The sequence below is a fragment of the Oryza glaberrima genome, chromosome 3 (genome assembly GCF_000147395.1).
Source record: "Oryza glaberrima chromosome 3, OglaRS2, whole genome shotgun sequence".
NCBI lineage: Eukaryota > Viridiplantae > Streptophyta > Magnoliopsida > Poales > Poaceae > Oryza > Oryza glaberrima.
Window position 1 is genome coordinate 25837276 of NC_068328.1, and position 71041 is coordinate 25908316.

General features: G+C 41.2%; 6 protein-coding genes, 1 long non-coding RNA gene and 1 pseudogene across 9 annotated transcripts; 7 read left to right on the forward strand and 1 right to left on the reverse strand.

Moving 5' to 3' along the window:
• Positions 1 to 7583: 7583 nt before the first annotated feature.
• LOC127765636 (40S ribosomal protein S21-like) lies at positions 7584 to 11805 on the reverse strand. Its single transcript, XM_052290578.1, has 4 exons — positions 11700 to 11805; positions 8596 to 8680; positions 8361 to 8505; positions 7584 to 7815 (listed from the first exon to the last, which is right to left on the reverse strand). The coding sequence occupies exons 2-4, from the start codon at positions 8643 to 8645 to the stop codon at positions 7750 to 7752; spliced, it is 261 nt and encodes an 86-aa protein (XP_052146538.1). The 5' UTR covers positions 8646 to 8680; positions 11700 to 11805; the 3' UTR covers positions 7584 to 7749.
• Positions 11806 to 12765: 960 nt separating this feature from the next.
• LOC127768892 (uncharacterized) lies at positions 12766 to 14372 on the forward strand. The gene is made up of 3 exons (XM_052294558.1): positions 12766 to 13229; positions 13424 to 13570; positions 13757 to 14372. The coding sequence occupies exons 1-3, from the start codon at positions 12766 to 12768 to the stop codon at positions 14370 to 14372; spliced, it is 1227 nt and encodes a 408-aa protein (XP_052150518.1).
• Positions 14373 to 15975: 1603 nt separating this feature from the next.
• LOC127768724 (putative F-box protein At3g16210) lies at positions 15976 to 18922 on the forward strand. 2 transcript variants are annotated; one of them, XM_052294353.1, is made up of 4 exons: positions 15976 to 17027; positions 17133 to 17662; positions 18697 to 18806; positions 18908 to 18922. In XM_052294353.1, exons 1-3 carry the CDS (start codon positions 16276 to 16278, stop codon positions 18711 to 18713), a joined length of 1299 nt encoding a protein of 432 aa, XP_052150313.1. In that variant the 5' UTR covers positions 15976 to 16275; the 3' UTR covers positions 18714 to 18806; positions 18908 to 18922. The 2 variants fall into 2 exon arrangements, with proteins under 2 accessions (XP_052150313.1, XP_052150312.1); XM_052294352.1 differs by lacking the exons at positions 18697 to 18806; positions 18908 to 18922 and having other exon boundaries at positions 15977 to 17027; positions 17133 to 18683.
• A 6021-nt stretch (positions 18923 to 24943) lies between these two features.
• On the forward strand, positions 24944 to 26462 carry LOC127768723 (uncharacterized). The gene is made up of 2 exons (XM_052294351.1): positions 24944 to 25731; positions 25835 to 26462. The coding sequence occupies exons 1-2, from the start codon at positions 24944 to 24946 to the stop codon at positions 26460 to 26462; spliced, it is 1416 nt and encodes a 471-aa protein (XP_052150311.1).
• Positions 26463 to 33495: 7033 nt separating this feature from the next.
• On the forward strand, positions 33496 to 38661 carry LOC127768962 (disease resistance protein PIK6-NP-like). 2 transcript variants are annotated; one of them, XR_008016642.1, is made up of 3 exons: positions 33496 to 34604; positions 35605 to 37804; positions 38189 to 38661. XR_008016642.1 is itself a non-coding variant. In XM_052294634.1 (2 exons), the coding sequence occupies exons 1-2, from the start codon at positions 33811 to 33813 to the stop codon at positions 37610 to 37612; spliced, it is 2802 nt and encodes a 933-aa protein (XP_052150594.1). In that variant the 5' UTR covers positions 33496 to 33810; the 3' UTR covers positions 37613 to 38661. The 2 variants fall into 2 exon arrangements, 1 of the variants encoding a protein (XP_052150594.1); XM_052294634.1 differs by having other exon boundaries at positions 35605 to 38661.
• Positions 38662 to 41999: 3338 nt separating this feature from the next.
• On the forward strand, positions 42000 to 43466 carry LOC127768642 (protein WHAT'S THIS FACTOR 1 homolog, chloroplastic-like; annotated as a pseudogene).
• A 2269-nt stretch (positions 43467 to 45735) lies between these two features.
• Positions 45736 to 48344, forward strand: LOC127768309 (uncharacterized). The gene is made up of 4 exons (XR_008016573.1): positions 45736 to 45859; positions 46686 to 46960; positions 47066 to 47238; positions 47761 to 48344. It is a non-coding gene; the product is annotated as an uncharacterized LOC127768309 (long non-coding RNA).
• An 11527-nt stretch (positions 48345 to 59871) lies between these two features.
• On the forward strand, positions 59872 to 61301 carry LOC127765928 (BOI-related E3 ubiquitin-protein ligase 1-like). The gene is made up of 2 exons (XM_052290905.1): positions 59872 to 60405; positions 60488 to 61301. Exons 1-2 carry the CDS (start codon positions 59962 to 59964, stop codon positions 61010 to 61012), a joined length of 969 nt encoding a protein of 322 aa, XP_052146865.1. The 5' UTR covers positions 59872 to 59961; the 3' UTR covers positions 61013 to 61301.
• Positions 61302 to 71041: the final 9740 nt, after the last annotated feature.

Below are 71041 nucleotides of genomic sequence, written 5' to 3' on the forward strand. Positions count from 1 at the left end.
AGTCCTATGGGACATTAGAAACTACGGGGAATATACATTCGCCATTTATACTTTGAACCTTCATGAATTGGGTTTACGCCAAAAAGAGAAGAATTAAGGATTTATACCTTAGTCCCGTATTTCTAAGTATTTGCTTTAACTTTTTAGTTAGTTTCTTGAATAACCATAATCAATCCTAGAAACATTGTTTTTAGGCAAAAGAGCTTCCATGAACTTGTGAAACCTTTGTTTTAGCACCCTTTTTGGAAGCATCATATTTTATGGTTTATTTCCTGGCAATTGTTTGTTTGGGGTAATTGATTGTTCTGTGGGTTAGTAGTTCTGTAAATTACACATACCTTTGAATAGCAGAAAATCATGTTAATTGCTAGGATTGTAATAAAAGGTGTGTATAGAAAACTATTCTTTACTATTTTGTACTCGTTTTGTGCACTTTATTTACTAGAAGTAAACCGGTAGAAAGTTGCATAAAAGGACATCATGTAAGTAGTTGCACGTAGCAAATACATTTATTGGGCAAATGAGTAATAGAATTATTCATATATCTTCTCTTTGTCTAATTGTCGCCACATTTGTAGAACGCACAATTATATATTCTCCGTATAGAATAAATGTATACACTCATCATGAAGAGAGTATATTATTGACTTAGAGATATTTATTAGTGCATGACTATCATAGAAGATAAGCTACAACTAATTTATATTAATTGTGTCCAAGTAGATACAATGTCATCGAATTTGCGAATATATAAACAAGAAGTCTATATGCTAATATGAGCTGCACCAAAATTATCTATCAAAATACTATGTACCTATGCAGTGTCTATAGTTAATTTGATTGATAATGTTATGTCCATCTTCCACGTATAAATGAATTTACAAATGAAGTATTGTTTTTATGGATGTATGCAAATTATTTTGAGTAAATTGGTCATTTGTATTTGAAGCAATTTTGGCCTAGATGCAACATGTTTAGTTGTTAGAATTGATACACAAGAAGTTGTATTACTATCAACATGTGCATTTGCACGCACATATATGACTTGTACTATTAATATGTTCATGAAGAACATGCATACTCAATATTTGTGGAAGGAAAGAAATTTGGTGTATTTGAATTTGATGTTCAACTCAGGGCAAGACGAATAGTAATGACAGTAATCTTGCATTCGTTCTTTTGAGATAGTATTTTATAATACACGAGTTACATTATAGTTTAGATTAAGTTCAATATGAAGAACATGGTTAAGCTCATGTAGAGCATCTTTATCTTTTACTTTAGGCATAGAAGCTTCTGCATTAGATTACCAAATATTTTTTTATATAGGTCATCTCACCTTACCTATATTGCCTTTCTTTTACCTGTAGTAATTCTTTAACCTTTTGTGGAATAAAATTGTGAATTGTATGTCTAAAATTGAATGTAAATATTTATCTTGCCTGTTATTTGAAGTATTTTTGGTGAATGTATTCTTATTATCCACTAAGCCTCAATCAACCATGTAGGTTGATAGTTCTAAGTGCATTGACGCCACATTGGCATACATGTAAAGTTGTTTACTTATGCACATGAACAATTAGAATATTTATGTTTAAGCATTGAAGCTTAAATATATCCACCTGCAACCACATTATTTCTTTTAGAAAAGTTGCACCATGAAGTTACAACAAATATGTGGGTTTCACGACAACTGTTTTGTAAATTTTCTTATGATTGGCGTGAAAAAGGGGAGGAATATGTGTATTTTGCAAATTAATTTCAGAATATTTGCAATAAAGAAGCATAAGAAATTGTGGATATGTAGCAGGCAAATTGGTGTGTTATAGGTCAAAATGCTAGAAGCAAAAATAGCCTAAACTATTAACGAATCTTATTTGGGATAATTATGAATTATTGTCACACAACGAAGTGTGTTATTTATTGGCCATTGAAAATTGCATATTCATCAAGGAAGTATGAAATTGCATATAGCTATTTGAAAGCTATTGGTTTACTTGTAGTAAACAATATCCTAAATAATTAATGACCTTTTGGATTCGAATGATTCTGAATGATCAAATGACACCACATTTACTTTGGCGTAATGAATAAAAGTTAGACATGTCACCCAATTAATTTATTGGCATATTCAATAAGAATAAATATTCTCGTAGAATAATGTTTGGGTGATTTGAAAAGTTCCATGATGGTTAAACTATGTTCATAGATTAATGTTTTAGTGTTATAGTTATGTTCTTGAAGACATCATGAAGTTATATAATACTAACACATCCATCTTATGATCATATCTATGTTGCATAAATATAAACATGAAGTTTATTGATCCAACTTAATTCAAGAATTGAATATAGTATGAGTAATTGGATCAAGTCTTGGGCAAATAAAAAAAAGCTAGAAAATAGAGTAATTTTGTCGACTAGTGGATATTTGTTTGGGCTTCATTGTCGCAGAATAATAACCCTCTATGAATTGGGATAACCTATATTATTAGGGATGTGCAATTTTTCATGCCATTGCATTAATTTTTATGTTAGCTCACTGCATATAATATCTTTACCCCCTTTATTTTGTATAAGTGCGTGTTCAATGAATGAACATTTCCCTCATATATCACCACCATAGCATACATATATGGGCCTCCACATGAAGTTGGGGATACAAATGGACCGAATTCCATTAATCCAGTGCCTATGATAGGGGATTTTTGTGATATGCTATTAGATAAAGATCGAATATCGGCATCAGGGGGAGAAAAGCCCATGTGTTAAAGATGCCTTATATTTTCAAGAAGAAAAATATATTTATAAGTAAGAATAACGCACAAGCCAAACTAAACTAGAAGGTTTAGTTTATTCTCCTGTAAGCCAGAATCGGGAGCTTGCCAGATAATTATGAATTAAAGGAGTAATCAGAAGTTATGTTTACTTGTAGTAAATTTTCTGCTCACAGTGGTATACCCCGGGTTTTGAATAGTATATCCACAAATGCAGAGTGACATGTTAGTCAATGTTCTAAAATCTACAGGGACGCCTGCGGATTCTAAGATTTAACGACTATTGTCAATGTACCCATTAATAACTCCTTACAACTCTAGTAGAGTAATCACCATGAAGGTGAATTGCCTCATGAATAGGTTCATCATGAAGATGAAAACCCAGAATTAAAGTGCGCACATCTATCTAATTCTAGGATGCGGAACAATCATACATCTTATGTTTGGGAAATGACTAAGATATGGTTTACAATGAATTAACCTCACGGAATGAGTATGTGGAGAAAAGAATGGTTGTCGACAACATCGCCTCTATGATTGCTAATATTTCTCTAATGAGAATCCGGATCCGGACCAAAGTCCATGGCAGAGTTGCATAGTAGCACTCATATCGGGTCTATTGAAGAAAGCAATGAGGTTGAACCATAGTCGCTAAATAAGTCTATGTGAACATAAAAGTTCAGACTTAATAGGAAATGAAGTGGTGAAAAGCAACGGTTCATATAGTCATGGAAAAGACTATATTCTCCTACTATGAATGTATAAAATTCCGCTATATATGGCAAAAGGCATGAATGAATAAATGATATGCAGTTTATGGGTTATGAAAATCCATATGAAGTTTTCACTAGAAAGAAAACAATTTCACAACATATATGTAAATCTCATACTAATTAGTGTTATGAAGCACACTATATTCTCATGAAGAGAATTGCAAGACTCGTAGAAGAATTTATGATGACTCACGAAAAGTTTTTCTCCTAGAAGTGAGAATATTTCTCATAGCAGAGAAAATGACTTCCGGAAGAATAAGTTGATCCCTGTAGGACTAAGCTAATGTATAAATTACCGGTTAATCTCCATATAACACCGATAACTCGTACTCCCATAAAGTGGACAGACCCGTTCAAACGAATGAATTAGAAAATCACATCCACTAGCATGCAAGTGGATCAGTAGTTTTCTACATACTATGAAGGTGTAAGAATTTATATATCATGAAGATATACTTATTGATGGTATTTGGCAATCTTATTAATTCCCCTAATGCCAAAATATAGACCAGTTTATGTCACTCTAAGTGGTTTAAGCTAATTGTCGAAGATTAGTGAAACAATTAAATTGGTAATGATTGATAAATCCACTAAGAGAAAGTTGCATAATATTTAACCTCTTGTATTGAGCTAATTATTTTATACATACCGCATATGTGTATCGTTGCAACTTATTTTCCCATAGTCCTCCGTAAGGATAAAACTTTGTTTGTATTGCACATTTGAATAAGTGGTTATACATATTGCTCCTATACGTTGATTTCTTTCTCATGTTCATAGTAGAACTTATGAAATAAGTAAACGAAAGATTAAACATTGTGGTAATTTTATTATCATTGTTTTATACATTAATAAAAATGTGGTTATGACATTGGAACATGGAAGTTTCAACGGATGTCTTATTGAGGGGGAGCATATATGCTAAACATTGATTATCATAGTTAAGACTTGGAAGTCTTATATTTGATTTACCAAGAATTAATCAAATTAATCATTGTTTTGATAATTTACCTTGAAGGTTACTACCGCTATAATTGTTGTGTTAATCCAAGTTGATTAATATAATAAAGCATATAGATCATTAGCTATTTATGAAGAATAGTCGATCTTAAAGATTATACGATCAAGAAGATCGTGTGTTGTACTCTTTTTCCCTTAGTGAGTTTTTACTTGAATATTTCTCATGCAAGGTTTTTAACGAGGCAACAAGTGCAATATAACTAGTGTGTACGATGTATTCTTTTCTCCTATCCTTTTTTCCCACTGGGTTTTTGGATGGAGTTTTCCCAAGGGGGAGTGTTATGAAACTATTATCTCCTGCCAAAGATAAATATGGGCTCATACCAAATATATGGAAACGTATCCTAATAGGACTCTTCCTATTATGGGTATATATACTGAGGGAGAGGGCTTGAGATGTTAGTTGATGTATTCGCATATGGTTAAAGCAATAAAGCTGTGATGCCCCTCTCTATATTCGTGTTCATCTACTATATGATTGTGTGCATGAGATCGTCGTCTTCTATTCGTATCAGCGAATAGGCCACTAGTTATTCAACAACACGTACTCCACCAAAAACAATTTAATTCATGGGGAAGTGTCCATTTACATACAGGAGAAGAGGAGAAGTGTCTTAGCAGGTGGGGTAACACAGAGATTAACACACTGAGACAGTGGATTATTTACTTATACATTCGGGCCAAATTAGTTGTCGTTTTGAGTTTTATATACTTACTCTGTTTCTAAAAATTTGACGCCGTTGTTTTTTCCAAATACAGTTTATCATACGTCTTATTCTTTTAAAAAAGTAACTATTAATTTTGTTCCTAACATTTAATTCATGTTTAAACATGCTTATATAAATATTTTTTTAATAAAACAATTTATAAACAGGAATGAATAACATTTCTGTATTTTTTGAAATAAGAAGAACGATCTAAGGTTATAGACAAAAAAATAAAAGCGGCAGATATTTTATGATGAAAGCAGTAGTACAATAGCAAAGGGTAGATATGGAAATAGATGAATCACCAAAAAGCAAAAGTTAGAAAGAAAAACTCAAAGCGGCAGGTATTTTATGATGGAAGTAGTAGTACAAAGGGAGTACAAAGGGTAAATATAGAAACAGAGGAACCACCACAATACCTGTCTCTCCGCATATGTACTGCAAGGAGGGGGGGCGGGGGGGGGGGGGGGGGGGGGGGAGGGAGGGGGAGAGAAGCAGTATTCACCACCCAAGACCACAAGTAGAAGAAGAGAGGCATACAGAGTGGAAAACAACTGTGCTAACAGTAAGCAAGCGACCAAGCATGTCGGAACTGTTGGAATTAATGGATGGGCCTTAGCCCACTCGAAGATTAATTCTTTGGAAAATCACAAAAGGCCACCTCATGGGATGGCATACATGGGGAGTTTAGTATCACCTTGCTTATTCTAGGAGAGGGGGACCTCCTTAAAAAAGAGGATGCCCTCCTAGCCACTTGAAGCATGTATGGTGGAGAAAAGAGGGGGAACACCACATGCGCGCTCGCTGGCCTGGCAGGGCAGGCGGCACGCGTGCACGACGTACGTGTCGAATGGTCCGCAAAATTGGCTCCTCACCCTTGCACAGATGCAGTCTCCTTTTGCAGTTTTGTTTTGCTGCAAGAAATTCAGATTTGTTTTGTTTCTCCTTTTGCAGTTTTGTTTTGCTGCAGGAAATTCGGATTTGTTTTGTTTTGGAAACATTCCGAAAAATCCGGTGCGTGAAAACGGCGTGGTGTCCGGATAAGTTACGCGCGACTTATCCGGTTCGGTTACGCGGAGTGGAGATCGTGCAGGCGCCCTGATCAAATGACCTATCTCTATATAAGCCGAGCCGCCGCCTTTACGCCGCCTGCACGACGTACGTGTCGAATGGTCCGCAAAATTGGCTCCTCACCCTTGCGTAGATGCAACCTCCTTTTGCAGTTTTGTTTTGCTGCATGAAATTTGGATTTGTTTTGTTTTGGAAACATTCTGAAAAATCCGGTGTGTGAAAACGGCGTGGAGTTCGGATAAGTTACGCGCGACTTATCCGGTTCGGTTACGCGGAGTGGAGATCGTGCGGGCGCCCTGATCAAACGACCTATCTCTGTATAAGCCGAGCCGCCGCCTTCACGCGACACACGAACAATCATTGGATTCCACACTTTCAAAGAGATTATATTCTTCGGTGAATCATTAAAGAGAGGGCTAGCATATCATTTAAATAGCTCGAAGGTTGAAGATTTGGGTAATCTATCAGATTATGATTTTGTAACTCAGTATGGGCAGTTCATGGCTGGGTCATTTCCATACACACCCTGCTGGATGTGAGGGGATAAGTCCATTTTTCTCGTAGAAAAAAAAATAATCTGAAGGTCATCCAAGCGTATGTGTTTCATCGCATATATACTGATGAAACATCAGTCAAATGGCCCAAAATTTGCTCCTTACTTTGCCTTAATTTTCAGTTTCCTTAAAATTTATGGTACTCACAACTGCTGCTAACGGAAATCTTTGATAATTATTGTTCATTCTTTCAGCTACTAGTTTGTGTTACATGAGCTCTTGCATAAAGTTTGTGCATCTCTTTCTGCTGCTATTTACCTTTCTATATATAGCACTGACATGGATAACATAGACTTACCGTAGTATACTTATTTTCTTTTTAGATGATCTTACCGTAGTATACTATTAAGGAAGCATTGCTAACTTGGAGAAAGTTGGAACAAAGGAAAACAATAATTTGGTAGATGAAAATGCGAGGTGGTCAGGTGAAAAACAGAAGGGCCGGATACTCTGTCTAAATATGTTTTCGAAAAAAAAAACCCTACTGTCTGAATATAATGATGCAGTAGAAATTACAAAATCCGATAGGTGGTCAACAAATACGGAGGGATACGTGCTAATCTAATGGATTTTCTTTTATATATTGCAACTTAGGTCATGTTCTTCATTTTCCATTAGCATATTTTTCAAAGACCTCCAGCGCTCGCTCGCCAGAATCTTCGGCAACTTCAAACGAGATTGGTAACACATCCCTAAACGACTCGTATGTAATAGCGTGTTTTGAAGGCTCTCAAGTCTCAACTTCTGATAAGCATGGTGATATGGATTCTTTTCAAAACAAGTGCAAACATGCCACCACAAAGGATGAAATCGAAACGAGTTCTTACAGGTAAAACTAGTAGCAACATCTACTGCTGCTTGACCTCAGCCTTCCTCTTCTGCCACAGCCTATCCAGAGCACTGTCGGCGTCTCCCTGTCGAAATAAAATCAAATGAGAACCTACTGAAGGAGGCAACATTGCAACAAAGTCTTTTTATGTACATAGCATATGAGCAAGAAAAACAGCTAGGTCCTACAGAACAAACAAATGCTAGCTATCGGGGGTACGTTTGGACATCATGATAGTTAAAAAAAAAGTCGATGTACTAGTATGATTTTTTACATTGCCATCATTTAGGTAAATTTGTCACAATACCAAAAACTACACAAAACATGAAAAAAAAAAAGGGTATGAACTGACTTGGTATCAGATGAAATAAACCAGATTAATCATATGAATATGTAAAATGCTCGGGCTAACAAAACGGAACGTCAATGCATTGCATAAAAACAATCCACAAAACACCCTATCAAACTTTCTGCTTGTGTATTTACAGCATTAAAGTTCAGTGACATGATCAGCTGCCAGCAACAACAAAGCGCGCGCATAATTCATGATCATGCAGGAAATAGAGCAATACAGCTATGAGACAGTTCACAAAGAGAAATTCAGGCACATGTAAATAAACAAAAGTTTACAATGATAATTATCTGAGCACGGATGAACCCAGAGAGAGCAAACGTGGTGAAGCGGCCATCGTACAGCCCATTCTCATCCACATGCCCAATGTTGATCTGGACCGAGGCATGGTCCTTGGCGGTGATGATCCTGTTGGTGGCCGAGCTGCAGGAAACCAACACAACACGCATGTAAAAGTACATCTAAACACCAGTTGAATTAGACACCAAAACATCAAGAATGACAGAAACATACCACTTCCTGGGGACGTAGAGGTCCACCATCTGACCCTCCTCGTTCTGCATGATGACGGTAGATGAAGAAAACACCACAACAGCAACTACAAGGCATGGATGAAACAGTCAGATTGCATAATACGAATATATGGAATAATGAAACAGACTCGCTAGCCCCTCTCTAGATAGAACTTGGCATGCAGTTTTAGTTCATTATAGATTCATAGTCCCAAATGTGTGAAATTGTTCGTTCGCAAAAGGAGAAAAAAAATGGTCAGCAGCGAGCCGGCAAGACCAGTGGCAGGTGCTCAGTGGAGAGGCCCTGATATGCCTCGGTGGCGAGTCATCATGGTAAGGAGGCGGAAAAGACTTCGCGCTGGAGGACCAACTACGGCGGTTATCTCCAGATCCCGAGCGGATAGTGCAAATGAGGGGTGGGATGCCGAGGCGATTCAGAGGAATTGGAAAGGAGGAAGCTCAGGCGGTGGCTTTGCAGATCTAGGTAGAGGGGACCGGTCCACGAGCCGGTGCACCAGGTGGAGAAGTTGGAGGGATAGTAGGAGGCAGGGGCACAGGGCCTTGGCGGCAATGGGAGGATGATATCCCGCACAAGATCAGAGAAGCGTTGGTGCCTGCGTGGTCTCCGGATAGGAACGAGGCAGGTACTGGTGATGCTACTGCTTCTTGGCATTCATGCATGTAGCTGCATGCCTGCATTATTATTTTTCGTTGAGCACAAGGATCAATAATGGCCATATAGAAAATGCATAGCAGACTATCATGTTTCTGAATTACAGCACCAAAGTTTTATGTGGATTCTGTGGGATGGAGTTTTAGATGGATGTTGTGGGATGTTTAGCAGAGGTTGTTTTTAATTCACTCAGCATGACAGCACCTGTTGTATCAGCTACTCCTACTCAGCTTCCAAACAAATGTGTGCTTTGTTGTAGGCTAGAAAGTAGAAACCTACAACTTTTGCCTCACATTATGATTTCACAATGGTTGGGAGCAATTTTAGTTAATGAAAGTGTTTTACTAGCAGAAAACAGTTTGTGCACAAATAGTGAAATGCAGCTTTTTTTAATTTGCGGATGTACATTTTAATTAGACTCATTGTGTACTGGTTAATCTATATTGAGATGACAACAATGTTGTGATGTGATTTAACTTTACTCATATATGAACAACGAGAATCATTAGTGAATACAATGGAAGTGTTTTGTTTAGGCATTGTTAACCACAGAATATCAATGTCTCATTAGGAATGGTTGGCTTGAGAACTTGGATGACTTCTTATATATATAAAAAATGCAAATTTAGTTTCAAGATACGTGGAGAACATCAACCATCTTTATCCCTTTTTTCCATTCATTGAGGAGTTCTTTTTTTTTTTCCTGAACTTAGTTTTACATCTTAGGGTAGCAAAAGTGATGGCCTATGTAGCTTATATTATTATTATATTATATTCAAAGAGGAATAGGGAGTCAGGATCCTGTCCTCTGTCGGCTGCTACACCTACACATCACAATGACATTTTCTAGGGTGAAATTGTAGAAATTTGACTGTGGTGCCATTGGTACGCTTAATGGCCACTAATGCCCATCAAATTGTGATTAGCTCAGCCTTCCTTTACTGACTTTTGATGTTTTCACCATGTTCATATATGCCTTAGTTTGATATCTAGCTATATTTGTATAAACAATTTGTATGTCTGGCAGTGGTGCCATTTCTGCGATTAGTGATGAGCTGATTGAGAGAGGGTAGATTTTTGTTGTTCACTTCAGAGTTTGCTGCACAGTTCATCCATCACTTGGGTTACAGTTCAAGTCTATTAATCTGGGTACAATCAATACCCTGCCACCTGACTGTTTAGGTTTTTTACAATTCTATTGTGCAGATGTCTGTTGTATGCTATCAGGCTGACAATAGATGATTCATCCCAGAACAACCATGAACTCTTTGGTGGCTCCTCTATGTTTCCTTAGTCTTGCTAAGCATAGATGCTTGAGGAGCCATTGCTAATTTACAATATGTTACAGGATTCTGCTTCCTATGCAGAATGATTTTTCCTAAAGCTCCTTGCAGAGATAGTAGAAGGGATGTCATGATTCATCACATGCGCCAATGGGTCTTTTTGGTCTTTGTTGTAAGTAAATACAGTGGATTATGACACACTATTGCTAAGCATTAATATTGTACGTGGATGTGTGGTTCCTTTGGGTAAGATAATCAGAATAGCTGAATTCAGGTTTTGAGTTGAAAATTTTATTGAGCCATGCATCTGAAATGGTTGTATTATTTCAAATGCAATAGCTCATCAATCATACTGAAAGAATTAAAAAAAAAGAGCATGCTGACTTTTAACCGTTGTTTGCCTTCGTGCACTTTATGAATGTCGTGCACCAAACTTTGATGTTCACTTTGAATTTACTTATGCTATTTATTCGTCATAACTTTGTGTAATGCTGCATACAGATAATAAGTTTGTTCTTTAAAACATCATTTTTTGTATACGGTTTACGCTCTTTAGAATTTAGATAGTATAGATGCGACTTTTCTTTGTGATTGCATTAATAATTAGTGACGTGGCATTTTATTCTCCGTAACCTTTTTTTTTCTTTTAGAAATGGCTTCTTCAAAACTTATATGTGTTTTGTTCATGATGACCAATTCAGATGCACGCCTTCAATACGCAGTCTCCACTAGAGCTCAATAACTCAAATTTAGATTGGTTCTTCATGCACGGTTTCAGTTGACTTGAATCTATCACTTTGGTTGAGTTATTTTGTACAGAGTTCAAAATGAGGCTTAATATTTGCTTAAATGCTATCTCCATCCCATTTTCTAGCTTATATGAGCTTTTTCTATATCGTGGCTATTTACCCATCGAGGGGGGCGCGCAACGCGCGCAGCAATGTCTGGTTTACTAATTCTTACTAATTCCATCTCCTAGACATGGAACTTGACAAAAGGGAAAAAAAAAACATGCTACTCGATTTGATAATGCTAACACAGACCGATTCCTCGCAAAATCGCAATCGAGGAAATCCCGCGCATGCGAATTCGTAGCACGAGGAGCAGATCAACAGAGGAGGCTTGAGGTGAAGAGGATGGGGGACGCACCTGATCTCCCGGAGAGAAGGGAAGAGAGACCGAAGAGAGCGGCGGCGGCGGCGGCGGCGGCGTTTGGAGGGCGAGACCGCGAGAGGAGGCGAGATGACTCGGAGAAAAAAAAACCTTAGTTTCAGCAGCAGCCCTGGGCCCACTGTCAGCGTCTCCGCGTTCGGGGCGTCTACGTTCTTGGACCTACGAAGCCCACAAGGCCCAGGACGGCCCGTGCAAAAAGCCCACCCAATTGGCCCAGTAGGCCTACTCCGATAATCCTGATGGGTTCATGCGATGGCCCAAGTGCTCGACTTGGAGAGTTCGAGTAGACTTCACGCACGAAGATTGCTTACAAAAGCAGGAGATTTCTCCCGCTTTAGGCTTGTTTAGTTAATCCCTATCTGTCAGGCAGAGATTGTAGGGGGATTCCGGGCCTGTTTGGTTGATGCCCTCACCAACATGCCTGAAAAATTTGGGTGCCTGAGAGCTACCTGATAGGATGATAAATTTTGCCTGCTCAGGCAACTTGAACACTTGTCTGTTTGTTTGTTCTTCCGCGCATGTGAAAACTAAACGTGATTAAGCTTTTAATTATTACGGTTGTTATAAAGTGTTAGCAAAAAAAATAAAATATTTGGATGGGCTGTATCCCTCCTTGAAAGCACAAATAAAATATATTTGTATGGCCGGCTGCTTCTACAATCTACAGTACCTATACTACATTATTATAAGCGGTAATTAGGATTAATGAGCGTAGCTGCGCCGCCCTGGAGCTCAGGCGACCGAAAACGATCGCCTGACTCAGGCTAATGAGGCTCCAAAAGAGCTCAGGGCAGGGAAGGAGAAACTAAGGTCAGGGCACCAACCAAACAAGGTCCCGGCTGGTCTCAGGCTTACGTCTGGTCAGGCAAATATCCTTCAGGGCACCAACCAAACAGGCCCTCATTCCACACCTATTTGTGGTGTGGAATTATTCCCCCTCAATCCCCTCCAATTCCAATTCTCTTTAATCCCCTCTAAACCGATCAAGGCCTTAGAGAGAATCTATCCGTTTGCAAGAATTGAGACCGGAGGACGGACAGACATGGTGGCTGCGCTGCCAGACGACGTGCTCGCGGAGGTCCTCCGCCGCCTCGGGCCACGTAGCCTCGCCGCGTGCTGCCGCGTCTGCAAGCCATGGCGCGACCTTGTCGACGACCGCCGCCTGCTGCGTGCGGACCTCCTCCCGCGCTCGCTCGCCGGCATCTTCCTCAACTTCTCGGGCCTATGTTACCCGGAATTCTTCGCTCGCCCCTCAACGACGGCAGGAGCCACTACCGCCATCTCCAGTCTCCTTGACTTCTTGCCCTTCGATGGTACTAAATGGTACAAGATCGAGGATCACTGCAACGGCCTACTGCTGCTTGACCGCGACTGCGTGGTTAACCCTGCCACGCGATGGTGGGCTCGCTTGCCCCCACGCCCTCCTCCGCGCGAGGACATGGAGAGATGGAGTACATCCATACTGCTTACCTCGTCTTCGATCCAGCCGCGTCTTCGCACTACGAGGTGTGTTCCTGATCCCATACTTTCATAGATAGAGATGCAAGCGGGGCAGGTAAGTGGGCTTTTTTTTCCGCTTATCCCACTTCTAGTTTATTTTTTCTTCTAAATTTTATGCTACCATACGATAAATAGACTAGCAAACGGGTTTTTATACGGGTAACAGGACTACCCACTTGCATCCCTATTCCTATTCATAGGCGTATCCAAGTTGAACTGGAACCATCCGAATGTCCACCACCATTGTACGTCTTGCCCGTCTTCTCGTCGAGAACCGAGCGATGGGAGGAGAGGACATTTGTGCGTGAAGGGGAAGCTGCAGGAAATACGACTGTCCCTGATAAGAGGTTTGGTTTGTCATGACACCCAAAGACAAACACTGTCTACTGGCAGGGAGCACTCTACGTGCATTGCCAAACTGATTTTATTATGAGGTATATCTATTCTACTCGCTCATTAAGCACCATCTTTTGGTTTTGATTTTCCATCTTTTTGTAGAACATTATATTTTGATCAATGGGTTGATCTTGTAGAATATCCTTGAGAAATGATAAGTACCAAGTGATCAAACTGCCAAAGGTTACTAGGATGCCCTCAGAAGACTCTTATTTTTGTCTTGGAAGATCACAAAAAGGAGTGTACCTTGCATTAGCCAGACATTGCTGCCATCTTCTAGTTTGGATTCTGGATGAATCATGTGACGGAATAAAGTGGGAGTTAAAGCATGATAAAGACATTAAACATATTCTACTTGGACGAAATAAAGTAGATCTGGGACCATGGATCTTACAGGAAATTAATTATCAAAAAGAAGAAGGTAGCTTATCATCATATGAATGGTTTCGAAAGAAGCTTGAATATGAGCTCAACGAGGAAGCCACATTGGAGAAGTCTGAATGGAACTCTGATGATGATAATGCTCCTTGCAATGAAGATATTATAGGAAGATACAATGAAGCTATTGATATCATTGGATTCCACCCTTTCAAAGAGATTATATTCTTCAGTGAATCGTTCGAGAGAGGGATAGCCTATCATTTAAATGGCTCAAAGGTTGAAGATCTAGGTGACTTATACCCAGTAGGTTACGATTTTGTACCATCCAATGAGCAAATGATATCTGCGTCTTATCCGTACACACCCTGCTAGATGTGAGGGTTTCAAGGATGATAGATAGTTTCAAAGGACATCTATAGACGACAAATACCACTACTGCACTATGATTTGCTCATGTTTGTGGCATTGTCAATTCCTTTTCATTTTTGGTTTTTGGTTGTGAGTACCAAAATCTTTGATCAGTACTTAGTGTTCATCTATTCAGCTACTAGTTTGTTATTACGTGAGCACACTACTAAAAAAATGATTTTTATCAATGTTGGCTTTTATTTTTCTAGGCGGACAAAAAAAAAACCTTCTTATAACCGTTTGTGAAAATAGCAAAGAACCTTCAGATTTAGCCCTATCTGCAAAAATCAATTTTTACAGATGAAGCCTTAAGAGATTCACATGTGAAAATACATTATTTCATAGACGGAACCTTAAGTGCTCCACCTGCAAAATACAATAAGCCTATTAAATTTGGTTAAGTCCCACTCCCTCACTCACCCTCCACCTCTCTATCCTTCTTCACTTCTTTCCCTTTCCCTCGCTTCTTCCTCTCCTTCACTTCTCTCCCTCCCCTCTCTTCCTGCTGGACACAGCAGCGGCACCAACCACAACCGCGGCACCAACGACATCGGCTGGGCATGTGATTCCACATCGGTCCGTTGGTTGATCGACCATTTTGTTCTAACCATTGTATGTCTATGTTGTTAGTTGTATGATCAAACTAAGTGGCACGTCCTGAACCTAATTTGATAGTGCCTGCACCAGAGCTAAGCAGATCTCTCATACATTCGTGTGTCGCAACATATTTTGCGTCAACACCAATGCACTCCTCTTCCTCGCCGCCTCCGCCTTCGCACCGGCTGTCCCAACGACAGCGCTGGTAACATGTTGTTCCTGTCATGTTTGGGAGAGGGGGAAGAGAAGAGGGAGAGGGAGAAGATGAAGAAGAGGGTGCCACTGACATGTGGGTCCCACATGCCACATCAACCAAAAACCGGCTACTATACTGCCGAGGGATCAAAGTTAACATGGTATTGTGAGTTGGGAGATATGCTACACCTTGTATTTCGGTTCAGGAACAAATTTTAGACTCGACGATAAATCTCTACTATTATAAAATTGAAGATATTTTTGCCGGTACTTTGGTACATCATTCGTGTATGAGTCATTCTTTAAGTTCGTTCGCTTTTGGAAATATAGGTTCGTATTTGAGTCAGTTTTTAAGTTTCCTCGCTTTTGGAAATACATAAGGAATTGTACAAGAAATCTCTTTTTTTTAAAAAAAACTTGCATGCTAACTTGCAGCTAATTGCAACTCATGATTTTCTAAAAAAAATAATATCAAATCGAAATCCGTTGCAATGCACGGGCATTTGATCCTACATATATCAAATATATATCCCGCAATGAATTTCATCATAACTAAACCATATAACAATAGTAAGATTAAAATAGCATTCATCCGTTGCAACGCAATGACATTTTTTTCTAGTTGAACCTAAAGTGAAGTTACTCCAAATTGTTAGGGGCTTAGGGCTGTCAACCGCGCGAGTTCGTCCAGGAATTAGAGCCCACTATAAGCCCATGGTCCAGCATTTTCCCCGCAAATTAGCACATTACCACAGGAGAGAATCCCTGATGGGCTGACGAGATTGTGGCATGCGGTGACAGTGTTCGACTCGGAGTCGATTTCCAATCCCAACACCGACTCTCCTCCACCCCCTCGTGCGAACCGCTTTCCTCCCCCCTTCTCCACCTCGCCGCCGATCGATAAAATCCAATCCACTTCCATCGATCCGTGCACCACGAATCCGTCTCCCCCCCGACTCGCGATCGATCCCCGTTGCTCGCCGCGCGACGCCGCCGCTAGATCGATCCCCCAGGCGATCGAGGGATCGTAGAACGAAGATCGAGGGGAGGTGAGAGGGATCGAGGATTCGAGGGCATGGTGGTGGCGGCGCTGCCGGACGACGTGCTCGCGGAGGTCCTCCGCCGCCTCGCGCCGCGCAGCCTCGCCGCGTGCCGCTGCGTCTGCAAGCCGTGGCGCGACCTCGTCGACGACCGCCGCCTGCTGCGCGCGGACCTCCTCCCGCGCTCGCTCGCCGGCATCTTCGTCAACTTCCACTGCCTGTACAGCTCGGAGTTCTTCGCCCGCCCCCCGTCGGGCGGCGGCGGCGCCGCCGCCGCCATCTCCGGCAACTTCGACTTCCTGCCCCCCAAAGACGAGTACGACCAGTACAGGCACCACCAGGTCGAGGGCCACTGCAACGGGCTCCTCTTGATCAGGTTCCGCGATCTCGTGGTCAACCCCGCCACGCGATGGTGGGATCGCTTGCCCCCGCGCCCGCTGCCGCGCGACGAGATGGACCGCATCGACGCCGCCTACCTCGTCTTCGATCCCGCAGTGTCCCCGCGGCACTACGAGGTGTTCTTGACCCCATCGTTCCGCTGGAAAAGCGAATCGGAGAAAGCCGAATTGGACCCCATGGTGGAGGCATCGGAATGGCCACCGGAATCATACACACTGCCCGTCTTCTCGTCGAGGACAGGGCTGTGGCAAGAGAGGAGTTTCATCCGTCAGGGACAAGCCGCAGGCACCATCGCCGACATGCGATCGGATTGGGCATCGGACCAAAGGAATGGTGTCTATTGGCGAGGAGCATTGTACGTTCATTGTCAGACTAATTTTGTTATCAGGTATATATTCTAGTCACTCTTTCAAGTTTATATTGTCGTTTGATTTTGATTTTTCATAATACTACAAGATTATATTTGTTTGATGGATGGTGTGATTTTTTACAGAATATCGTTGAATGATGACAAGTACCAAGTAATTAAACCACCAGAGTACTCCGGCCGCTACCTCAACTTTTATCTTGGGAGGTCAGAGAAGGGTGTATACCTTGCATTATCCAGAGACAACTGTCTTAAAGTTTGGATTCTTGATGAAACATGTAGCAAAATGAAGTGGGAGCTCAAGCATGACAAGCACATCAGACATATTCTGCTTGGGCGCAATAATCGACAAGGTCTCGGCCCATGGATTTTACAGGATATCAACCACCAAAAGAATCCTTATATATACGAATATGATGAAATCATTGAAGCACCCAACCAGATGAAGGTTGAATGTGAACAAGCAGCATTGGAGAAGTTTGAATGGATCTCAGACGATGAAAATGTTCTTGACAATGAAGATATAGTTACAGGAGGATATCATGAATACATTAATATCATTGGGTTTCATCCATACAAAGAGATAATATTTTTAGACGAATCGTTAAAGAGAGGGCTAGCCTATCATTTAAGCAGCTCAAAGGTTGAAGATATAGGTAACTTATATCCAACCAACCTTGAATATGAATTAATTAATGAGCAGTTTATAACCGCTTCTTTTCCATATACACCCTGCTTCATGTGAGGGTTTCTAGAGAAGCTTAAACATCGAAATAAATGACTGTACTCATGTATTCAAATATGTACCTATGAGGATTTGCTCCTCTTTATTAAGAGGCATTTTTCAGTTCCTATTCAAATTTTGCTTTTGCTTTCGGTGTGTGCTAGTTGTATTCTAAATCTTTGAAAGGGTGCTCTAGTATCCATCCTATTAGCTACGTTGCTATACATGCATATGGTAATTTCTACTCGTACCTCTGCTTGAATCTCTCTACTATTGATACATGGCATTACCAACTCTTGTCATATTGTGTATCTTTGATTAACATTGGCATGGATAAGGATAACTCAGTCTTACCTTGCTACTATTGCGGAAACACTGCAGCGTAGAGAGCATGTCTGAATGAGTGAAGGGGAAAAAAAAAGACGGTACAAGGAAATAAGGGCTCCTTCGAAATTCATTAATTTTATAATATTTGTACGTAAATTTGTTCGTTTTTTAGAAACTTCTTTGAAAATCCTTCAATCCAGAGAGGTCCGAGTCTCTTCTGAATTCTGAAGGAAAGAAGCATCATGCTGCTCTTTTTTGTTAAGGACTACAAAAATTCCCATGCATTACAGTAGGTGAAGGCTAAATGTATATTTGTTGCCAAAACTTGTTCCTGGTATAATGGTATTAGCTCTTAAACTGCAATTAGCCAATTACAAGGGACAAGTGCTGTAGAAATATGGAGCTAATATTAATCCTCACGCACTCAGCAATAACTGAAGCTGCAATTGTTAGAGCACCGATCTGAAAACGGCAGAAGTAATAGAACATCATGTGGGTGAAAACTGAAAAATATGAAAGTTTAGCGATCATTGTCGACCAACTTTCATATCTCATGGGCTTTAGGGAGTTCACTACTTTCAACCAAGCAATGTTAGGCTGCTTACTGATCCTGATTCCTTGTGCTCGAGGGTTTTGAAGGGAAGATATTTCCCTAACTCGTCTTTCTGGGAGGCTGCTCAACCGAAATCGTCGTCTTTCACTTGGCGAAGCTTGCTGTTTGGGTGAGAACTGCTGGCAAAGGGAGTGAGGTGGGGAGTCGGCGATGGGAAAACCATCAAAATCTTTTCAGATAATTGGATACCTGGGTTTTGACCTCAGTTGGTGACAACGCTTTCTCCCTTCCCAACAGATGCCACTGTTAGCTGCCTGATGAACGAGGATGCCAGATGTTGGGATGGAGATTTGATAAGATCCCTCTTCCCTGTGGACATTGCAAAGGAGATTCTACAGATTCCTATTAGTAGACATGGTGATGCTGACTTCGCTTCTTGGCCACATGAAAAACTGGGTTTATACTCTGTGCGTTCGGCTTACAATATGGTGCGATCAGAAGCTTTCTTTGCAGATCAGAGCAACAGTGGGAGAGGAATGGCGTCGAGACTGCTGGAGAGCCAAAAGGATTGGAAGGGCTTGTGGAAAATCAATGCGCCGGGAAAGATGAAAATTATTCTCTGGCGTGCTGCTCATGAATGCTTGGCGACTGGGTTTCAACTTCGACGGCGGCATATCCCCTCTACTGATGGCTGTGTTTTTTGCAACAGAGATGACACAATGGAACATGTCTTCCTGTTCTGCCCCTTTGCTGCTCAAATCTGGGAGGAAATCAAAAGAAAGTGTGCTGTCAAACTAGGAAGAAATGGGTTCTCAACCATGAGGCATTGGATCTTTGATTTCCTGAAACGGGGATCCAGCCATACAAACACCCTTTTGGCTGTCACCTTTTGGCACATCTGGGAAGCAAGGAACAATACAAAGAACAACAATGGCACAGTGCACCCCCAACGTGTTGTCATCAAAATTTTGTCTTATGTCGACATGATTCTAAAGCACAATACGAAGACGGTGGATGGCCAGCGGGGTGAAAACACTCAAGCCATACCTAGATGGCAGCCACCGCCGGCCGGTGTATGGATGATCAATTCTGATGCTGCGATTTTCAGCTCGTCCAGGACTATGGGGGTCGGGGCTTTGATTCGTGATAATACAGGGAAATGCCTGGTTGCTTGCTCGGAGATGATCAGCGATGTGGTGCTACCTGAGCTTGCAGAAGCGCTGGCGATTAGGCGGGCACTGGGTCTAGCAAAGGAAGAGGGCCTGCAACACATTGTCATGGCATCTGATTGTCTTACTGTAATCAGACGCATCCAAACTTCAGGAAGGGATCGCTCAGGAGTGGGATGCGTGATTGAAGTTATCAAGAAGTTGGCGTCCACCTTTGTTTTATGCTCTTTTATGCATGTTAACCGGTTGTCCAATTTGGCGGCTCATTCTCTAGCTCGGAATGCCGAGCTGTCTACCTGTACTGTGTACCGTTCTGTAATACCGGATTATATCCGGGACATACTTTGTGATGATGTTGCTTAATCAATGAATGGCATGCCGCCCTTGTCTCAAAAAAAAAAAAATAACTTTCATATCTCTATGAACCAATTATGTGGGCGTACCATAGTACCAATGAATCCCATTAATTACACTTAGTTTTAACATTCATCTTCTTCCTTAAACCAATATGTCTCCCAGTACTCACTCAGACTCGCCAGTCTTTCCTTGCAAAAATTACATTGGTATAATATCCTGACAGCAACACAAGTCAATAAGCCACATATAAGAAAATCAGTTTATATATACTCTAAAGAAGGTAGTGGTTGAGACGACGAATCTGCCAACCACCTCCTCCAAACTGTATTGTCAAGAAATAATACACAAATTTCTTTAATATCGAACAATTGACCTTTCAAATGTTGTTCTCTTCTTATTTAGCCTTCTGAACCACAAACCACAGGTTGAGACGAAACATTAAAAAGAAAAAAGAAGGGTATTTTTCAGACTATAGCTAAAATAAACCTTACTAAATTTTGTCAATGCCAAAATTTTGACAATTTGGCAATATTGCCAAGTTTTTTAGGATTTATTATTTATTTATTTGAGTTTGGTAATAACTAAATGGATACACATATTTGGTAACTTTGCCAAAAAAAATGGTATGATTTGAAATGACATCAATCTAAACAAGCTCAAAGAACAAATCGTGGTGTATATTTGTCAATGAATGACTTAATTCTAGAATTTAGCATGCGTGAACACTGCCAAATGCTCCTTGTAACAAAAAGAAAAGTAATGTACAACACAGGGGCATTTAGCTAGTGTAATGCAAATATACTGGTAGCATCTGTGAATTGGTCGGGTGCTTCTGATCTACGCACTGTCTGTCTGATACCGTAAGAGCCAACATAAAATTACTTCCTCTGTTTTATAGTTTTATAGTGTATGACTTTCTAGCATTACCTACATTTATTTAGATGTTAATGAATCTAGACATATATATGTGCTTAGATTCATTAACATCTATATATATGCACAATGCTAGAAAGTTTTATATTATGAAACGGAGGGAGTAGTCATTTATTTACTACTCTATCAAAAAACGAATTCCTAGCTACGAATTTTAGGATGGAGGGTGTACGCAATAATACTGATTACTGGACCAACTCCACATATCAGTCAAACTCCGTAGCATCTGACACTAATATAGGCAACACGTCGATCTTCATATCAAATGAACGATATGAAAGAGAAATGTATGCTCCAAGGAAAACCACTCGCACATATTCAGTAGTCATTCTAAGAGCACCTGTATCGTTCCCCGACAATTTTTTCCTTTGAAGTAAATCACATAAGAGTATTGATAACCAAATAAATTTAAAGGAAAATACTGAGTGTAGATTATATATAGTAGTTATTCATAATACATGTTGGGTCCATCCTAAAGAAGAACACGTGTACCATTCCCGACAATTTTTCCTTTGAAGTAAATAGGATGGAGGAAAATGTTGAATAACTCACTCTGAACTGTTCGGAGTATTCGTTTGTTCAACTGGAGAAACTGTTTTGTGTTTTGATTTGCGACGGAGGGAAAAAAAAAAGTCGGGGAATGGACAGAGCACAGGGTCGACGCCCTCGTCAGTTGATGTTTGCAGCCCAGATCCTCAATAGGGTTCCTCTTGAGACCCTGCCCACGCCATCACAAAGGAATCCCCAACCAAAATGAGCAACCTGCGGAGCTGCACGATTTTGCTGCCCAAGAACCGCACCAAAACCCAAAAATCATCGCTGGAGAGAAAAGAGAAGGCAGAACAGTGGGCACAAAACAAGAACCCCTAGTGGCCGGTGGGCCAGATTGGAGGTGGGGCCCCCAAGTGATCGGTGGACTGGCCTTAGAGCATGTTCAATATTATCGCCGGCTGCCGCTCCATCCATGTCCACATCAACTACTCCCTCCATGACCGGACGAGACATTTCATAGGACAACGAATCTGTCATAAAAAAGATAGGACGAGATATTTCATATGCAGATTCGTTGTTCTATGAAATGTCTCGTCCGGTCCTAGATAGCTATATTATGGGATAGAGGGAGTAGGGTAAGCTAACAATTAATATGAAGAGCAAATTATCTTCTAGTACATCACAACCCCTGAGATATATTTCTTTTCTTCTGTGGGACCCAACTGACTAGCATCTTTTGTAGAATTCATCTCACTTCATGTGGACCCATGGCCATTTTTAAAAGTTGAAAATTCCTACCTTGTAAGCTTTTTCACCTTGGAGCTCACATAAAGCTAGCGATAAAATAGTCGCCCGTTCCTACTATCTTTCTTCTTATCTGTCCTCTAGCTCATTAGTTTTGCTGAAATGGTCGTACTATCGCCGGTTATTGTATCCGCTCTTAGGGCATAAGCAATTGAGGCCAGACCACAAAATACCATATATGCCAAGGTAACATATCAACTGCACTCCTCACAATGGAAACTGTACTAAGAATTCTTTATATGCCAAGGTAACATATGGTCCACAATCATCGCAATGGAAACTACACTAAGGCTGTGTTAGTTCAGGCGAGTTGGGAACACATTCCCTCCGCACGAAAAACAGAGCGATGCATTTTCTTATGATTAATTAAGTATTTGTTTTTTTTTGAAAAATGGATTAATATTATTTTTCAAGCAACTTTCGTATATAAACTTTTTACAAAAAAAAAATACATCGTTTAGCTGTTTGAAAAGCGTGCGCGTAGAAAACGAGTGAGGTGAGTTGGGAAAGTTGGGGAAAGAACTCAACCTAAGAATTCTTTATATGCCATGGTAACATATAAACCACCCTCCTAACAATAAAAACTACGCTATGAATTTCTTTTAATTCAGCCTTTAAAAATTTTGTGTGTCAATCCTTATAATATTATTTTAATTACTGAGTTAACTGGAACTTTTATATTTTATAGGTTATACCCTTTGACAATAAAAATAAATATGTGTACCCTTAACTTGCGTAAGCCCACTGTTGGTCACTCCCTACTCTTTCTTCTTCCCACCCCACTCTTATCCCTCCTCCCAATCCCCACTTCCCAACCGAGTCATCAATGTGTTCGATGCTATCACTCTGCCTTCTCCAGCACCACCTCTTCTTTCCATCTCTCCTCTCTCTGTGTCTTCAGCGCCACCTCCCTCTCCCTCTGGTATCACCACTCTCCTCTTTGTCTTCTGGCATCTGCTCTATGCTCGATGGCAAGTTTGACACAGATCTGGCGACGACGACCTCCCACACTCCTCTTCCCACAACCGCATCTCCCATGTCCCCCACATGGTGAGCTTGGCACAGTTCTAGTGGTGGTAGCGCACCCACTCTTCTCTACCCCCCTCCAGTGTTATAAATCGAGGCCGCTGCTTCGAATCCCCTTATTCCACCAGACTGAATGGGTGTCGACTGTCGAGCAGTGTTAGAAGAGTCCATGAGGCCACGATGGCGGTCAAGATGACCCCCACCTCCTCCACCACCAATCTCTAGGGCCGGTGAACGGTCCAGCCGGCATGGCTCCGCGGTCCGAGCGAAGAAGGGCATCGGAGAGGGGATGAGCTCGCCAGTGTTCGTGGTGGTAGGCTTCTGTCTCCTCCGTATGTTCATTCTCTTCCCTAATCCTGTTTACCATGTTGCCGCTTTCTCTTGGATTGGCAACAATCGCTCCGAGAATACTAAGGAGAAATATAATCACAAGGTAGAACCAAGTTACCAACCGACCTTAAAATAAGAAATATAATCACAAATTAGAACTACAGTCTACAAAACACAATGGAAGGTATATGGTATTTGTATATTAAAAGAAAAATAAATATTTTTAACAGCAAGAAATAACACATAAATATGAGTTATTTGTTGAAATTTATTAAAATAAATATTCTTTTGGAATATTTTACAAGGATTACAATAATTTTTATAAAATTCATTATGCAGCAGCTTCTTCTCCTCTGTTTGGAGGCACATGTCAGATTTTTTGGTTTATAGTTGTGCGTACCATATATATATATATAGTCCCTTTGTTTCATATTATGAGTCGCTCTGACTTTTTATAGTCAAACTTTAAAAAGTTTGATCAAATTTATAGTAAAACATAGTGACATTTTCAACATAAAATAAGCATATTATTGAAATATATTAAAAGTTATTTTAATGAAACCAAATTGTTGTAACTGTTGTTGCTATATGTTTCTAATAATTTGCTCATTTAAAGAAGTTTGATTAAGAAAGAGGTTAAAGCGATTTATAATATCAAACGGAGGGAATATAATCATTGACCGATACTAAGCGTAATAGTGTTCTTCTTTCGACTACTAGTTCGTTACATAAACACCTGCATCAAGTCTGGTAGTTCTCTTATCCCATTTGTAAAGCAAATATACGTAGTACTTTTGTTAAGGAAACACACTGCAGATGCCTCTACGAATTTCTTGAGGATGGATGAAGCATAGATGCTGCTAATTTGCGGAGGATTACTAGACGTTGACAAGAAGCTTTCCTATCGCTTTTGTAAATGCAATCTATTTAGGTTTGTAAACCGCGAGTTTGTCCAGGAATTTCGAGCCCACGATGGCCCATGAATTGCCCAGCGTTAGGCCGGCAACCAGCCCATTATCGTGGTAGAGTATTCGTTCGTTCGTTCGACTTGGAGTCGACTTCCAAGTTGGCGCGAACCGCTTCCCTCTTCGCCTCTCCACCTCGCCGCCATTTAAATTTATCCATCGCTTGGCTAGATCTCCCCATCGATCCGTGCACCACGCAACGTACCGTCTCCTCGATCGATCGCCTTGCTTTCACCTCCGCCTCAACGGGATCGATTATGGTGGCGGCGCTGCCGGACGACGTGCTCGCGGAGGTCCTCCGCCGCCTCGCGCCGCGCTGCCTCGCCGCGTGCCGCTGCGTCTGCAAGCCATGGCGCGACCTCGTCGACGACCGCCGCCTGCTGCTGCTGCGCGCCGAGGAGCTCCTCCCGCGCCCGCTCGCCAGCATCTTCCTCAACTTCTTTGGCCTCTTCAACTCGGAGTTCTTCGCCCGCCGTCCCTCGACGGGAGCCGCCGCCGCCATCTCCGGCGATCTCGACTTCCTGCCCACCTCCACCACCTACGGATCCAGGGAGTACCAGATCCAGGATCACTGCAACGGGCTCCTCTTGATCGAGGACGCCGAGTACATGGCAAACCCGGCCACGCGATGGTGGGCTCGATTGCCCCCATGCCCGCCGCCGCCGCCGCCGCGCGAGGGGATGGACTACTCCTATGTCCCCTACCTCGTCTTTGATCCCGCCATGTCTCCGCAGCACTACGAGGTGCTCCTGATCCCATCCTTCCGCCGGAAGCCCGGGCCAAACGATTATCTCTACGACAAGCTTAGAGGCGAAGTGGACCCCGTGCTGGAGGCATCGACATGGCCACCGGCATCGTATGCCATTCCGGTCTTCTCGTCAAGAACATGGTTGTGGCAAGAGAGGAGTTTCGCCCGCGAAGGAGGAGAAGAAGCAGCGAGCACCGTCGCTGAGATGCGGTCGAGTTGGTCATCAGGTCAGAGGATGAATGCGGTGTATTGGCGACGAGCACTCTATGTGCATTGCCAGACTAACTTTGTTACCAGGTGAGTATTCTACTTACACTCTTAAGTGTTTATATGGTTTGATTTTGATTTTTCATATACTAGCAGAAGATTATAATATTTGATGAATGGAATGATTTTACAGAATATCGTTGAATGATAACAAGTACCAAGTAATTAAACCACCAGAGTTCTCCGACAACAGATACTCCGACTTTTATCTTGGAAAGTCAAAGAAGGGTGTGTACCTTGCATTTTGCAGAGACCAATGTCTTAAAGTTTGGATTCTTGATGAAACATTTGGCGAGATGAAGTGGGAGCTTAAACATGACAAGGATATGAGACATATTCTGCTTGGGTGTAATAATCGACAAGGTATAGGCTCATGGATTTTACAGGATATCAACTATCGTAAGGATTCTTATACGTATGAAGATGACAACATGGAAGAACTGGACCAAAAGAAGGTTGAATGTGAACCCAACAAGGAGGCAGCATTGGAGAAGTTTGAATGGATCTCAGACGATGAAAATGTCCTTGACAATGAAGATAGAGTTACAGGGGCATACCATGGATACATTGACATCATTGGGTTTCATCCATACAAAGAGAGTATATTTTTAAGCGAATCGTTAAAGAGAGGACTAGCCTATCATTTAAGCAGCTCAAAGGTTGAAGATATCGGTAACTTATATCCAACCAGCTATAACATTCACTTAATTAATGAACGGTTTATAACCGCTTCTTTTTCATACACGCCCTGCTCGATGTGAAGATTTTAGAGAAAAAGACAAGCTGAAACATCAAAACAAATTCCCCTACTCATATATCAATTCCTTGTTATAATAGCGTATATGTACCTATGAGATTTGCTTCTCTTAATTAAGAAGCATTTTCAGTTCCTTTTTATTTTCGTGTGTATTTTAGTTGTAAATATCATAAATCTTTGACAGGGTACTCTAGTGTTTTCATCCTGTCAGCTGCATTGTTATGCACTTGTATGGGCACCTGGTGATTTGTACATCTGCTTGTACCAACAAATGTCATATTGTCATTGGGATAACATGCTAGAATAATCTCAATAATGTCCAGATTTCTATTCATATGTGGAAGAGAAGATCTCGAGATGGCTTTGCCTTATGTTTGCATAGGGCAAAAGAAGTAGAATAGTAGATAAATCCAATTGGCAATAATAGCTAAGATATTATGTGATTGTCCTAGTAAATATTTTGTACATATCTATTTAATATATATAACGCAGTAGGAAACTTTTTGTAAAGAAACACTAATGTCATATATTGCGTATCTATCATAACGCTGACATGAATAATTCACAGTTTTTACCTTAGTACTATTGCGGAAATACTGCAACTTAGAGAAAGTCCGACCAAACTAAAATTAAGAAATTTTAGAAACTCAAGAATTTTACAAGGGTTACGCATAAATAAGTTCGATTCCCAAGAAATTTCTTGGAAAATTCTCCAATCCGAGAAGCGGCTGTGATGCTAATTTTAGTAATGATGGTTTTTACTGATGTGAGTCTACGTGGTAGCCCGGCCATCAAATATATTAAAAAGAGTATATTACAATTTGAGAAAACTACTGTACGGGATACCGTCCGAACGAAATAGTTTAACGAAGTCTTCTATGACTTATTGAGATGGACATAAGTCAATCCGATTTCGTGCATAATCATGCCTCCAGTGACACGCGGATATGAGCAGCTAACCAAAGTGTGTAGTAGGCCTGTAGCCCTTAGGAGAGCTCATAGGCACGTGACACGAGGAGGCATGTCACACCAGTATTTGAGTTGGTGACAGTACAATATGATAAAGCTAAGAAAATTAATGTATTTATGTGTGCATGTTCACACCGAGAAGACATGAGACTTTAATAGTATTTTTGTATTGTTTGTCTGTTTGGAAATTGTGCTTTTCTCTTTTGGGAATGGTACAAGATGATATCCCATTTGGACAGAAATATGTATCAGGTCATGATATCTTTTAGGTATCATGACCTGATACCTAACCGGTGTCAGGTGATACCTCGCAAGTATTACCTGATACTTGGTAGAAATCGCGTGTTGGAATTATCAGATACCTGATAGGTATCACCGTTTGAATAGAAATATATATCAGGTCCTGATACTGGTTTCTGATACCTGATAATTATCACCGTTTGGACATAAATATGTATTAGATCATGATACCTAACTGGTATCAGGTGATACCTATCAGGTGTCAGGTGATATCTCGCAAGTATTACCTAATACCGGATAGAAATCGTGTGATACCTGATTGGAATCGACTGATACCTGATAAGTACCACCGTTTGGACAGAAACATGTATAAGGTCCTGATATCTTCTAGGTATCATGTCCTGATACTAACCGGTATTAGGTGATACCTATCCAGTATCAGGTGATACCTCGCAATTATTACTTGATACCTAGTAGAAATCATGTGATACCAGATTGGAATCATCTAATACCTGGTAAGTACCACCGGTGATATCTCACAAGTATCATACGATACATAATAGAAATCATCTCGTCCTAGTTAGTACTGAAACAATGCGGTAATAAAATAGTTGATGATGCACTACACATGCATGTTCTAACCTACAAACTCAAGGAGGAGCGCTAGATGCACGTGGGGACTAACCATTAATTCCTATGTGCATATTTTTGTGAGAGCCAAAGGCTAACCGAGTCCATCTTTGATTCTTATCCATATCTTGCCCGGAAAGGTGGAGGTGTCATTTAATTATCCTGTTGGGACGGAATACCGTGCACTAGTCTCCCTCTTACATCTTGGGCCAGATTTTTTAACCAATGTTTCATTTTAAACTACCCCAATACAATGTTTTCATATAAAATCAGAAATGCGTACATATTTTACACTTTGGACCACCCTCTCTCTACTATCTTTCTCTTCTCCTCGACTATGGCGATCATGCCCCGGTCACCAGTGCCAGCAGTGGCAATGAACGTCACAATGAGGCAGGTCATGTGGCATCGCCAGCATGGCCCTTTTGGGCTGGCCGCGTGATGGCCTGTGCAGCAACGCAGAGTGTAGAGCATATATATCGTGCAACTCAATGACCATGGGTTTGCCGACAGTGAGTTCGTCGACGACTTGGTGGAAGAACATGGCCGCAAAGATGCAGTGGGAAACCATAAGAGGGGATGAGAGGAATTAAGAGGGGTGGTCCAAGGTGAAAAAATAGTTAAAAGATACCTAGATTTATATGAAAACAATTGGATTGGGAGTATCACAGTGTGAAAATTTAGTTAACCTATTTTTAACTAAATTTATACCCAAACTGTAATTTACTCTATTAAAAAAATATAGACCTGGGTCAATTTGTAAATGATTACCTAACTTCTTCCTACACCACTCCTCTCCCCCTTTCTCCTCAATGGTTATGACTGTATCAGCGGCAGCAGCAATGCCGCCACGAGTAGTGTTGGCGAGGTCGTGACGGCAGGTGTGGCACGACAACCACATGTATCCAGTATCCTTGACAACAGTGGAGTTGAGGAGACGTACGCTTCAAAACAGAAAAGATGGCAGTGCAGTCTGGCGAGACCAGATATCAGCCTTGACGAGCCTCAAGATATATACCGACATGGGTGGTGAGGCTACAAACTGGTGCCCCTCCACCACCTTCCTCATCCTTGCACGTGGGTTGTTCTAAATTAAAGCCATGCAACCTTTCCCTTTCCTCCTCTCCTAGCCTAAACAACTAGTCGTCACTAATTAATGACCATATACGTCCCGAGTAGAGCGAGTAGTAGCCAGCCAGCTGCCACCTTTGCAAGACCCTGTGCTTCTCCAACATGGCATGCATGGTTGTCGCGTCCGTCGCCGTGCCTACACCGTCGCACCGCCCACCAGCTCATGACTGCCACCGCCGAAGGGGAGGAGGAGCTAGTGTGAGTAGAGCATGAAGGCTTCGTGCTGGCCATCATCGTCAGCGTAGAGCACGACAAGCGCATATCTCTATCTCTACTATTATAAAAACTGAATATATTTTTGTCGGTATTTTGGTACGTTATCCGTGTATGAGTTGGTTTTTAAGTTTGTTTGCTTTTGGAAATACATATCCGTATTTGAGTCGGTTTTTAAGATCGTTCACTTTGGGTAATACAGAAAGAATCATATAAGAAATCTGTTTAAAAAAACTCGCATGCTAACTTGAGCCGATCGGACTCTAAACTGCAGCTCATGATTTTCTAAAAATACATATATATCCAAGCGAACTCCCACAGTGAACTTCATCTTAACTAAACCATATAATAATAATAAGATTAAAATATACTTCACCTGTTACAACGCACGGGTATTTTTTCTAGTCCCATAAAAAAACGATCCAAGGGATGAATCTGGATATAGTGTATATCCACATTCATCTCCACAATTGGATTCTTTTTGATCAAAGGGAATGCTTGGCAAGTGGGATCAGGGTCAGCGTCCAGAACACAAATGAGAGCATGACATACATCTCCTTGTTCCCCAGTGAGTGCTCGATATCCACCGGCTTAGGGGCTCCTGTACACGTACAAAAGCATTGTCGCCATCTTGCAATACACCACCACCCAAGGCTCCGGTACGCGAGCACCACACCTCCCCGCCACGCCTACAACCATACCAAGAATTCGCTGTCACCATGGCACCCAAACCCAAACCAACCCAAAGATCCAAATTTCCCGACACAAACCCAACAAAAGGTGCTACCGACTCACCCTCCTGCACGCTGCAGCCACTCTCCACATACTCAGACCGCTTCCTCCACTACATCATTGGCAGGGTTGTAGTGGAGAGAGAGGGAGGGGGGGGGGGGGGGGAGAGTAATGAAGAAAGAAGTGAGGTAGTCACTCATTGTCAGTAAAAACTACCGCCAATAATAATTACTGTCGCAGTGTTAAGAGAGTTATTTTGCACGGTTTAAATAGTTAAAGGGGTCGATATTACCCGGGTTTTTCGATTAAGATATGAATCAGACGTGACTTGTTTAAGAATTTTGAGCCCATGATGACCCAGGCCCAGGCTAACTAGTTGCCCAGTTAGCTTGCCCAGCCCATTACTAGCCAGTACTCCAGTAAAGTGCCAAGCCGCCTCCCCCACTTCGGCGGCAGCAGCAGCACCGCCGCGCAGGTCGCCGCCGCCCCCAACCTGCCCATCTCGCCACAGCGCATCCTCCCAGCTCCCGGCTCCCCCACTTCGCATCCTCTCGCTTACTGGGTTCTTCCTCGCCGTCGTCGCTGCGTGGTGCCGGGGTGCCGCCTGCCGGCTTGGTCACTCAGCGGCCCAACCTCAAGATTCAGTTTTTTTTTCTCTTTTAGAGTCCATGTCAATTTGTCTAATACAAGCAGATGAGTTGTGTGATGCGGCATTCAACTTAATGTATATAAGCCATTTACGACTAGTTTTTTTAATCGATTTCATTCCTTTTGAACTATAAAAAGTGTATTTCAGGTTACAAGACGTTTTGACTTTGGTTAAAGTTAAACTGTTTTAAGTTTGACTAAATTTGTAGAAAAAAATATTTTCAACCCAAGATAAATTTATTATAAAAATAGATTCAGTCATTGATTTAATAGAACTAATTTGGTATTATAAATATTACTATATTTGTCTATAAACTTAGTCAAACTTGAAATAGTTTGACTTTGACTAAAATCAAAACGTTTTGTAACCTGAAACGGAGGAAGTAATTGGTTGCAAGTTGAAGAGGAAGAGAACATGACATATTTTTGGGTTTTATTAGAAAAGAAAAAAAATGGCGCACTAGCTTTGAATTTGTTCTTATGTTGCATCCTAGGAACAAAGTATCAGGCTAAACTAATGATCATCCACATTGCTTTTAAAAGAAGACCTAAAAAAAATATTGATACAAGGAAGAATGGTTGGAATGAGCGCTATGACGAGTCAAAGAGCCTGCCTCAAACACAGTTAATATGGACTTCAAATATCATTTTAATCATGCATGTGTTCTATACTTCTGTTATATCATGGTGTGCCGCCTACACATGGAGCCAGGTGGGGCATTATCCATGAGAAATTGAGAAGTGTGGCTAGGAGGAGGAAGATGAGGGGTGATTTTATTAGTGTTCTTTGCATGAATCTTGGAGCAATTTCAACCATTAAAATGTGACTGAAATTTTCTTCTTATATTTTATTGCCAGACGGCTTCATGTCCCTTATTGAGGATACAATTTGTCTTCTCCTTTTTTGCAGAAGTTCGTGTTGTAGACTTGGTGCTCTATTATTTGCATTCCTGGATGCCAGATGTATGATACACACGCAGACTGGCATTGATTCCAAATGATGGCAATAAGATTGGAAGAATATGTATCTCTGATTTACAGAACTCTATCTTAAAGCAAGGATAATGTGTTGGCTCTCATGCAAGAGCTAGCTTAACACAAATTTCAAGACAAATACATTAAATATATAAGTGAGCGATATAGAGAGGAGAAGAAAATTGTAGTCAACCTTATAGCTAATATGTTATATATGTTGGCTTTAAGATGGTCTAATAGTAGGAAGTGAGCTTTATTATTATCCTTGCTCTTGCGTGTGTACGTGAGATGTACGCACTCCCATCCGTTCCCTTCTATATTGGTTTCTATTTTCTCATGCTATATTAGTTAGATGTAAATCACAATTTATAATAATATTTTTTTTCAAAGAAAACTAAGGCTGCGTTCACTTCGGAACTAGTTCCCAGCTCCTCCACTTCGTTTTCCGCGCGCACACTTATATACGCATTATTATTTATATCACATCACTTGAAATATGCACAAATTGATAACATAGTAAATCTTTCTGATAGAAAGGCTACATATGAAAACGTTCAATTAATTCCTTTAGTCTGGGGAATAATAATACCAAACAAGAACTTAAGTGGGTGACAAACAATCTTGAAATTGAATTTTAATCCTTGGAAAGAGAGATAGACGGAAGGTTTGAATAGTTAGGTGAATATTACCCATTTCACAATATAAGTGTTTTATTTTAAAAAATGTGATAGTTCAGCAAACTACTTTATTCTGAAGTATTAACTTTATATATAGAAGTTCATAGAGAGATCAAAATTTATAGAATAATTAGTTCACTATCAAATATCTATCTCAGCTATAATTTTATTGCTAAAATTTTATACGTGCAATCAAGGCGTGAAACTTTTTACCCGTAAGGAAGTTTGAATGACCAACAACTACATCATGTGTGACTATATATATCTGAACATTTTACAGAAACTATATATATAGATAAAAAATAGTCATCATAAAAGATTTTAACACTTAGAATAAAATGACAAGCCCGCGCACTCGCATAGGCTGTCTGGTTAGTTGCTTTAGTAATACAAAACGTACGTTATTAACTTGTCTTACGGGGTTTTTAGATGCAGGGGTTTAAAATTTTAGCGTCACATCGGATATACGGACACACATTTGAAGTATTAAATATAGACTAATAACAAAATAAATTACAGATTCCGCCTGTAAACTGCGAGACGAATTTATTAAGCCTAATAAATTCGTCATTAGCAAATGTTTACTGTAGCACCACATTGTTAAATCATGGACTAATTAGGCTTAAAAAATTCATCTCGCAATTTCCATACAAACTGTGTAATTAGTTTTTTTTCCTATATTTAATATGACATGGTGAAAAATTTTGCCAGTGGGTCTGAACAAGGCCTTAAGCTAAACCGAACTTCAGGCCTTGAGTTTTAGATATTATTATTTTATATACTAATAGGACCCACCACTTTACGTCTCTCCTACTTTCCCCAATTTTATTCTCCATCCTTCCTTTTTATGGTCTATGGATCATGCTGTGGAAGGACAACATCTCCCAGAGACTCTCACCAGTCACCACAGCACATGCCATCGCCTCCTTCAACCAGCGGATGGTGCGATGACGGATGATCCACCCGCCTCGCTCTCCTCCGTGCAGCCGCGCCGGCAACAGCCTCTGTTATTGTAGTACTACCTAGCTTGAGGATTGGGAATTTGGAATAGCGTACGACGTCTAGCCGATTGAGCAGGGGCGAGCGGAGCAGCAGTGTTGAGTGTTGAGTAGCTAGCTTGACGCGCGTACGGGATGCATGGCAGCCTCGACGGGGGTTGTGAGTTCCCTCCTCTCGAAGCTGGCGACCATGGCGGAGCAGAAGTACGGCGACGTCAAGAGGATCCGCCGCGAGATCACCTTCCTGACGGACGAGCTCAGCAGCATGAACGCGCTGCTCCTGAAGCTGGCCGACATGGAGGAGCTGGACCCGCAGCTGAAGGAGTGGAGGAACAAGGTGCGCGAGCTCGCGTACGACGTCGAGGACTGCATCGACGCCTTGGCGCACCACCACCGCCTCAGCCGCGGCGACGCCGACCTGGGCGGCCTCATCCGGAGGGCAGCACACAACATGAAGAAGCTGCGGGCGAGCTACCGAGCGGCCGACCAGATCCACGAGCTCAAGGCCCGGATCATGGAGGTCAGCGATCGCCGGCTGAGGTACAAGCTCGATGAGGCCGCGTCTGCTGCTCCTGCTCCGGCTCTGGCCATTGATCCTCGGTTGCCAGCGCTCTTCGCCGAGTCCAAGGGTCTCGTGGGCATCGAGGGCCCCCGGAGTACACTAGTCAGCTGGCTGATGGATGGGGAAGGTCAGCTCAAGGTGATCTCCATTGTTGGGTTCGGAGGGTTGGGGAAGACGACCCTCGCCAAGGAGGTCAACCATGCTGTGGGAGCACACTTCCAGCTCAAGGCTTTTGTGTCAGTCTCCCGTAATCTTAACCCCAAGAAGCTAATTTGCGATGTGCTCTCTCAGATCATGGACCAAAAAGATTATGGCAAGCTGGAGGTGGAGCAATTGATTCCGATTCTGAGGAAACACCTGGCAGATAAGAGGTACTTTATTTTATTTAATTTGGTTTCCAAACCATATTTGGCTATAGCAAATGTTCCAATCGATCATTGCATTAAGATTTGGATTTGCTATTCAACATTCAGTAGAAATTTCGAGAGAGAATCTGTCAAAATTTTCAGCCTTAATTGGCATGGGCTTCAAACTCGTGGCCTAGCTAGCTCCCGCGTGCGTCACCCCCACTGAGCTAGCACAACTTCTTTTTATCACTTACATCTTTCTTACATGTCTAATTACATATAGTTAATGTTAGTTAACTATATGTAATTTCTAAGGAAATTTTTCGTGGAATTAATGTTAGTTAGATAGTCCCATTAAAATTTGTTTGAACCTAATCTGCAACTTTTAACTTGGGAAATTTTTACGGCCGGCACTCTCTGCTGTCAGTAGAAATGATTTAGACTCTGTCTTGTTTAATCCAAGTGACATATCAAGTTCAAACGAGGTGCATACTTAACTTAGATTGATTCATGAAGACATGATTTCCATCATTGGCTCATTGGGATTCTTTCTTTCACAAATCTTGTATCTATACATATATAGGGAAAATTTGTAGTGCAAACCACATATATAGTGGAAACTTGAAAACTACCGTTGAATCGAGAAATGGACGTCCGAGATTCGTCCACATCACCTTGAGTTAAAATTTAACTCGCAGATTCACTCATGAGTTAAAATTTTACTGGGAGTTAAATTTTAAGTCATGGTGACGTGGATGAATCTCGGACGTCCATTTCTCGATCCAACGGTAGTTTCCAAGTTTCCACTACATATGTGCAATACATATTTTCCCATATATATACTCCACTTCTTTGCGTGATTGCTGTAAGTACCATAATGATTGCCGGTTTCTCTACAGAACCAAAACAATACAGCATGCCAGTTAATGGCCTTAATGTTTATTACTGTTAATATTTTTATGGGTAACCCTAGTTATTGCAAAATGTTACCACTGATTCCTTATACGAAATTGCATGCATGTAGGTACCTCATAATTATTGACGATATTTGGAGAATACAAGCATGGGATCTAGTGAAGTCAGCCTTGCCTGACAACAGCTGCCAAAGTAGAATAATCACAACGACACGCATTAGTACGGTTGCCGAGTCATGTTGCTCGACCTTGAAAGATCGTATCTACTACATTGAGCCTCTAAATGAAGTCGAGTCCCGAGAGCTATTCTTCAAGAGGATATTCGCCACAGAGCACGGTTGTCCTCCTCACCTAGAAGAAGTCTCCAACGAAATTCTGAAGAAATGTGGGGGCCTGCCATTGGCTATACTTAGTATAGCAAGTTCACTGGCAAACAAGCCTGACATAAAGGAACAATGGGAAATGGTGAAGAAATCCATTGGTTTTGCTCTTGAGGGAACGCCTACTTTAGAAGGAATGAATAAGATATTACTTTTTAGTTATTACGATCTTCCTACTCATCTCAAGGCTTGTTTGCTATACCTCAGTATATTTCCGGAGGACTATGTGATTGCGAGTGACAAACTAGTATGGAGATGGATGTCTGAAGGACTAATTGTCGGAGAAATGGGTCAAAATTTGGAGCAAGCAGGACAGATTTATTTCAATGAGCTCATCAACAGGAGCATGATTGAACCAGTGGGTGTTCGGTATGATGGCAAGGTACTAGCTTGTAGGGTGCATGATATGGTGCTTGACATGATCATATCTTTGTCAGCTCAAGAGAATTTCGTTACCATATTACATGGGCATGAGGATAAATTTGCAGGAGAAAAGATTCGCCGGTTGTCCCTTCGATGCAATCGCCCAGATGTTGAAGTAACGCAGGTGACAAGCAAAAAGTTTGCCCAGGCTCGTTCTATCAGCCTCTTTGGTTACAAGGAGATGCTTGATCTACAGGGCTTCCAAGCTTTGCGGGTGCTGGATTTAGGACAAACTGTTTTGTTCAAGCAAGTGAAAAATATAGGCAAGTGTTACCAATTGAAGTATCTGGATCTCTCCGATACAGATATAGTGGAGCTCCCTGAAGAAATTGGAAATGTACAATCCCTAGAAACTCTGGACTTGAGAAATTGCAGACGACTAACATTGCCATCAACAATAGCTGGGCTCAGAAAACTAGTGCGTCTCCTTGTAGATTATACTGCGGCATTGCCAGAGGAGATTTCTGGTCTTGTAGCTCTACAAGTGCTATCTTGTGCCTCCTATAACTCCGTGAAGTTCATGCGAGCGCTGGGCCAGCTGACAGAGCTGCGATCACTTGCATTCAAGTGCTGGAATCCTGACTGGTACTTTGACGCGGGAATGTACAAGGAGGTATCTGTCGCGTCTCTCCGTGAGCTGGGGAAACACAAGCTTCAGTATCTAGATATCTCTGACGATGATGCTATCCTAGATGCACTAATGTGTTCGTCGTCAGAGTCAGACTGCCCGTTTCCGCACCTGCAGAAGCTTGTTCTGTCCAACCACAACATCCAAAGGATTCCAAGGTGGATTGGCTCGCTTGTCAACCTCTCTCACCTGGAAATTGCTGTCAAGACCACACGGCAAAACGATCTCGGCACACTAGGGAACCTGCCATGTCTGCTCTACCTCAAGATCTGCAGGTTGTATGAGCCCATCGAAAGCCTCATTGTGCCAAACCGAGGATTCCGTTGCCTCAAGGAGCTGTGCTTCCAGTGTTGGTGCCCGTTGGGGCTGGAGTTTGCCCGGGGAGCTATGCCGTGGGTGCAAACCTTCCGCCTGTGGTTCATGCCATGCTGGAAGAGCTGCGATCATGGCGTCAGCGTCGGCTTAGGCATCGAGCATCTGCTAGAACTCAAGCTTGTGGATGTTGAGACGGGCAATGGATGTGGTAAGAGGGAGGTGAAGTCATTTGAGGCAGCAATCACAGCTGTGGTCGCCAACCATCCCAGACGCCCTGCGCTCGTATTGCGTAGATCAGGTGAGAGAAGTGCAGTCAGGAAGGAGAATTGGACAGCGGTGGAGACAAACATGAACAAGTCCCTGTTTGATTGATCAACAGTCAAACAAAGCTTGCAGAAGGAGTCCAGGCATTCATCAACAGTCAAACAAAGATTGCAGAAGCAGTCCAGATTTCAAACTTGAAATTAAAGCTGCGATGTTCCTCGCTCCTAAGCCGTAATAAACCAACGGACAGTTTGTAGGTTGTTTTTCCGGGTAGTTCCTTGCAGTGCTCAACATTTTTAGGTTTGTGCTCTGCTCTTCTATAAATGTGAAATCAAAATGTGTTTTGATTATTATTTCACGATGAACAATTGGTATTTAATTGGTATTTGAGATAATTGTTTTAATTTTCCAAGGGAACAGATAATTGGTTTTAATATTTGGACATAATTGGCGAATTGGGTTGCTGACTCTGTGACCGGTCAGACCGGTGCATGTTGTGCGGTCTGACCAGCCGGCTCTGTGTCGGTTTCGGTTTCGGTTTGTTCATTTGAATACTTATGATTAATTCATGTTTATAACTTATAGATGGATACTATGTGCATGTAATACTGTTGCGTGTTTATATTGAGTCAAGTTGGAGAGAACTTATGCTCGGATATATTTTTTTGGTTGATTCACGTGTAGGTGAGTCTTGATGCCTTGGAAGAGTGTTGCCGATGATGGATCGGGAATCAATTTGGGAGAAGATGATGTCCGGACGATCAAGATATCATACGAGATGTTTAGGCTAAAGATCAATGCATGTAGTTGGTAAAAATTTCATATGGTATAGATGTAGATATTGTGTGTGTATGAGATGCGAAGTTGAATTTGTAAGGAGTCCAAATTTGGTATGATTGGAGTTTGTAAGGTTTATTTTTTGCACGGGAAGGTTTCCTAAGGGATTAGAACTTCTTGTACAAATTGGATTCATGACTTTAGGATACCTATCTTGGGTAAAAATAGAGAAGAGGGGTTGAGGCCTCCCGATATCGATTTTGTGAGAGTTGAGTTTAGAGAAAAGTTATGGTTTCGAGTTTAGTCGAGATTTTTGTGAGGAGTACTGATGTTGTACTTTGTAAACATGAATAGAAGTAATAAAGTTTCAATATACTTTGAGAAGATCTTCGATTTGTGTTTGCTCAAGTTTGGCGGTTACACCGACAGGATACCAGCGGTCAGACTGGTGGCAACGCACCGGACAGACTGGCGATGGCTTCAGACGACTGTAGCGATAAGGACGGTCAGATCAGCCGATCTACACCGGTCAGACCGGTGGCATATGCACGGTCAAACCGTCGTAAGACCTGCGGTCAGATCGTGTTCTATCAAATTCGAGGTAACTTTTAATTCTACTAAAGGTTTGGTTTTTTGGTATTACAACCATTCACCCTCTCTAGTTATCTTAGTTCTTGTTGTGTGATCCTATACTAAATTCTAAGGTGACTCAAACTTACCAATGGTTTGCAGCAATGGTGGCACAAAAGTATCGAGAGATTGGTTAGATATGTACGTGAATGTATGATTCTACTTAGGCCCTGTTTAGTTTCCCAAATTTTTTTCCCAAAAACATCACATCGAATCTTTGAACGCATGCATAAAGCATTAAATATAGATAAATAAAAAAACTAATTGCACAGTTAGAGAGAAAACAACGAGATGAATCTTTTGAGTCTAATTAGTCCATGATTAGCCATAAGTGCTACAGTAACCCACATGTGCTAATATCGGATTAATTAGGCTCAAAAGATTCGTCTCGCGGTTTCCAGATGAGTTATGAAATTATTTTTTTCATTCATGTCCGAAAAACCCTTCCGACATACGGTCAAACATCCGATGTGACATCCAAATTTTTTTTTTCGCGAACTAAATAGGCCCTTACCATCGTTCAAATTGTAACCTAGAAATATTATATCTACGTGACTGCTTTCAAATTGGAACATAGTGATATCACCAATTTACATCTAGCACCCAAACTACCCATGTTAGGATCCAACTCTTAAATTTAGCTTCAAGAGTTGGGTCTAGAGTAGAGTTATGGGGCAGCCTAAACCTAGTTCTAACTCTCTAGTTTATTTTGTAAGAGAGCTCCACTCCCATTTTAGGTAGAGTTGAAACTGTTTGACTGAGCTTAGGAGAGATGTGTCAAACAAACCCTATGTTAAGTAGGTACTCCATCATATCATCGTGCTGGTAATAAAAAATAATCTGAATTGTAGATCTAGTTTTATCGAAGGGTTCAAATGTTTTTCTACTATCACCTCACTCATCACTTCACGGTATTAGAAATATTTGGGGGTATAATTGTCAAAAAAATATTATCGTGGAGGGGGTAAAATCATCATTTATAGTTGACTAAACCTCAATCGGCCGCCGCATCCGCCGCCTAGTATCTCCTCCCCACTGGAGCCTTTGACGCCGAGAAACTTGGGATTAATACTATCACAAAGGAATGGTTTCACTAGAATGCTATCGTTTCAAAGTGATTCACCAAAATACTATTTTCGGTTATTTTTTGTAAATAGAAATGTTTTGCTCAGTTTTATATTTTCCTGGACTAAAATACCCCTGACGCGGGCCCGCCTGTCATACTCTCTTCCCTCCCTCTTTCTCCTTTCCCCTCTCTTGAGGACGCCGTCGGCTGGCTGGTGTGGCGAGCTGCGGGCAGTGGCCGGTGGATCTCGCGGCCGACGTAGTAGTCCTCATCGCCGCGGAGGTAGTCCACGGCATCACCGTCCGAGGTCCTGCTCGACGTCGGCCTCGCCGTAGACCTCCTCGCTGGGCACGCGCTCGACGTCGGTCTCCTCGCCGCGGAACACCGTGCAGCTCCTTGTGGACGAGCTCGTCGTCCTGGCGCCCGCCGCCCTCGGGGTAACCCACGGTCCCGGAAGCCCCCCGCCGCGCGGTGGCGCTCCGCTTGGCCTCGGCCAGCAACAGCAGCTCATCTTCCCCAACTCGCTGGCTGCCCCTACAACTCCTCCCCAAGATGCGGCGACCAGCAACAGCAACAACTCACCAAGACCGGAGCAGAGCACCGCCACCGCAGATTTCGAGGGAGGCCGGCCGGGGAGCTGCTCGATCGCTTCCGGGCGCGCGGACGTGAACTACGCCGGGGTGGTGTGGCTCAAGGCGTAGCGGGTGGCGGAGGCCGCGCTCGTCCGGGCGCTGCTCGTGAGTGCCCTTCCCCCGCTCGCTCCCCTGTTTCCTGCTCTGTTCTACAACTTCGCGCGCATTATTATGCTCTGTTCGTCGCATGTTGAATGCTCTCGTCTGGTGCGGTTTGAATGCTTAGCCATTCTCGTTTTTGTGCATTCGAACTGAATACGTCGCATTCCCCCCATAAAATTTAAATTAGCGTTTGGTGTCAGTGGCGAATTGGCATCAATTTGCAGAGCTCGAGCACATTTACCATCAATTTAGTTCTCGGAAGGAAGCACCGAACACTCGTGCTTCTCAAAATTCGCGGTGTTAGAAGCCGGGGATGCCTCCGTGCCACCGAGGAGCAGCTCGACGACGTCCATGAGGCCATGCTCGCCGGCTGCCGGCGCCCGTCCTCGAAGAGGAGAAAGAGAGGGTGAGAGAGTATGACAGGTGGGGCCACATCAGGGGTATTTTGGTCCGAGAAAATAGTAAAATTTAGCAAAAACATTTCTAGTTACTAAAATAACCGAAAATGGTTTTTTTGAACACCTTCAATTTAGGATGGTATTCCAGTGAATCACTTTGAAACGATACCATTCTTTTGCGATAGTATAAACCTAAATTTCTCGACTTCCAACCTCTACCCAAGTACCTCCATCACCATCGCCTAAGGGACAAACTCGAGAGAGGGGAGGGACAAACTCGAGCCATCCTCCACATCCTCGGACCGCTTCCTCCACTACACCACTAGCAGGCCGTCGTGGAGAGGGAGAGAGAGAAGAGAGAGGGGAGTGATGAAGGAAGAAGTGAGGTAGTCACTTACATTGCCAGTAAAAACTGCCGCCAATAGTCATAACTGTCAATAGAGTTCTTTTGCTCGGTTTAAAGGGGTCGATATTACCAGGTTTTGCGATTGAGGATATAAATCAGACGTGACTTGTTTAAGAATTTTTAGCCCACGATGGCCCAGGCCCAGGCCCAGGCTAACTTGTTGCCCAGTTAGCCCATTACTAGCCTATAATGAGCAAAGGGAAAGTGCCACGCCGCCTCTGCCACTCCGGCGGCAGCAGCAGCGTTATCATGCATGTGTTCTGTACTTCTGTTATATCATGGTGTGCCGCCTACGCGTGGAGGTGGGGCATGATCCATGAGTAGTGCAGTCAGGAGGAGGAAGATGAGGGGTGATTTTATTAGTATTTTTGCATGAATCTTTAAATGTGACTGAAATTTTCTTCTTATATTTTGTTGCCTGACGGCTTGATGCCCCTTATTGAGGATACAATTTGTCTTCTCTTTTTTGCAGAAGTTTGTGTTGTAGACTTGGTGCTTCATTATTTGCATTACTGGATGCTTGATGTATGATACACACGCAGACTGGCATTGATTCCAAATGATGGCAATAAGATTGGAAGAACACGTATATCTGATTTCCAAAACTCTTCCTTTCATTCAACTCAAGGCTATGTTCTCATATTCAGCTGGTCATGGCCGCAGGCCCAAGAAGAAGCTTTATCACCGTGAAACTGGCCTTGACAAGGCCATGGACCTCCAAAAGAAGCCTTCTCTCCTCCTTCGTCTTCGGGAGCTCATCTTGTCCCAAAAGACAAATTCCATCCTTATACGTGATCTTGAAAAGGAGGTTGGCTTTGTCCAAAAATGGAACTTCCTTTCACTTATTGAGCGGCATCCAAACATCTTCTTCGTCTCTGGTGGTAGTGCCTCCCGTGAGCCAATTTCAGTTACGCTCACTGAGAAGGCCAAAAGGATATCTAGCGAGGAGACCCTAGCACGAGAACTAACGGAGCCAATCTTGGTGAAAAATCTAAGGAAGCTACTAATGATGTCTTTGGACTGCCAGATTCCTATAGAGAAGATTGAACTCATCCAATCTGAATTGGGCTTACCCAAGAACTTCAAGAGCAACTTGATTCCGAGATACCCTGAACTATTTTCAGTTCGCGAGGTGAAGGGATTGGACCATTTGTGTCTGGAGAGTTGGGATTCTTCACTGGCTGTCACAGCCCGAGAAGAAAATTGAATTTTGATGGATTCCATATGGACTGTAGAGGGATTCCTAAAGATGGAAATGTCTTTGGTCCTTTTGCTTTCAAGTTGAAGTATCCAGCGGGATTTAGGCCAAATCGGAAGTATCTTGAGGAGGTTGTCAGGTGGCAGAAGTTGGCATTTCCATCACCTTATCTGAATGCTAGGCATGTGGAGCCTGCAACACCACAGGCTCGGAAGCGAGCGGTTGCTGTTATGCATGAGATTTTGAGCTTGACAATGGAGAGACGATTGACATCTGATAAGCTAGAAGTCTTCCATAATGAGTACAGGCTGCCATGTAAGCTACTTCTGTGTTTAATAAAAAATCATGGGATATTCTATATCACTAATAAGGGAGCAAGGAGCACTGTCTTCCTCAAGGAAGCCTATGATGATAGTAAACTTATTGAGAAGTGTCCTCTATTGAAATTCCATGATCAATTTGCCTCTCTGATCGGCCGAACATTCTCCGATTCAAATGATGTATTGCCAGCATAATTGGAGCAATAATTTACAAGCGAGAGAGACAAATCACAATGTGGCATGTGGCTGGCTGATTCACCCTTTAGTTTCTACTCAGGCCAGTGCAAACATGACTCATTTGCATGCGACCAACCATGAAAGTCCTCTGTGTGATGGATGCTTTATTCAGCTTCAAGTTTTGCATGAAATTTGAGACCCCAGAAATCAAGTGGCAGCTCAGATCTCAGCAGACAAGGCATTGGTTGTTGTACTGAAGGACATATGTTCAATTCCTACAATTGGGGCATTCAACTATTGAAGATATTACGGTTAGTTTTCAGGGGTTTTCTTGAGAGTATTACCTTCAGCCTACACTTGAGAGAAAAAGAGAGGATACATTAGCCTCACTTTATACCTTAAAACTGAATTTGCTTCTCTTAATTGGATAACTGGGTGCCATTTCTTTCTTTTCTAAAAAAATAATGATATAGTCAGATACTAATTGACCTTAAAATGTATTGTACTATCACGTGATTCTGCTTCCAGAAAGGTACTTGATGATGTTGTTTGGCATCATAGAATGTGTCAAACCACTATACTGTTTTCGATAGATTATGCTTGTAATTTGTTACAGTCAACATTTTGCTTATGGGTCAATTGAACTATTGGCAATAGTAGTAGTACTAATCCATTCTGCTATTATTCTCAGTTTTTTTTCCCCTTCATCCATACACAGGCAGAAAGTGCCTGTAAAATGCTCCACATGTTGTATCAAAGTTTCCTTCCATATAGCACATCAATTGGTTCTTGTTCTTTATTATTACTTGAAACCAACTTCAGCCATGGAAATCTCTATTGCTCTCTAGAGTTCTCCATCAGAATTCAGAAATTTTAAATACTGTAGTATTTAGTTCACATGCTGATTATGATTTGAAGCAACTGTGAACCATCTTAAATCCTAGCTGCAACCTGATACATAGATTAGTTTCTATGTTCTACTTTCTTGCATTACCACATTCATGATTCATCATGTGCCCTATGACAGATTGATGAGAAATATCAGTACTATGTTTTCCTGATGCTGTGCATTAGTGGTCTTATAGTATTCAACTTGGTTTATAAGTGCATTAATCCTACCAGTATAGACCAACATTCGTCCAGTACAGTGACCTGTTTCATGTTATGTGAGCCTGAATTATGATTGCATCTAGTGGTAGACATGTCTGTACTCTAGCGGTCCATATTTTCTTGTGTTCAGTCTAGGTTTTATTTCTGTATTGAGTATTCTGTATGGAACAAGGCACAAACAAACATGCTAAACCCATGTAAATTGATTGTTAGAACTTAATTTGCAGTACCTTGATGCATAATATAGATAGTTGTGGATGTGCTTTCATGTATCTTTCTCTGCAAAAGGCCTGGGTGTGTTTTTTCCTTGTTAACTCAAAATTATGCCATGTAGCTTGTGCATTCTTAACAATGGCCGAATTCGTTCTGCAGATCACCTTATTTCTGTTAACAAGAAAGATTTGTGTTCTTGTGCAGTTGTGCTCATGCGATTGGAATTGACGTCTCCATAATCTACAAAGACAAATGTTGAGTGGAGGAAACACCAAGTATTGTTAACTACCAGAGAAAAATGGCCTTTCAATTACTGTATAATCTTTATCCAGCAGGAACAGGTATAACTTAAGCCAACATGAACCTTTTTCTTAATGTCTAGTATAAATACAGCAACCAAATCTTTGCAAGTGAAATATCACCAAGCTGACGGTACTTACAAAATAAATGGTAGTTTGATAGTTAGCTATTGCCAGTTTATAACAGTCATGTAACATGTATTACATATTGTCAGATTATTCTGTGGCCAGTTTGTCGTGCCAATGTTGTTTTTGTGTAATTTGTAATTACTGTTCTGTGTCAGAATTTAGACACTGATTCAGTTGTCAAGTAATTTTTTTTAATGGAATACTTTGACAGATTGGTAAAATGGGTTTTAATGACTTTGTCTGAAAGCTTTTAGATTAACTAGTTGCTTGGTAATGAATAATAATAAGAAATGAAATTGGTGGACACTCATTGCTATTGATCTGGGATCATATCCTAAACATGGAAGCTTTATTAATGGCCATGGCAATTCCTGCAACAGGCTAATAACAGTCACAAGTTTGCATCCCTTTCACACCTCCACGCTATCTTGAGTATGTTCTGATATTTGCACATCAAAGTGCTTGTCCACATAGAATTCTTGGTGGGAGATGCATTAAGGATGTTTACCAATAGTTGCTTGCAACACCAAATCAACCTGTATGTAGGTGGGATCCATTGAGATAACCAGATGAACATATGCTAAGTAAAGATGGACCGACAAAATTATGGGTGGCCTGGACACATTGAAGTGAAATGAGGCCAACTGGCTTCTCCTCAATTATAACCCATGAAAGTGAGGAGCATACCCGGGAGCAGTGATTGGGACCAGATTCTGCAGACACTAAGAGAGCACCTATAAATGATAGTAGTGGTCATGATCCTGGTCAGATGCACTAAAAGCTAGATTTGGATGGATGTTAGTGGCTGTTAGTTTAGGCAGGTCTATCCTCAAGTCATACAAATACAGTGGATGGAGACTAGAGGCCGGCCCTTTTCTGATCCTGTTTATTTTTTCTGGTAAGCATTTATGCCTTCCTCTGCAGTAGCCTTTCCATTTGATGTTACTTCCATATAACTTATTGTGTGAACATTTATTTGGCGTCTCTTAAAATTTTTTTTGGCTCTATTATTGGCCACCAAGAGCACATGCTTTTCTTTGCCCTCCAGTCACCTTCAGCCCCTAGTGACCCGGCTGGATTTCCAATTGATGTGTCTTTCTTGTACACCAGTCTTTGCCTCCCTGTCCCTGTCCTTGAGGAGCATTACCTGTTCCATAAACAACTTTTGTGTGTGGCTGGGCCCTGCCTTTTTGAGTTGGCAACTTCCACAAAATCACAAGAGTTATCACTGCTTCAGAACCGCTTCGTTTTGCTGTCCCTTTCTCCGGACCCTGCCTTGACTTTAGGAAGCTGCCATTATCTTTACTTGTCTTTCACTTTGATTTTCATACTTACCACTAGATTTACACCAAAATATAATTCTATTATTCTAATTAGGTACATTTTTGGTTTCTTGCATCTTATCTTATTATTGATCAATGCAGCATTAATCTCTTCATTTGTGATGACTGTCTTCTCTCCATTGATTCTTAGCTTTTAAAAAAGTTATTAAAATAGGTGCCTTTTACCTTTCTACTCTCGGTGTTTTTCAAACTCTAGAGAGGGCCGTCCCGTGAGCTGCATTGTTCAACGCCTCTTTGATGGTTGAACGTCGCAATTAGGGTGGCAGGTCCAGACCACCTCCTGTTTCTGTCATCATCTGCCTGATGTCTATCCATTAGGAGAAGAAAGCACCTCATTTGTGTTATGTAACAATTTCTCTTTTTCCTTGCTTGAATGAACAGACTGGCGCCTAGCAAGCAAAGAATCCTGATTCGAACATCACAGCCTGCTTGGCCATCGCCATCCCTGGTTCTGGACAAAATGTTTGGACTATGTATCAGCGTCATGTTTGAGTCTCATTTCTTCCTACTCCTGCCTAGCCTCTAGTAGCAAGTCATTTTTATACTTGTCTCATCTGAAGAAAGTAATGTGTGCATTTGATATATCCAGTGCAGGGGGGTCCATCTTGGCGTAGCCGTGGGTGGTGTGGTTGGTTCAGATTTCACAATCTTGGCATGTAATGAAGGATGCCCTGTCCCTCTGCATCCAGTTCCTTGTTCTTGTAGTGTTTCCGAATTTTTCCTGATCTTTCTTTATCTCTGTGACATGTTGCCAAGTGAAGACATATCAAAGGCAGACTATTCTACGCTTCAGGAATAAAGGGGAGGAGATAATCCCAGCTGATTACTCAAGAAACGATTTTATTCCAAGTCAATCAGAGTGAGCATCTCAAGGAGCTGAATCATTCTAGCTTTTACCCCACCACCAAACCCACAAAACCGGTCATCAATTTAGGTAAGCACTTGACATAAGTTCTTGGTTGGAATAATATCCTCTCTTTTTTGCATTCATCAGGAACTGTGAAAAATTCTTTGCCTGATTCTTTCTACCATATAATACTCAAGAAGCATTATACTTTTATTAGACAATCTTCTAGTGAACATTTTGAGCGATGGGGCCCTCTGAGATAGAGCGATAAATTTATTCAAACATAATGTTTCGTAAAAGCAGCAAACTGCACCTAATAATTTATAATAATTGAATGCGATAATTCTGGTGGAGGTGTAATAGCATGTCCAGGCTGAAAGCACAAATCAGGTTACTGTGCAGTAATGATGAGCCTTTGTTAAAGCTAAACTCCCCTTGTCAGTTATCGTGTTGTTGAACAAGATGATGATTATGACGACCATGATGGCCGCCCTAATTGCCATTTGCCAACCTATCTACTGCTAATCTAATCTAATCTACGCCTTTTGTACTACTAGTAGCTGTTAGTAGTGGTACTAGTAATTCTGAAGAAAGAAATGGCTTGTGCAGGCAGAGAGGCAGGCAGGCAGGGCTGCATCGTGGGAATGATAGCGTGGGGGGAGTACTGCAGGTCTTTGTACTCCTTGTCTGCTGTGCTGCCGGTTGATGGATTGGAAGCCACACCTGCTGCTGCTACTGCTAACGCTTAGCTGCATCTTTCAGTCTTTCGGCCAACAAATTTTTTTGCTTTGTTGCCATCCGTTTTTGGTCCCTGTTTCTTTTGCTCCCTTCAGCATCAATCCACCTCACACGTTCACCGCCCCTCCCTACCTCTTCTAGTACCATTCGACGCACACCTCAGAAAACAAATCGTCATTTTTCTTTTCTTGCCTTTTGTTAAAGAAATTGACTGCTAATGCTAGGTTGCTATCCTCTGTGCCATAATTCATTCTGAAGAAAGTATATGTAAATTATTGGATCCACAAATCATATATAATATTTATAAAGAAGAGATACAATTCGCGCTTCTTAATTTCGTTTTTTTTTTTACGGAGCCACCTATTAGGTGTCGTTATAGGTCCTTCTTGACAATCGCACTTCATTCCACTGACCCCCATGTGGCACTGACAACTGGTGCCACATACTCCCTTAGTTTCAGGTTACATGATGTTTTGACTTTGGTCAATGTCAAACTATTTTAAGTTTGACTAAGTTTATAGACAAATATAGTAATATTTATAATATTATATTAGTTTCATTAAATTAATAATTGAATATATTTTTATAATAGATTTGTTTTTTTTCTATAAACTTGGTTAAACTTAAAGTAGTTTAACTTTAACCAAAGTCAAAATGTCTTATATCCTAAAACGGGTGGAGTACTCTAATAGCTGTTGTTGGTTTTGTAACAGGGAACGTTTGTATGCGTAAAAGTCATACACCGAAAACTTATGTGCGCAGGACACGTCCCCGTGAAGCGGTGGGGGGTTGGCCGGGTTAGATGGAAGAAAGCCCCTCTTCGTCTCACACAAACGGCGTGCACGCGTGGGGGCGGTGCGGTGTGGCGTGCACACTCGTGCGTGGGTGGCCAACGAAATGGGTGAGCTATTTCCTCCACAGTATGGTTCAAGCAACAAAGCTCATGTGGCTGCTGAGACTTGTCATCATCTTCCTTTCTTTTTTTTTCTTTTTTTTTCCAACACCCTATATACATGTAATTTGTGGATTGTGAGCTCAACAATCCATACCTAAACCGGGCACCGGCAACCTCCTTTTCAAGAAAGTGAGAAACGGTTAAGAGGAAACTATCTTTTGAGTGCTCGATTTCGTATGGGTGGAGACTACTGTCTCTGTTCTCTTCTACTTTGCCGTTAGGTGCACTTGTTTGATCATTACTTTTTCTAATCGTGTATTTATAAAGACAAATTGTAAGAATATAACCATGTGAAAGTGTTCTTCACGGAAAAAAACTATTAATGTCATTTTATACGCCAAATCTTAGTACTATCTCCATCCTTTAATTTTTATAAATGTTGGTTAATTAAGTTTAATGTCAAACAAAAAAAACCCAGAGTACTCTTTTATATACCGATTATTATTTAAAAATTTGAGGTTTCTAGGTGTATGTGTCCCAAAACGCCATATACTTCCCCGTTTTAAAATCGAAGGATTTTTAGGTGGTTTAGAAAAAACTTCTTTTAGCCACTTTAGTCAATTTTAAAATTTTGAATTGGTTAGATTCCCTTTACAAGTATGTGATTGACTTTGGGGTTATTGAAGTGAGGACTTATGGAAATCAGCGCATAAATTAATTCTTGTATTGTGAAATTTGAGTGTTAAATATCCTTCCTATATTTTAGTAGTAGAACAGATGGAGTATACTTTCTTCGTCACTCCTATCTAAAGATTAAGTTATTTAGAGACGGAGAAAATATTTGATAACAAATGATAGCTATGACATGTACTACATAGGAGCTCCTATATAATAATCCTCGAGGAATCTGTTCATTCGGTCTTATCAAGGATGGGTCATCTGATTGGAATCAAATGGTCTAAACGAGGGTAGCTAGGCGTGAAGCTTGGAGCAATCTTACGCCATGTCTAAAAATTTAAATAAGTCAAAACACATGAATTCCAAACGAAATCAACTTCATTTTTCACGGAACCAAAACAAACAAAGATTACTATTAATTCCTGAAAACGAGCACGGGGTGGCAAAGTACATAAATAAATATACATGGGGAAGTCACCACACAACTACCTCCACACACGGCGTGGGGTGCACTTGAGTCTGTTGCTTCGAGTTAAGCCCTAGAGCTAGCTACAAAGCAAGAAACATATGCATTGCATCGGAAACTTGACCTATCTACAATTCTACATGTATTTCCTGATCTCTCGTCTGTTAGAGCAGGTACAATAGCAGGCTATAAGCCAGCTACAAACATATTTTAAGGAGATAAATAAAAAGAGAGAAGAGCAGCGGGCTACAAATCTGTAGCCAGCTGTAGCACGAACTCCAAGACGCAGTGTGTATGACAGGTGGGACCAGGTATTAATAGTGTAGTATGTAACTATTATATGAATGAGCTATTAGATTGACTATAAATGAATTAGAGGTAGTAGTTGGCTATACTATTAAACTTGCTCTTAGCTAGATAGGTCATCCGATCCTTAGCACAGTGCAGCTAGCTAGCTACAGGTACGTAGCACCAGGGGTTCACTATTTTGGAATGCACAAACATTTCTCGGAGACCGAAATCTCACAAAATAATTTGATATTTGAACAAATCTTCGCTTAGTTCAGAAACAATCGCAAAGTATTTGGACATCCTACCAGGCCAGAACCCACCAGTAAAAAAGAAATTTCGAAAAAAGATCAGGTCAAAAATCCTGAACTTTGGGGAAAGCATTGATCGTGTGATGGTGGAGACGTGCAACAGGGTTTAAATTTTGGTGGCCACGAATATTATGCACACGCAAGTGGATTTCCGATAGAAATATAGTGACATCAGGGATATTTGTTGGTTTTTATCTCTTTGAGCATGTGTACGAGGGTGTATTCGTGAGTGTGGGGTGGTGTGTCTGCCATGTAATCGTAAAAAAAATTCATAAGTCTGTATCCCAAATTAGCTAGAAAATCGTGCAATATACTATTATATATAGCGATGTACTATCTTTACCGTACAATGATTTAGACAAACCCTAGCATGTGTTTGGTTTAGTGGATGGGATGGATCGGATTAATTGGGTCGAACTTATTTTTCAGAGTGTTTACGTTTAGAATAAGTGGGATGGTTGATCCTAGAAGGAGAATGCTCAGCAAGATCCGGGTCAACTTCACACCTTAAAAACTGATCAATCCAACTCACTCCATTTCTCTCTCGCTAATATACGGGTCACACCTTCCCGTCCCTCGTAAAAACAGAACCACTCTATCTCTCATACCAACCAGATAGTGTGATCATCCTACCAAGAGAAAATATATCCTATCATCAAGAGAAAATATATGGATGAGAGTCTAATTCATCTAACCTCAATCACACCAAACGCTACTAATTAACTTAGATTTTTATTAGGACGCGGAGGTTGTATCATGCTGGGCTTGTGAATGCGTGGACCAACCGACGGATCGAGACGCATACACAGGCGGGCGAGGTCACGGTCGCGATCAACGATCGTGGCGCGAGGCAAGGCAAACAGGTACAGGTGCACGTACGACCTCCACACAGTGATTCGATTAGATATGCCATTCGGTTTCTGTTGCAGGCCATGGAGGTCAGGTCAGCCCAACTCAGAATATGAATATATATGGTACTCCATCCGTCGCATTATAAGTTTTCGTGTCTAACGTATTTAACCGTCCGTCTTATTTGAAAAATTTATGAAAAAAATTTAAAAGTTAATTTACTCATAAAGTATTATTCAATTTTAGCATCTAATAACAATACAAATATTTTAAATAAAACGGATGGTCAAAGTTAGACACTGATACCCACAACTGCGCTTATTATGGGACGGAGGGAGTACTGCTACTCCACAATATGCAACCTTAGCTTTGACAACAAATCATGTGCCCCCCTAGTATAAGGGATCAGGGCCCCAACTTACACATGCATTGCTTTTCTCTTTCTTTTTTTTTCCTGTTTTTATTTATTTATTTTGAAGAGGAGGGGTAGCTAGGCATCTGATCTGGAGTAGCAAGGAGAAGGGGAGAAAATGATGGGGGAAAATAAAGATGGTGGGCAGGGGAGGGTGGGGAGGGGTTGAGTTAGATTCTCACCAAGATAGTAGTCATCATTTGTGTCAAAAGGGATCATCCCAACTTGTGAGTTGGATGGGAATTCCTTCTTTTGTTTTGGGAGTGATGATCAGAACAAGAATATGTGTAAGTTCGATGCCAATTTGCCGATGGTTCGAGGAAGTACATAAGCATAAATAATGTTATGCTATTTTCGGTTCTTTTAATTTACTAAGGTGCGAGAATCGGACACGTCTTATGATTTCGCTATAATTATGCTCATCTATAGTAGCACTTCAAAAATGATTTATGGATAAAACTTCTATAAATATGTTTCTAGTAATGCAAAAGTAAATATTTTAAAAAAGACTGTAACAAAAAATCATAAAATCAATTTTAAAATTAAGTTTTAAAATTTAGATTTTGACTTATAAACAAAAGCATAAGTGAAACGATAGGACTGTTCGTAACCACTTTACAAACGTGTCAGATTTGCCTAAATAGGTGTGGTGGGGCTACTCTATGGGCTTCTTTAGCTTATAACCTCTCTTTTTTCCCCAAACATTTCCCAGTCTTATTTAACTTTCTTGCATCCTCCATTAGGCTACCGTGATGAGGTATTTTAAGTAGATAACCAAAGTGTATGCGTTGTTGGGGTTTGATGGGATCAATAATAGAGTCATAGAATTGTGCAAATTTTAGAGGGAATGGAACCCTATCACCACCATGTCTATATAGACATTCTGGCATAGTTAGGCATTTCCTTTTATTTCTACTACACCACTTTTTATCCCTTTCACCTCTCATCATCCCAATTCCCTATCCCATTGAATAGCTAGGCTGAAAGCAGAAGCGATTCCATTGGCACCAATTAATGGAAGCAATTTTCTTAACTTGCATCTTTCTGTAGGTCCCACCTATACATTAGATGTTGTCGTGTGACCGTACGGTCTTTGCATACACATGACTAGTTGATGGTATCTTAAAGCACAAGGATTTAATTAAACATTTTTTTCAGGTTCCTTCAGAGTCACAAGGCATTAAGAAGGGTGGAGAGATCAGCAGATTAGCTAGTGTGGGGAGCAATGTTGGTTACTACTAGCAGGCCACCAATCTCTGAAACCATGCATGAAAAGGTGGATAGGATAAGTGTTGTCCATGATTTTGCCCACAAAGAATGCTATGCCTCTACATTTGGCACACATTGCTTGGTATAAAATCATGGGATAATCTTTTGGCTTCAATTAGTAGGCCCCAATAATATAATGCATGCATGCTTGGTAGATCCAAAAGGCTAATAATAGCATATGGACATGAGAACAAATATGTGCCATCCTTGTTGGGTGTTGTTTCTGTTCTGGCTTCCAAGGAGGAATAATTTAAGTCCCATGTGTAGTGATGTAGAAGCTAGTACTAAAGGATCAAGTGGTGGCATGAGCTGTAGTACTACTATGTGTAGGAACAAAAAGATATTTCTTTCTTTTCTTTTGTGGATGAAAATTCCCTCCATCAAACCTTTTCTTTTGTCAAAACGATGTTCCATCTCTTTCCTTTCACCCATATTCACCTTTGAGCTAGCTAATATAGAAACTGTCACTTCTAGTTGCATTAGGTTTTAGATGTGACACCCTTATTAGAAAAACCATTGTTGTCATTAACATTAGGTGAATTTGAATTTGCTTTGTGAAAGCTACCCACCTACAAATGCCATGCATGAATAATTCCAATGGTTGAATAATAACCATTGGCTTTTTCATGCTTGCATTTTTCCTAAAGCATTTTTGTGCTTCGAAAAAGTTTATTTCGACATGAAAAAGCAGTCTATAAGCCATCATACGACGAATCAAAAGGAGACTAAAATTTGGGTTCCTAGCAGCAGTGACGTGAAATTGCATGCATGATCTTAGTACATCCAAAAAATAGATTATAAGATATTAAAATCCATATTATAAATTAATACACACAGAATATATATATATATATATATATATATATATATATATATATATATGGAGAGAGATACAATATATAATAAGAGTACAATTCAATGCCTTAAAAAATTGCCACTGCTTGGGGTATACATCTGATCCTTCCTTTTTCTTTATTCTATTTTTGAAGCTATCGAGTATCAAATATTCTACATATATATTGCGCATTGGCATATATAATGGCCGAATCTCCCTTGTCCCAATCGATCACACGTGAACCGGTGAATTTTTTTTAGGAACAAATTAAGATTTTTATTAGCACTGATGATGTGGTGGCTAACTCGATAGTTCACCTTTTTGCCTTCTTTTGCTTTGCCAATTAATATTGTTAGATAAATGGAGGAATCACCTTTTTACTCCTTTAATTAGTTGACTAAAGTGAAGGGGACACAAGAGAGACATTTTATTGTATGCAATGTGTGAGCATGACTACCCTGAAATGAATAGTACTATATATCTTTCTTCTTACACATGGGTGATGTATGACAGTTAACCACATCCCAATAATCTCTTCTAGCTCAATTAATTAGAAGTAGTAATCAATCAATTGAAGGAGTTTACTAGTAAATCACAAGGCTCCATGCTAATCAGGACAAATGTACTTGGACTCAAGGACACTGGACAATGACTGGATGGAACCTAGATGAGCCTCCATGAAGGTGACAGAGAGAAAAGGACGGCGTCCTATCCACGTACTGTGCCCTGTGTGGCTGTAGCACATCTATCGTATCAATTCTACCGGTGTCAAATCGATCTTTAATTTTTATAGAGGTATTACTACTGATTTATTCATGATATGGATTGATATTACGTTTAGTCAAAAACATTTTCAATTCTGCAAAATGAAGCATAACAAAAACACTTGTACTTTTGTGTGTGTGTGTGTGTTTGCTTGAGAGAAAATGAAAGACAACCGATATGACATCTGGTGTGCTAACCACTCTGGTGGACACACGACATGAAAGAATCAGAGGGGAAATGAGAGGACAGTATAGTGCTGGCATTCACTCTCACCCTGACAAAAAACCTTGTATCAGCTCAGTGAATCCAATCAAACTATATTGATATATTTTCAAAAAAATGTTGTTGAGACATGAGATATTGAATTTGATTTATAAAGCTGCCATGTTATTTTTTTTATATAAAAAAAGTGTGCCGCCAAGCTGATTGTAAAGCCATCGCCCAACCATTATCTTTATTGCACTTTGTCTGCCTCAACAAGCTTACGAGTTTCTTACGCATCTATGCACAATAAATACAATAAAATTCATTAATTTGTTATTTGAAGAAAGATATGATCTCATTTATGTCAACATGCATAGCCATATACCTACATCATTATCTGAAAAATAGCCATATACCTACATTGCCATCCGGCATGTACCAATCTATAGCTAAGACTATCCTCTCTGTGCACACCCTTTTTTTCAAGTGTCTATACGCATACCCACATGAGGCATCTATGTGTATATGGTCAGCATTGGTGCTAGTACCGAATAAAAACTTTATATCATCACCTACATGATAAGGATAAAGAGTTCTGTTTTATGAAGCCCCTCTTAAAGTATATGCATTATATTCTCAACCCTTTTTTTTCTTTTTTTCAATTTTAGTATACATGGACAACTGAAAAATACCGAAATTTGAATTTACTACGAGAAAGAGAGGACATAGACATATTCCAAAAAATAGGTGGTAATTGGCTAGGAATGGACAGATTGTGACACGATTACGATATCTCACCAATTGGGCTATGGATTCATCTACCTATTCGGTATGGTACTATATGTTGACATATTCATACCGTGAACGATGGTTTTATATATTCATTCATTCTACCTGCAAATCTGACTTTATATTATATGGTTTTATATTGCTCCCTCCTAAAATAAAATATAATTATTTCTAACTACGAAAAGACATGGAGGGAGTATATAGTTAATTAGTTGGTTAAATCTCAAATTTTACATATGGGCTAGGTAGTTTATTTTTCGATAAACTATACAGTTTCTACTTTATAGTTTTTTTTTCATGGACGATTATTTCCAATAAACCAAGATTTTTGAAAATAGCAATATCCTAGTCAAAAATGAAAAAAAAATATTGTTTCATTCCATACATTATATTTGTATGATTTAAATTCTTCCAAGATTCGTGTAATATTTTTTTTCTTTTTGTCCTTGAGTCCCACCTCCCTCAACGTCATCATCATAATAGTTGTCCCACGCTGGAGCATTTTGGCAAGACCCTTTCTCTTCGCCTTTGACATTGTCGTCTCACTTCTTCATTAGGTGGACTCGCCTCTCAATCTCCTCTTCTAGCCTCCATGATTATGATGACCTCTCCTCCCACACATACTAACACAACGCTCACCACATCACACTCCCGACATATATAATCAATATGCTTCTGGCCTAGTCACCACCACCGCTTTCGCATCGTTGAGTAAGAATCCTCGGCCATTATCCCTTGTCTTTTCCTCGCCTTCTTTGTCAGCATGGGCGGCTCAAGATAGAACGGAATGTCCCAACCATTGGATTGAGATCCAATATATATATATATATATATATATATATATATATATAGATATATATATATATATATATATATATATATATATATATATATATATATATATATATATATATATATATATATATATATATCTCCCCTCACACATAGCAAAACCAAAATAAAATATCATCGCACAAGTGTTTTTTTCTCTTTTGCTAATGTCAATAATCTTTTGTCAAATCTGATATGCCCACCATAGCAAAAACAAGGAAAGAAAAACTTGTGTGATGACATTCTGCGCAATCCCATCCTCGTCGATGACAATTCGCACAATTGACTTTTTGTCAATAGTGAAACATATATTTTCTTAAAAGGAAATAATCAATAGCAGCCAAAAACAATGTAACAAACCGCCCTCCAAATCGAGTTGGCCAGCCAACCGAACGCTATTGCGGCTCTTTCTTGTGTCCTCCCCGTGGATCGCAAAGGTGGCATGCTCCTGATAGAGAGCAGCAGCGTGCGTGACACGTACTTTATGAATAGCGCGTGTCCGTTGGATGGATGCACCGAGCATCCCCGTGCGGTGCAGCCCGTTGGTCCTCACTCTCTATCTATCAATAAGTACTCTAGCTATGTACACATCTTGTATATCGTCATGCTTTGCTAACTTCTAGAAACGAAATCTGCCTTGTTTTCTTCTCTCTTTTTTTTCCTAGCTAGATCGATCTATCGATTGTGCTACACTTCCTCCGTCCTAAAATAAGTTTTTTTTCACCCATTCCATACATATCAGTACAAAATAAAAAAAACTAAAATAACCTCACCTTATCAAATGCCAATACAATTACTCATTTCTTTATCTACTTCCAATGTATTTATAGCCTGCTTTCACAAACTTCGCTATAATAATTGCTAAAATAAACTTATGTTAAGATAAATGGGAGAGATAAAAAAAATAAACTTATTCTAATAGAGGGAGTAGCTAACTCCATACTTTTACTTATCGATCTGTGTGTCTGATCAGCAACTTCGTTTTCTTTGCTAACGGGGGAGATCATATATAGCTAACCGGGCAGGTCATAAATGATCTCGGTTGTCTCTTCTCACCATGTTTATTGTCTTTTTGTTACTTTTTTTTCGTTGGGCATTTGGTCATCGTAGGATGTATGAACAACTGATCCAAGCATGTAACATATCCACCATGCTTGCTTGCTTTTTTTTTTGTTGAGTGTACGGTTGCTAAACCAAATATACGTTGTATAGTACATTAAATTGGGGGTACTAGACTAGATGAGAGTAGAGATTGATACCCGTGCAATGTCATCATCGAGCTATATATTGCCGCTGTATTGCTAGCTATTAAATAACCTTTATTATGAGTTTGTTATTTCGCTAGCTAGTATAACATACAAATGGTTCAATTGGTATTTTCTCGAGGAAAACCAAAGTTCTATTCAATTGGTATTTTCTCGAGGAAAACCAAAGTTCTATATTTATTTCGACGAAAACGTTAAGTTTTATAATAGATGCTGCCTTTCTAACATTGCTATTTAAATCATTTTATCAGCTCATCTAAAACCTTATAATAAAACCAATAAGGTTTTACATGCCTAATGTTCCTACTTCCTAGTTTGATATTCTCCAATCTATGACGCGACGCGATATAGTCGGTGTTGGGTGATCGATACTATTCTGTTTTGGCGTCAATTTTCACCAACTATAGCTTGATTAATTATTTATCTTTATCTCTTCCCATTTAAATTAAGACAGCAATTGCATGCAACTTCACAATGAAGAAAGCATGCGCGAGCTAGCTAGGAGGATTTGCACATTAAGTTTTTACACCAAATATAGCGACGATATATATTTGGATCATCAATTAATTTCCGCAAAAACTTTAGGCAAGACACATGCATGAACGGACGCTTTCCTCACCAAAAATTATGGCCTCGTTATTTATTATTTTCCCTTCCTGCTAATTTTGACCCCTTTATATGCGTTACTCCCTCTGATGTATGACAAATTTTTTCGTTTGTTTATCAGTTGAAAAATATTTTGCAATTAAAATTATTTAAAAGGTGTCGCAATGTAACAACATATACTTTTTTTAATGGATGCAATACACCTCTTTTAAATAATTTTGTCTTTCCATACCTTGCTTTTTGAATTTTTTTTTCTTAATCCAATTAGTACAGGTGTACAACTAGAATGCAATTGTCTATAGTTATGAAACTTTAGCTGTATTTTGGATTCCCTACAGTAACATTAATATGAGTCCGCTACCGTATTTTAATGCAAGAAATAGCGCCCATTGTATTTGTATCCTGTACAGCTGGCTCAGATAAACCAAACGCTTGTCACTTTAAAGCAAATCACTACCCTTGATAAAAAAAAACTTCCATGTTGTTTTTGATACTTTTCAAGTCAAACTTTAAAATTATATATATTCACATCTATATGTTTTTATATTTAGATTGGGCATATGAATTTAATATGCATATATGCTATATTTTCTTATAATAGTTTTTTTTATAACACCATGGTTTGTCAGTTGAAAACATTTAGTAATACAAATTAGCCACTAAAATTATTTTAAAGACAATGTCGTTGCTCACAAGTGGGAAACATGTTTTTTTAATGGAGGTGGTACACCATTTTTAAAAGTATACTTTTGCCTTTAGATACCTTAATTCTCGATATTTTTTCTTTTCACTCCCATTCGCTTATGAACATATAGTGGAATATAATTGGAATATAATTATATGTAGCTATGAAACTTTAGATGTATCGGGATTCTCCGCAATAACATTAATATGTATGCGATAATGTATTTTAATGCATGAAGTAGTGTATAGCGGATTTGTATCCCGTACAGCTGGTCCAGATTAACCAAACGTATATCTCTTTAAAGCAAATTTACTGCCTCCGATACGAAACGTTTCATTTTTGGACACTTTTCATGTCAAACTTTAATAATCCGTATCTTTTCGAATTTTTAGATTTGATATATGCATCAATACAGGTTGTCTCAAATACTAATTTCACAGTATTCTAATTCTTTGAGTTCTAAAATATTTTGCAATAGAAATTAGCGATATAATCATCATATTTTAAAGACAATATCTACATATAAAAACAATGTGATTTAATGGATACAAGAAGTGTTAAAATTAAGAAATCTATTTTTTACTCCTTAGAAAAAAAAATCTCTTTTCATCCTCTCTACATTGCCTACCCGGGTCTCCATAATTGAGTGAAAACCGCACCGGTCAATTAAGAAAGAAATATAAAAATTGGAGATCTCCTGGAAAAAGGAGAAAGGTTTAATGAATTTTATTTACTCCAGGCGGTTTTTTTTTCCTTCTTATTCTGTTTCTGGTTGCTTTCTCACTCTAGGCAGCCAACCTGACCACCATAAATACTTCTGTCCCTTCTCTGCAATCGCCTCATTTGTTGCCTAGCTAATTCGCGTCATTCATCTCCTCCTCCTTATATTAGGCGCGCACCGCACGCGTGCTCATCCCGATCGCCATGGCCGTCGACGCGCACCACCTGCACCGCCTCCCACCACCGATCCAGCCTGCTGAATCCATGTTCTCGCCGAGGCAGCCTTGTTTCGGCGCCGCCGCCGGCGAGGTTGTCGCCGGCGGCGCCGGTGGCGCGGTGATGGCGGGGCTTTGCCAGGAGGAGCAGCTGGTCCAGGGGTACCGCCAGGTGTTTGTTGGAGGTGGTGGGGTGAGGCAGCCGGCGGCGCCGGCGGCGGCGGAGGTGATGAGGCAGTATTCGCAGGTGTGCGCGGCGGCGGCGGACGCGGCGGAGAGCGGCGTCACGTTCGGCGGCGGGCAGGAGGCGGCGGCGCCGAGGAAGAGGAAGCGCGCCGAGGTGCCGGTGGTTCTTGGCGCCGCGGGCGACGTGGCCGTGGCGGCGCAGGCTCGCCAGCAGCTGGTCGACGTCGATCGCCTCGTGCTCCACCATGTAAGTTGGTTTTTCTCCTTCCGGCGCGACGCGCTCGCCGCCATGCGCATGCATGTTGCTGATCCCGTGGCGATGCGTGCAGGCGGCGAAGATGTGGGCGGAGCTTGCGGAGCAGAGGCGGAGGCACGCGAGGCAGATGGTGGCCACCGTAGAGGCCGCGGCGGCGAGGCGGCTGAGGGCCAAGGACGAGGAGATCGAGCGGATCGGTCGCCTCAACTGGGCGCTCGAGGAGCGCCTCAAGGGCATGTACGTCGAGGCGCAGGTGTGGCGCGACCTCGCGCAGTCCAACGAGGCCACCGCCAACGCCCTCCGCGGCGAGCTCGAGCACGTCCTCGACGCCCACGCGCGCCGCGGCGCCGACCACGGCGACGGCGACGACGCCGAGTCCTGCTGCTACGGCGAGAACGACGTGCTCGCGCGCGCCGCCGGCGACGGCGAGGCGGCGTCGGCCGAGCGGCGCTGCAAGGGGTGCGGCGAGGCGGCGGCCGTGGTGCTGCTCCTGCCGTGCCGGCACCTGTGCGCGTGCGCGCCGTGCGCGGCGGCGGCGGCGGCGTGCCCGGCGTGCGGGTGCGCCAAGAATGGCAGCGTCAGCGTCAACTTTTCGTGAGCGATGGCGGAGGGAAAGGAGTAATAGCAATTAGACTAGATTTTTTTTCTTTTCTTTTCTTTTTTTTCTCTCCTCCGTTTTTTTCTTTTCTGTTTTGGTTTAGCTGATGGGGATAATAGGGCGATATGGTCTAATGATGTGGATATGAGAGGATGAGTTTTCCTTTTTTGTGTTGGATCAATTTGATCAACAAGGAAAAAAAACATAGGAATTTGGTAACCTTCAAATCAAAATTGTTGCTTCGATTTTCTAGCTTCCTTAATTAATTATATTTTTTAGTTTATTTTCATGATATATATATATACATGACATTAGAAATAACTGATCAGCTGCATGCACGGGATACTTGTGTTTTTTTTTTCTTTACAATATTTTCAAACTCGAATTTGATCCGCAACCAAACTGCTAGATGAAAAATCCTTTGACATTTATACTTCGTCTATCTTCCAAGAAGAAAGAAGTCTGACGAATCATAGACGTCGTACCATGTGCCTCTCTTTTGTCATCATGGTGGTTGGCTGTAACTTATTCGCTTACGTCTAATATACAAAAAATATATCTTTAACATTTTTAACTTTGTTTTTTCTCATGCAATGCAAGCATGCAACCATTTTAGTTTTACCTGAAAACTCTGCATTTATACGCGTACATTACGCTAATCTGCATGCGGTCGTTTTACTTGATGCCAATTTGTTTTTTCTTCAGACTCCAGAGACCAGGGCTTTAAATTTTAATATATTTTGCTCGGATTTCCGCGTTTAATTAATTAGTCGTTTCCCGGCCGGTGTATTTACTGCAAACCGCGTGGCACAATGGTAGTAAGAGAGACTTTTTTTTCACGAACACGTAAAATGATTACACGTCAGTATAATACGACAGTCGTAAAATATAGTATAACACATATATTGATGTATATGTGATCGGTCATGATCAGATCATGCAAGAAGAAGCAATCAATCAAAGAATCAAAGGAAATGATCTGATCGACTAGTGCTGGTATATACTACTGTGCATATATATATACGCAGATCGAGCGAGCTAGCATTTGTAGCGTCAATTTCACGTGACACGTATGTTGGATTCATACATTTTACTAGAATAGAGATATGTTTAATTAATTTGATACTAGCTATTTTGATAGCAAGTAGAGAAGAAGATGAAGAGATCTAAGTCGCCGATCGACACGCACGACAGATCGATCGAGAAGAGAAAAGAATAGAAGAGACGAAGGAAGAAGCAGGGATGCATGGGCTTGAATACATACACATAAATATGTGTATACATGACACTATTATAGAAATGATTTTTTTTATACGAGATCCCATTAGGTTGCAAAGGTAGTTAACGTAGCAAAGGTATAGCTGAAGTAGAAATATAGAGCCTGGCTGGCAGTGGCCCCCTGTATACTGTACCAGCTTAATTAGCTGATGCAGAGTTTTGTTTAGAGAAGCTTAGTTTTTTACCGGCCTCTACATCCATCTGATTGCAGAGATAAGTGCTTTGCAAATTGCAGTAGCTTATATTATCTGCAGATCGATCGACACATAGCATGCATCAGCAGCAGCAGATCGATCGATCGGTCACCAGCGTAGCAGCAGGTGACAGACAGACAACATACACAATCAGATTCAGATCGATATCTCTACGTACACAGCAGTAGTAACAATAAGGAAACAACAATGCAAGTACGAATTGCACATTATTATTCACTAACACATCTATGATTGGACGCAGATGTAGTACATGCCTCGGTAGCGCTACCTCCATCCAAAAAGAATACAATTTTCATGTTTAACGTTTATTTGATTGTTCATTTTATTTCAATTTTTTGTATGATTAGTATTTTTATTATTATTAGATGATAAAATATAAATAGTATTTTATGTGTGACTAATTTTCTTATTTTCTTTTTATAAATTTTTAAATAAAACGGACGGTTAAAAGTTGAACACGGTACGACGGAGGTAGTAATTTGGTTCGCCGCCGTACGTACAGTACATGTGGAGTCTATATATCTCGTATATATACGTGTCGTCGTAAGAGCGCGTGTTGATGGGAAAGGTCGTCGTCGACTGGCCGGCCAAGGTACGTACCTAGCCTAGCAATTTGTTAGATCGTGGGTTTTGGATCGGCGTTGCGTGGGCAGTACAGGTGTATAGGGGGTTAGATTACACCGCCCGACGATTGGGACTGATCAGATCAAATTAAACCGCTCGGTTTCCATGGTATATATACGTACTCAGTTGACTAAAACGGATGGTGGTAACGATGCGAATGATCGGAAGAATTTCTCACATGATTCGATATAGTTCGGTCGGATAATACAACAAAATTCGAGTACAAAACGATGATCACCTAGTCGTAAGATTTCTCGGACTTCATCGTGATGAATTTAACAATGTAACATGTGTTTACGACAGTGGATCACATGCCGACATGCGCCTATATTAACATACGTGTGTGCATCGCTCGCTTGCTTGGTCAGATTTGGATTCATGTTTAAGCTTGTTTTAAAAATTTTAAAAATTGGGATAGATATGATATACATGCATGGCACACACGTTTTTTATAATTTTACTTCCATTTCTTTCTTCGCTCTTCAATTAATCTAAAAACATCATGTTCTTGATTTTCAAATCTAAAAACACTATGTTCTTTACTTCTCTTAGACTGTTGTCGCCTCACCTTTAGCTCACTCGTTGCTCCAGGCAGTCCTTAAGCTTGCATTTGCAATTGTGCCGTCATACTATACTCATCCATGGCTGCAGCAAAGAGTTCTGTGACCACCGCATCTATTATATACGTTAGACAGTCTAACGCCACCGCCATTGCTACTCCCAAGCTCGGTTTTTAAGGTAATGATCAATAGGATTTTGCATGATTCAATGGAATTATTCAAACGATATAACTGTGACAACCATGTGGTTTTTGAAATTTTATCAAGGTTAAACACCAAGCCTCTGATAGGTTTTTCGACGGTTAGATCATACGTGCTTGGGATAACTGGTTAATGCACGATATGTTTGCATCGATTAGTAGATTATAGATTATTCTTTATATGTTATTATAGTGTAAATTTATATTAGAATTATATTTGTGTTTACTCGATGAGTTTTCTTTGGGGCAATCGGGGTGCTATTGTTTTATTTTTCTAATTAACTCATATACTTCCTTTTTTTAAAAAAAAAATAGCTTGGAAGAACTTTTGCCGATCAAGGGCGGATGCACGAAAAAAATTAAAGGGACTAAACATACTAGGGGTGGTAAGATGATAACAAATTATCTTTTATGAAAAATAAAATAAAAGAGGGCCAAAGTGGGCAAACCGGGAGGGTATGCTTTAGCCCACATATTGGATCCGCCTCTGAAAAAAAAAGAATCAGATGCATTGCTTACATCCTTTCATGATAAAATATCATTTATCAAATCAGAATCCGATTAATAGATGTGTACACCCTTGTTGATGTATAGGTTGGGTTTTAATCAATTATTACAAAAATATCCCAATAAAAAGAAAAGAGCTCTTCAATAAACCCCTTATTATAGGAGTCATGATGTTTGCTTCTATTGTGCCAGCTGTGGCTCACTAGACAAAGAAGATATTCTTGGAAACACTCCCCTAGCTGGAGTACTGCAATTGTGGTATGGTTTTCTGGAACAACCTCTCTCCAGAATATTCAGCAATGTTAAGAATGGAGACATTTAACTATTTGACACTTTTAGATGTGGCGTTTAATATTTTGTCACATAAGCCTATGTATCATATACGTGTAAGGGTCCACATGTTATAGACATGTGAATAATAAATTTTAAATACAACATCTAAAAGTGGCAAATAGTTAAATGCATCAGAATTAAAGATGTGATTCTTTATTGAAAATTTTGCCCTCTTGTTTTCCTTTCAGGGGTGGTACCTAGTGCAAATTATCATGTTCAAGAGCTACTCCCATCCGTCATAGATATTTGGTATTACTCACTGACATATACATTAGACCTCATCCTCCTACCGGCCGATATGCTAGTCACGCACCACTAAAGCGGTAGACGTGAGAAGCCTTCTCTCTTTTAAGTTTTTAGTCATCTTGCGCATGCTACATCTTGTGATGCCCGCCCCGTACGTGTGTGGGCTGTTGCGGCAGGGCTCTTTTGTTGGCTAGTAGTAGGTAGTATAGCCTAGTAGTGTGAACAGGTGCCGTCAAATCTGATATCATCATATCATCTCGATCATCAGGCCCGTGTGTATGGCATGTTTCTTATCATCGGTAACACGAGTGATAAGGAGAAAGTCCATAATATACGTGTCCCATCTACTAACTCAACGAGTAAATCTTGGTCAAACTGCCACATCAAAAGAAACCATTTTCCAAACCACACCGTTTTTCGAAGATAGGAAATGTGTTATATCTGGTTTTACAATTAAGGGAAGCAATTCAACCTGGAGTAAGAAATGAGGGACACAATAGACTTATTCCTAAAGGAATAAGTTCACCGGAAGTCCCTCAACTTAACAACGAGATTTTTCAAGGTCCTTTAACCATAAAACCAGAAATGTGTACCCCTAAACTCACACAAACCATGCACTCAAGGTCCTATGTCAGTATATATGGGTGGTTTCGCTGACGTGGCATTCTAGTTAGCAAAAAAAATAAAAAAAGTATGTGGGGCACACATGTCAGCTGCACATCTGTTTTTCTTCTCTTTTCTTCTGCTTCTCTTCACTTTTCTCTCCGGCGGCCGGCGGGCAGAGCGGCGATGGGCGAGTGGTGGGCGAGCACGGCGGCAACCGCCGTGCTCCTGCTGTTGGGCACGTCGAGGGCGAGGAACCCGGCGCGCCACTCGTCCTGCCTCGCTCATCGTCGAGCGCATGCTGCAGGGGCGATGGCCGAAGCGCCTCTCTCGGCATGGCAGGCGCCGCCGCGTCGCACCCCCTAGCCGCAGCAGCGCCGTGGAAGCTCCGCTGCTGCGGCGACGAGAACCGGGAGGACGCGGACGTGGACGCTAGGGGTGGGCAGAAAAAGACCGAACCGAAAGATCGAACAGAAAAGACCGAGACCGAGAAATTCGGTCATTAATTCGGTCCTAGGTAGTGAAAGACCGAATTTTGTTCGGTCATTCGGTTAGTCTCCTCGGGTAACCGAATAGACCGAAAAGACCGAATTATCAAAAAAATGTCTAAATGCAACCTACAATCCACTATGTTTAATAGGATTAAACTCTAATTTTCACATCCCTACTTCTTCTAGGCATGCAACCTAATAAGAGTCTTATAAGTGCTTACGATTTTTTTTGTGATTTTTGTGTTGAAAATTTCCATTATTTCTTTGTATATATGAAAATGTTGTTGAATTTCGGTCAGGACCGAGACTGAGGCCGAATTTGTTGGTCCTGACATTTTTGCACTGAAATTCAGTCTTCACTTTTCAAAGATCGAAAGACCGAAGACCGAGACCAAAATTTTCGGTTAAACCGAATGCCCAGCCCTAGCGGACGCGGTGGCACTCCTCGGTGACAGGTTCACCTGCTCCAACGCCCACAGCTGTTGCTCCAACGCACGCACCCGATCCGCGGCCCGGTGTCAGTCGTCCACCGGAAGGAGAGTTGCTTCCCGAGCTGATACGACCTCATCCCCCTCTTGGAGTTGATCCTCTCCAGGTTCTTCTCCCTCGGCACCGGCACCTGCTCGCCGACCCTCCTCCTCGGCTTTAGTGTTCTCAGCAGCAGTAGCAACAACTGACGATGAATCTGCCCTCCTCATCACCGTTAGTTCGTCGCAGCCGTCGATCTCTCCGAAGGTTGGTTCATGAGAGACTCGAGGCATCTGGAAATGGCCGGTTTCTTCAGCTTCAGCGGCTTGGTCTTCAGAGTTGTCGATGGCAGTGCTTTTGGGGTAGCTCTGTTCACTTTTCTCGTCCTGCCTTGCCCGCCGTCGAGCGGCAGCGCCAGGTTCGTCGCCCTCGGCGCACCCAAAGACAACAACACGGCGGCCGCCGCCACACTCGCCCGCCGCTCCGCCCACCGGCCGCCGGAGAGAAAAGTGAAGAGAAGGAGAAGAAAAGAGAAGAAAAAAAACATGTGCAGCTAACCATGTGGGCCCCACGTACCGTTTTGTTTTGCTGACTAGGATGCCACATCAGCGAAATCATCCACATATACTGCCATAGGACCTTGAGTGCATGGTTTGTGTGAGTTTAGAGGTACACATTTCTTGTTTGGTGCTTAAGGGACCTCAAAAAAATCTCGCTGTTAAGTTGATGGACCTTCGGTGAACTTATTCCAAGAATTTTTTTCATTTTTAGATTTTTTTTTAAATATTTATAGAAATAATCTATCGGCCAAAAAAACTACAAAAATAGACCCTGCCGCCCACCTCTGGGGCAGCAAGCTGACGTGGCAAACGGGGAGGGACGGGCGGTGGCGGAGGGAGATTTTTTTGCAGGAAAACTCTTGCCGCCCTCTGTTGGGGCGGCAAGGGGCCCCAATGCAAAAAAGCCAGTCGGGGCCGGCCATTTTGCAGGCGGCCCCTTGCCGCCCTCTGGCCGGGCGGCAGGCCTCGCTGCCTATAAAAGTCCTGCCGCCCGGCCCCTAGCCCTCATTCCTCCCCCACAAATCCAGTGAAAAAAAAAAGAAGAAAGGGTAGGAGAAGAGAAGAAGGGGTGAAGCCCTGCCGGATTCAGACGCCGATTTCAGGTAATATTCATAGATCCTATATGTGACTATTGAGTTAAATACTGTGTATTTTTTAAAACTTTGTTTGAATAAATGCATTATATTTTTAGGGTTTTAGTTGTACTAATCTAGAAGTGCGTATTGTAGATATCGGTAACTACGTAGATCTGCTAGTTTGGAATCAATACTTTACCGTTGCATTGGCATACACAAGAAGATATTACGTTGTAGATATTTATTGCATGAAAGAGTAATATGATCTAGTTATTTCATTGACAGATATGTCGAACAAACAAATATTCCAAGTTTACCATGGCCCAGGAAATGTCCGTTACGGGCCAACTGGGGTAGATCTGTCAGATTTTATTGTATCAAAAAGGGAATTGATAGACCGGATGAGAGGAGTGTACCTTCTATAAAAGGATGGTTAATGAGGGGCTTGAGAGTTGATCCACAGACAAGTGACATAACAATCAATGTTATAGTAAGTCGGGCAACTGAGGGTTTTTATTGGGAACTAATGCCAGTTCAAAACTCTCGAGTGTGGAGATGGTATATGGAAAATGCATTGCAACGCGGGTGGCCTCTAGCTATGGTTCCGTTTGTTCACCCGAAGGATCCAGGTGTGCAGATGAACATGGATGATGGCGAGGGACCAAGTGCTGAAGTAAATGAGACTTCTGTGGAGGAGGTCAACGCACGAGAGGACGGGGGCATAGTAGCTCTAGTGGTCATTCAACCAGGTGGAGTGGCCGACGAGAAATGGAGAGGGAGGATTCTAACAACGAGCGTGTAGAGGAAGGTGATTCGTCAGATGATGAGACGGATATTAATCCAGCAGAATGGGCTAGTGAGGATTTTTCTGGGCTGGTCGTCTCTGAAGAGGATAGTGTGATATGGGAGTACAAAGAAAATGAGGTTATTCAGGGAGCGATTTATAGTAGAGCAGAAGATATGAAGGAGGCGGTAAAACATTTTGCAGTGTCACTTCATAGAGAGTTTTGGGTTGCCAAGTCCAACCGGTCGCAATATGAAGTTCGGTGTGTTAAGGAAAAAGATGGTTGTCCCTGGAGAGTGCACGCTTATAAGTGGAAATGGAAGGATTATGTCACGCCCAGAAATTCACTAATAATTTCCAAACTAATTTGTGCATTAAATCCTCGTCCAGGAATCAGCTGAGGTACACAAACTGACAATTTAATATACAAATTCATCAAATTAACTAAAACGATAAATACTTACTTAAGAGGCACTTAGTCCTCACCATGAAGAAAACTACAGCGAAAAATAAAATCTAGCGAAGCTCCGGCTCCACTCCCACAGGCAGCTCAACTGGGGTATAAGCCAAACGTCTTCTCCTTCGCAACTTGTCTTCAACTGAGGTTTGATTGATTATTGCAAGGTGAGCATATAACATACTCAGCAAGCCACACAGCAAATATGCAAGTGCACAAGGATACCAAAGGATGGCATAATATAGGGCTCATTTGCAAAAGCAGCATTTAGCAAACATTTGAGAATTGTAAAACAGTAGAGTAATTAATCATCAATATTAATCAACACTGAACAGCACACCCATGCTGCATAGGCCCAACCATCCTGAACAACCATACCCGGCTGCACATATCTATTTATAAACCAGGAATATACCATTCCAAACCAGGAGCTAATCAAATTATTACCAATTATAGCATCTTTTATTATGGTGAGAAGTGTGAGACTAATCACGAAAGACATTGTTAGACCCGCCCATAACCGCGGGCACGGCTATTCGAATAGTTTTACTCTGGTCAGAGGTGTACCACTGTACCCACAAGACATAGCCCCACAACATGTCACCATGTGCTTCAATACCACCACGGTACCTCGGAAAGGAGCTGTGACAGTACCCCTCGCACAACACAATCCACCACAGTGCACCGTTCCTGGATCATAATCACCCCCTTATAAAACAAGGCATGGACTCCCCAGCGACCCTCGTGGGCTTATCTCCGCCACTTCTCAGTTTGGTGCCCCGCAATGAACCATGCTATACAAAAGGTAAAGCCGTTGCCCACGCTGGCTTGTGGTTGGCACGGTTAATGTTTCACAACCGAAACTCGTGAACTGGTCCTTAATTGTCATGAGCACGACCATCAAAACCATGTGCTCACAACCCACCATTATCAAGTTTTAGTTGGCAATTTAATTAATTAACCAATCACGATCAACCATCGTGAGCTTCCATTAAATATCCATAAGTGATAGTGAAGCATGATTTATCCCATTAGTGAGCTATTGTTTCTAAGCATGGCTAAGCATCTATTATAAGCATCTAGCTGAACCAAACCAATATATAAGGTTCTAGCTAATCAAATTATAACCCATAGGAAAATAAAGTCATCTTTGGCCATAATTAAATGGGAAAGGCTCACCACCCGGTGACATTCGAAAGTAAATGCACATTTGAAATAAATAGAGAATTTAAATATAGGATCAACATGCTCAAAGGAATTGTGTTTGGGATCTGTGTGACTTGCCTTGCAATATTCGGTCTTCAACTAGTCTTCTTGAATACTTCCAACGCCTCACGAATCCTTTGAAACGACGGAAACGACAAGCTAACACGCAAAACAAGGAAAACGACTAATAAAAACCAAATAAACAGTACATAAAAGTAAACAAACATGTAGATCATGATTTTAGATAAATTTAGAGACTTGAACGGTCTCATTCCGATTTCGTATGAATTAATTATGATTTTTACAAGATTTAACTCCAATTAAACCTATTAAAGAAAAAGACTATTCCACATTAATTAAACAATTTACAAATGATTTATAACGGAGATGAAAGATTAAAACAACCTTCGGAAAAAGATTAGATTATATTTGGTAGATGACATATGATAAAAAGAACTAATATGCCATTGGAAATAGTGGAAAGGATTTATATTGATTTTGGGCGGCTGAGATTAATCTTGACCGAGTCGACCAAGATCGGATGACTTAGATTGATCTAGCAAGCGGGCCTCACGAGATATCGACTCAACGAGTCAATTCTACGTGACACGGGATTACCCAAATGATCAACTGAAACCGGAGAACGGAACCGGCGGCTCTGAACTAAAGGACGACTCAACATGGACAAACGAACGAAGCACGGGGAACACCTCGTTCGAACGAACGAGCGAATGACTCAGCAACGGCTGCAACTAAACCGGTGAGCTAGACACAATTCACGGTAAAGCCCCGGTACGGCAAACGATAGGCCGGCAGGAATTTAGGGATGCACCTACAGCTAGACAACTCAACTACCGAGCAACGGGCTAAAGCGGTGGCTAGGTTTAAGCGACGCACGGCTACGACACGGTACAGCAGCAAT

What these genes read in the sequence shown, in the direction of transcription:
- LOC127765636 (XM_052290578.1), bottom strand. Translation starts at nt 8,645, where the DNA reads ATGCAGAACGAGGAGGGTCAGATGGTGGACCTCTACGTCCCCAGGAAG. An exon ending in CTCTACGTCCCCAGGAAGTG is followed by an intron (nt 8,506 to 8,595) that starts GTATGTTTCTGT and finishes GGTTTCCTGCAG; the next exon opens with CTCGGCCACCAACAGGATCA. An exon ending in GTGCTCAGATAATTATCATT is followed by an intron (nt 7,816 to 8,360) that starts GTAAACTTTTGT and finishes TTATTTCGACAG; the next exon opens with GGAGACGCCGACAGTGCTCT.
- LOC127768892 (XM_052294558.1), top strand. Translation starts at nt 12,766, where the DNA reads ATGGTGGCTGCGCTGCCAGACGACGTGCTCGCGGAGGTCCTCCGCCGC. An exon ending in CCGCGTCTTCGCACTACGAG is followed by an intron (nt 13,230 to 13,423) that starts GTGTGTTCCTGA and finishes TCCTATTCATAG; the next exon opens with GCGTATCCAAGTTGAACTGG. An exon ending in ACGACTGTCCCTGATAAGAG is followed by an intron (nt 13,571 to 13,756) that starts GTTTGGTTTGTC and finishes TTGATCTTGTAG; the next exon opens with AATATCCTTGAGAAATGATA.
- LOC127768724 (XM_052294352.1), top strand. Translation starts at nt 16,276, where the DNA reads ATGGTGGTGGCGGCGCTGCCGGACGACGTGCTCGCGGAGGTCCTCCGC. An exon ending in CAGACTAATTTTGTTATCAG is followed by an intron (nt 17,028 to 17,132) that starts GTATATATTCTA and finishes GATTTTTTACAG; the next exon opens with AATATCGTTGAATGATGACA.
- LOC127768723 (XM_052294351.1), top strand. Translation starts at nt 24,944, where the DNA reads ATGGTGGCGGCGCTGCCGGACGACGTGCTCGCGGAGGTCCTCCGCCGC. An exon ending in CAGACTAACTTTGTTACCAG is followed by an intron (nt 25,732 to 25,834) that starts GTGAGTATTCTA and finishes ATGATTTTACAG; the next exon opens with AATATCGTTGAATGATAACA.
- LOC127768962 (XM_052294634.1), top strand. Translation starts at nt 33,811, where the DNA reads ATGGCAGCCTCGACGGGGGTTGTGAGTTCCCTCCTCTCGAAGCTGGCG. An exon ending in AAACACCTGGCAGATAAGAG is followed by an intron (nt 34,605 to 35,604) that starts GTACTTTATTTT and finishes GCATGCATGTAG; the next exon opens with GTACCTCATAATTATTGACG.
- LOC127765928 (XM_052290905.1), top strand. Translation starts at nt 59,962, where the DNA reads ATGGCCGTCGACGCGCACCACCTGCACCGCCTCCCACCACCGATCCAG. An exon ending in ATCGCCTCGTGCTCCACCAT is followed by an intron (nt 60,406 to 60,487) that starts GTAAGTTGGTTT and finishes CGATGCGTGCAG; the next exon opens with GCGGCGAAGATGTGGGCGGA.